We start from the raw sequence: 60,948 nt of genomic DNA on the forward strand, positions 1-60,948 counted from the left end.
ACCTTTTGGATGAAAATGGTGAGAATACCTCCCTGCTTGCATTACAAATAATCAAATGCATCATGTATTTGTTGTCTAAAAAAATTAAACAAGCTGGTCATCAGCACAGACGTTGCATGTTTTTATATTTGTCCATAAATAATTAGCCTGAGATAATTTTTTCTAAAATTTTTAACATGCATGTGTTACCGGTTACCACGCATAACAGGAGGGCAGCACACATATACCACCAAATCTAAATTTTACCATCAGCCATTACATCGATCAAAGTGATTGGTTTTGATACAAAAGTAGGCTAACACAAGCCTATTACCATCTACCAAATACCATCAAACTTAATACTCATAGTTTAATGTCTGAGTATACAAAAGAAGGTAGAATGCAAGGGCTATTACCATCTAAAAGCTATCCATTATAGCCATTCATTTTTTCTGAGTATGCAAAGAAAAGGTTGAACACAGGGCTAATACCAACAGCCAACACACAACCATCATCGCACAACTCAACCATTAAAAGTGGTGGCAATATATCTTGCAACCCAAGTGACCTTGTGGGCAAATTCAAGGGTAACAAACACGCTTGCAGTTGGAGGATTGTCAACTAGATGTGCAAAGTAATGAGCAAGATGTGTATCTTCAAACCTTGGAATGCTATGCACACTCTCATATAGATTATCAGGCAGATCTTTGTAAGATTTTGCAGCCTCTTTTCCAGCTTCAAGTATTGCTCCAGCAAGCTTCTCACCAACAGATTTAAATGCGCCTATCAGCCCTTCCTCTTCGATTGCAGCAACAATCTTAGCTTTCTTGGGTTTGGGTGCGGAAGATGATGCACCATTCTCCTCATTAAGAGGATGAACTCTACAAGTTGATCCAGTTTCCGCAGCACTGTCAATACCAATTTGTTCTTCTTCTTCATCAATGGGAATAGATTCAGTGGCTAGAGGATCACTTGATCCTTTTGCATATTTTCCTGTGGCCAAGCTATTGCCAAATATCACAAGCATCTTTCCATAATTGTGAATAGGTTTGTTCAGATATTCAGCATCAGCCTTGTGATCCTACAACATGGTTTAATAGTCAAACTAATTTCAGCAATCACTATAAATTTCAGCAACCACCGTAAATTTCAGCAAGTATATAAATTTCAGCAAGTATAAATTTCAACAAGCACTATAAATTTCAGCAATGGTGTAAGTGTGGTTGTGGCATACCTTAATGTGGTCTGCATAATGTTTATGATCAAGTGATATGATAAAATTCTCCTCATCCCAAAGAGCACCACTCAACTTCCTCAGATCAGCTATCTTAGAATATTTCCTTTTCCAAGTCCTCATGTGATTAGTAATCTGATCTGAAGTCAAATTAATCTTAAAGTGATCATTCAAAGCTTTAGCACAAGCCTTCAAGTGGACTTGCTTAAACCCCGAGGAAGTTTTGTTCCCACTAGCAACAATACCCTCGAGGTATTCAAGCATGTAGGTAGACATCGAAGATGTCCATGTGACATGTCCACCCTTATCACTTTGTCCACTTCCCTCCATTGCCTAGCATGTATAAAGAAATTGATTTCAGCAAGCATATAAATTTCAACAAGCATATGAATATCTGCAAGCACTATAAATTTCAGCAAGCATATACATTTTAGCAGCCACTATAAATTTTAGCAATCAATACAAATTTCAGCAAACACTATAAATTTCAGTAATCAAATACAAAGTCTTAGAGTACATAAGTCTTAAAAATAAATCTTAGAGTTCCATACAAATACATGGACTACAAATCTTATAATCAATTTCCATGGTGAGCTTGACGATCTTCCCACATTTGATCTGCAGTTTGCTGCCTAAACTGAACCATGTATGCATGCTCACTAGCTTGCCCACTTCTCGATGTTGCATAACTATAGTTGGCTATCCATTCTTCTTCTGATATGATAAAATCATCACCACCATCTTCTATAATCCAATTCTGAATAATACAACAAGCTACCACAATATCCACTTGAGTTGGATAGGGAAAAAATGGAGTAGCGTCATCTAAAATTTTCCACCTCCTCTTGAGTGACCCAAATGCACGCTCAACGGTCACCCGAAGAGATGAGTGCCTCAAATTGAATAGCTCCTTCTCATTCTGTACAGGATTAGTCCCCCACTCATTCAAGTGATACCTCACACCACGAAAAGGAGGTAAAAATCCAGGTTTTGCTCCATATCCCGCGTCAACTGGGTAGAATTTTCCTAACAGGTAAAGACAAGTTGGTGAAATGTGTTTTTGTCACTAATTTTTCTATGCACAAGTTGGGATTATTACATTACCTTGTGGGACACGAAGGCCATCTGTACGCTCTATAGCATCACGTAAAACAACAGCATCATGTGCTGTACCCTCCCAACCAGCCAACACATACGTGAACTTAAGGTCAAAATCTACCGCTGCCATTACATTTTGAGTAGCATGATCCTTTCTACCACGAAAGGAAGGCTCCATATCTTTGGAAACAGAGACTCGTACATGTGTGCCATCAATAGCTCCAACACAGTCCTATTTGGTGAACACAAAAGGTAAAAAATTTAAAAGGACAAAATTTTATGTCTACGAATAATGGTGTACAACTAGATGTGGGTCGTACCTTAAATAAGGATCCCACCTTGGGTTCCCTAATATTTTTGATGGAGTCGTTATTGAGGGTGGCCTTATTAATTCCTTTCTCATCTCACCAATAGCACGAAGGACTAGGTTGAAATAACGGCTAACAGTTTCACCGGACCTATAAAAATCAGTGGCAACTACCCTATTTCTAACATTGTGCCCAATTGTATGTAAGAACATAGCCACTTGCTCTTCAACAGACATATGTATAGTATCCACAAGCAAACCACCATCCCTAAAAAGTTTACAAAAACGGAAAAAAGGTGCTCTTCGAAGCCTAAGCATGTTCACACAGATGGTATCGTTTTTCCAAATCTTGTCATTTAGATAATCAAATCTTTTCCTATCCCTTTCATCTATTGGCCCATATGTAATCCCTTCTCTCCTTGGAACTCTTTTTCTTTTCTTATTTCTAGACTCGATAACCATAGCCATCATTGACAACAACATATATGATGCAGCCGCATAAATCAGAAACCGTGTTCTGCTGTCCATCTACAATGCCAAAGTTTGACCAAATCAGGTCTACCACATTCATACACACACATATTGAGTTATACAACATTTAGCACTTAGACCTGAACAAAATATCGCAAATTAACTATAGCACTCTATAACCATTCATGCCCATGCCTAGAAACTACCATAGCTCAGATCTGAACAAATCAATCCCCAAAATAGAAAAAGTATGATCAGATTTGTAGTATACCTTGATTTGAAGAGGAATGGAAATATATTGGGTGTTGGTTTGCTTGCAAATGCACCTGCCTGCAGCAACCAGGAGTGGCCGCCTGCGCTCGGGAGTCGTCGCCCCGACCGCCTGGAATCCGCGCCACACCTCCGGGGGTCGTCGCGCGCGCCGTCGGGACTCGTCGCCGTGCCGCGCAGCCGAGAGTCACTGCGCCACGCCGCGCAGCTGGGGGTCGTCGCGCGCGCAGCCGGGACTCGCTGCTGCGCCGCGTACTCGCCGCCGCGCCGCTCGGTGAGAAGAGGAAGGAGAGCAAGGGTTTTGGCCAAAGGTGAACCGGTGAGAACAGAGAAAAGAAATGGAGAAAAGGATGGGCAGGAGGTGACGGTACTACTCGGTACTACTTTTTTTTGTTCACGGGCGGAGAGACGTGGTCCTGGCCGCCCCATCCGACAGAATTGGCCGGATGCAACAAACCAGCATCTGGAGGGAATATTCCCTATGTGGTGGTCATATCCCAGTTCGGTATTTCATCCAAACACCTCCAAAATTTGGGCGGCCATATCCTATCCCACCTATCCTTCCATCCAAACACACCCTTACTCATTTACTCATTGAACAGATCAAACGGCTGATATCATCTGCATCAATCTAACGGCTCAGATCCTTCTACCGCCTAAGTCTCCTCAGCCTGACATCCGCACCCGACATCTGCGTCATCTACCCTAATCTGCTCCAGCCTCCTCCTCCGCCTCCGTCACCGGCGTACGCCGCCTACATCGCCGCCTCCTCTCCCGGCCGTTGCCTACGCCGCCGCCTCGGCCGCCGCCCGTCTTCCCCGCCTCCGTCGGCCGCCTCCTCTCCCGGACGCCGCCACCTCGGCCGCCGCCCATCTTCCCCGCCTCCGTCAGCCACCTCCTCTCCCCGACACCGCCTACGCCACCCTGCCTCGGACGCCTCCTCTCCCGGACGCCGCCTCGGTCCCCAGACTCCCCACCTCCGTCGCCTCCTCGGTCGCCCACACCGGACGCCGCCTCGGCCGCCTCCGTCGCCCACGCCGAACGCCGCCTAAGCCGACGCCTCGGCCCCCGATAGCCGTCCCCGCGTCGGCTGCCGCTTCCATCGCCCACGCTGGACTCCGCCTCGGCCGTCGCCAGCCGTCCCCGCCTCGGCCGCTGCCTCCGTCACCCACGCCGGAAGCCACCTACGCCGCCGGCCACAGGTCAGAATCTACGGTTGAGATCATCTGTGTCAGCCCGGCCTCACCCTAGCACCTCCACAGATTGCCCTCGCCTCCACCCCACCACCGCCCCTCCACCACGCCTTCAACCCTAGCATCTCCACCGCGCCGTCGTCACCTCACCGCACCCCGCGACTGACGCCGTCGAGCTCCTCCCCTGCGCTGCCCACGCCCTGCACGTCCACTGCGGCCGCCCCTCCACCACGCCGCCCGCGCACGTCCACCGTGTCGCCTCCGCCTCTCCGCGACCGATGCTGCCTCCACTTCGGAGACATCCTCTGACTCAGTTGCCTTCGCTCTTGGCGTCGCCGGGAGCCACCGCAGAGAGAAGACGCACCCCCGCCTCCGCTCGCTCCCCGGGGCGCCGCCGCAACCGTCGTCCAATGCTACGGTTCGCCCCCGCCTCCAACGACGTCGCCGGTGCTCCCAACATCCCCCTCTGTAAATCATTGAGGTGAGGCTCTGGAACTTTTGGAATTTTGAACGATTCAAGATGTTAGCACATCCTAGCAGCCACTGCAGAATTGCACTGATTGTTTCTTCAGACTTCATAGCATTCTCCAGGAGTTTTTGAGCCAGACATGGTACGTATGCAAGACCATTGCTCACTGCATATTTCAGAGTTCAGAATTCAGATTGTGGATTGTGTATGTCTTGCAATTTCAGCATGAATTCAGCGGTCAGCTTTTCACTGTTTCAGAATTCAGAATTGTCTTGTTCTACTGAATTGGTTGTGAATTCAGCGATCAGCTACTCATTGTTTCAGAATTCAGAATTGGATTTGATGGAATACATATGCATGCAAATAGCTGAATTCACACTTGGAGATTGCTATGAAGTCTCAAGAAACAATCAGCGTAATTCAAGCTTCCCAGCTCATCTTTCAACCTATGTAGCCACTCCAATATAATGTGATTATGAGTAGCAGTATTTAAAAGTTTAGGATGAAAAAAATGGTTAACTTGGTGTGTTCTTGAACCAGTATGATGTAAATTATATGAAATTATATCTTTCAGGAAGTGTGTTCCTGAAGTAGCAACAGGTAAACAAAAAGTTATACCCTAGCATATCATATCTGAATGTTTGGATCATCAAGGATCTCTCTAGATGAGTAATATCTGAATGTTCCTTCTGCTGAAACCGAATGAGCAATATCTGAATGTTCCTTTATTTATGTGTATTATTTTTATTGAAACTCAATGTGAATCAATTATTTTGAACATTTGATAGCATGCCAGTCTCATCTTAGAAAGCTTATAATCTATCTGTGTGGTGACTATAATCAAGTATGCGAGTCAGATTCAGTGCTTGTAGCTTGATGCATTATTGGTTGCTGCAACGAAAAGTTTAGATTTTTATAGCGCTGTCGGATTTTTAGGTTTAAAAGTTTATCACTGGGGATTTTTGTTCTCATTGTGCTCAAAAGTATCATGGTTATCCCATTACATCTAAGTTTCACAAGGACCATAAATACATCAGACAAATACACCATTACAGGACCAAATTGCAGGATAGGCGCGCTGCCATCGCCTGTGCAGATAATGATCATTGCGTCCTCCAGCGACCCGAGGAGTGAACTCCAGGTACCAACACTCTCTTGTGCAATATCATTCCAATAACACGCGCGATACTCTCAATCTCGCACCTCACTGATATGAAAAATTTTAGTGTAGAAATAAATATCTCCCTTACTTCCAATATATATTCCCCTGTCATTGTCAATAGATGAGATTATCTCTTCCTCATCCACTCAGATTCACACAAGGAGTATAAAAAGATCAAGACCTTTTCATTCAAGTGTACAACAAAGACACAAACACAGATCCCTTCACCTTAACGGACCACTTATGTTAATTTGGTGATAATTTTCCATCACTCTCAAAAATGATTTCTTCTCTTTTTGTTGAATTATGGAATCGGTCGTCTATGTTTGCTGCAAATCAAATCTTGGGTGGATTTCTAAAATGCCATTATGATTATATTTTCTATTGTTAATTTTGAAAGAAATATCTCCCAATCTTGCTATTTTATTCTTCTTTACATGGTTGCAAATTTTTTTTATCTCTGTCATAATTCATGTAGCATCTCTAGGTACTCATTTGACAAACCTCAAGGAATTAATTGCCCTTTAGCATTTACGGTACAGGAAGCTATCTGGCATGATTTGCATAGGACAGAAGGCTTATGTTAGATCCATAGTCACTTATGCTTCCTTTACAAAGCTACAAACAAAAATTTTACTATGAAGGATGACAATATTTTCAGAAGCACCAATAAAAAAAATAAAAATTGTAGCAATGGTTCTACGGTCTGGATACGATATTTCCATTATGTCATGGTTTTATTGTGATTTTTGATTGCTGAGAAGGCAAGGTGCGGTCATCTTGACTTGAACTATTTTCTTTCAGGAAAAAAGGAATTGCTAATGCTGTTCCCATCATCGGGCAAGTTTGCAAGTTTAGAATATCCTTGTTAGTATTTAGGTACTGCACTTCCAAAAGATATTGAGAACTATTCCTTTATTTATTGCTAGAGATATATGAGAAATGTACCAATGAGCTTGATAGAATTCCATAGAAAGGAAATTTGTTTATTATTTTTTGCATAATTTCTTTTATGTAGAGGAGAAAACAACAAATTTTTGGAAATATAAGCACTATCATTCAAAATGAACTCTTCTGGTCATGGTTTCTATTTTCTATTTAACTATGTAACTATATCCTTTATTTTCCACCTTAGCCAAAATAAAAAATGTACTGTTCTCATAAGGATAAAAAATTGCATAAAAATGCTTAGTGCATTTCCTGACTACTTATGCCATAAATTACTAAATTACTATGTAATTATGCTAAATGATGCATTTAAGATAGATTGAAACTGTTTGTTTGCTTGCTGTTCAGACTTCTTACTGTTGGGGGAGATGGAATTGAAATCAAAACAAATGCCCTATCTTCACAAAATGCTATAGAAATTATGGTTACAAGTTACTTCCGAATTCTAATATTACTTTAATGTTGATCCATGCTTGTTCTTTCTGATTGTTATGTTTTTTTTATCTTGTCTCCTGGTAGTGTTGCCATGTAGCAATCAACAATATTGGAGTAAATTGTCACTACTATTGAGAAATACTTGTTGTTGCATAGTTCTGATCTCCCCTTCCGCATTTCCTTGTTTCCTCTATTGATAAAAAATATGTTCTATGCTAAAATGGCAAAACATCTAGATGGAAAACTCACAGGTCATTCTAAAAATATTAAAGGATCATAAATAGCTTCCTGCATGGCTGATGTTTTGGTACCTTTATTACTTCTATCTCTCTATTTTTCTCTTAAAATGCATGATCCAGTGTTACTAATTTTCATGTTATTTTGGACCTACATTACTATAGTTGACCTATGTATAACGTATGGTGCTGACTACCTATAAACAGCTAGCCACTTTTCTTATATGTACCTGAGGTCCTCAGTAGATTGTTAGCATATTTTGTGCTCTCCCCTGCGTTCAACCTTCGTTACTTGATCTGGCGCGTGAAACAAGGCCGCACAGGTGGGAAGGCGAAGGAGAGACATCACCTCCAACAGTGAAATTCCTATCAACATTAAGCTCAAATTTCCTACACAAGCTATGTGTTGCTATGTTGCAATGAGTCGTAGCGGTTAGTGTAATGTATCATTCCTTTATATCCTTCCTTGCTGTCGAATTATTTATCCTCGGAATGTGTAGTGAAATTCTTTATGTTGTGTTGTGTATATTCTCACATATGATTTATCCATGATGTATTATTTGAGTTTCGAGATATTTCAATGTTTATCTTACTGATAGCGATATTTTCCTGTATATATTATTTGGTTTGTATTGTTAAATATTACCGTAGCGTTAGCATGGGTATATAACTAGTCTATGGCCGTGTTCGGTCGTTGGGTTTAGATATCTAAACTCTCTCGTTTTTCACGCGCACGCTTTCCGAACTGCTAAACGGTGTATTTTTTTACAAAAATTTTTTATAGGAAAGTTGTTTTAAAAAATCATATTAATCTATTTTATATTTTTTAATAATTAATTAATCATTACGTTTTTCGCGCCAGATAATTAACTCACTCCCAACCCGCAGCCGAGCCTATGTAGTACCTGATTTCCCGGAAGCCTGTGAATCTGTAGCCTGTTCGTTTTTTTGTCGCTGCAAGTTTAGCTCTGCAAAACGCAGTAGAAAAGGGGCAATAGACAATGACACTGTCAGATCAAACTTCAGATGTATGCAACAAAAGTTGGACTCCATAATTGACCATTTAACTAGCCAGTCACCAGTACTAATTAGCTAGTGTGAACGACCATTTGTCAATGCTATGACCATGTCAGCAATCATGTTACGGCTTCAGGCCAGTACAAAAGTAACAGAGCTAAACATGACAGTTTTAAGTGGCTGATCTAACTGATGCGACGACGAATCTGCTGATAATTAAATTACCAAGCGTGCCAGATTACGCCCTAAAGTACTGTACAAGTGTACATGGATCGATCAACTGATGTTTTATACATTTTCTGAATTAAGTGACAGAGAGCGTCAGCTTCATGCGTGACACCATGTGATCGTCGATCGATGTTAGATGCATAGCAGCTTGCGAGTTGGGGAAAATGAGGACCACATGAAAAAAGAGGTAAAGCTGTAGCATGTGTAGCTTGAGTGCTTAATCAGTTGCAAGAGAGTACGTAAAGGCAACAAAATGTCAGAGATCACATTACATTCCTAGCTTTACATAATCCATTCTACTGTAGAATTTGACGCATTCATTGTCAGTGAACCAATCATAGATCGATGGGCTCTACATAGCAATCTTGTCGGATCTCTTGTCATCTAGTGTGTGTGCGCGTGTAGGAATATATATATATATATATATATATATATATATATATATATATATATATATATATATATATATATATATTGTAGGTCCTACCACTAGGTGTAGCTACTCTCTGTACGTCCATGATGAAAAATATTTATACACACAGTACATTGACTTTTGTTTACTTAATTAATGTTTTGTTTTGTTTATTAGGGGGTGTTTAGATTGAGAAATTTTTTTTTATAAATGTCACGTCAAGTGTTTGACCGAATGTCGGAAGGGGTTTTTGGACACGAATGAAAAAACGAATTTCACGGCTAGCCTGGAAACCGCGAGACGAATTTTTTGAGTTTAATTAATTCATCATTAGCATATGTTGGTTACTGTAGCACTTATAGCTAATCATGGACTAATTAGGCTCAAAAGATTCGTCTCAACATTTCTTACGTAACTGTGCAATTAGTTTTTTGGTTCATGTATGTTTAATACTTTATTTAGGTGTTTAAAAATTTGATGTGATATTTTTGAAAAAAAAAGCCTCACTTCAGGCTGCTGTCCTATAGTTGGTGTTGTTTTTTCTTTTAATTTCATAGGCGTCTACGAGGTTTTAGGTCTTCCCGTAGATCGGTCATTTGATCGAGATCACATGCAGACATGCAGTGGACAGCGTGCTAGCTGTTCGGTATATACATCAAAATGGAGAGAAATCAAATGAAACTCTGCACAAACATTCTTCACAGCAATGAGCACAAACAATTCATAGTGTCTGCATTTGGTTCAATGGCGAGGGCCACATGAAGAATGTGAAAGTTTTAGGGACCTTTGATTGTTGGAAAATATAGGAGACTTTGATGGTTCCAATTATATAATAAAAGTTTATAAGTAATTCTTGGATTTTTTTTAAGGTACCCTCAAATGATTGTGATTCTTTGGATTAATTGATTGAATTCTACCATTTTCTTTGAAATTACTACGGTACAAAGGATTCGAAGTTTTCTTACTTTTATAACTCCAAATTTCTGTATTTTTCTCGCGCGTCAATCATACAATAATTTTGGAACTTTTATGTGTTCTATTTCCTAATGGAATTCAATGAGGTAGATATTATATTTTCTGTGTTTTTCATATTCCTTTCATTGGTTTTGTTAAATATCTTCCATGTAATTTTTGTTACTAAAATCACATGAATATTTGTTTGAAACCCGTTGAGGTAAAATTATAAAGAAGACGGTAAAAAAATTATACAATAGTCTCTCGTCCCACAGGACATAGAGCAAAGAGAAGCAGGAAGAGGACTGAGTGGAGTGGAGCTACAAGGTGCCAAGTTTGGCATGGACGCATGGTCATCTCACAATGTTAGTTACATATGGGATTTGGTGCTGCTCCAGATACTTGGCATCAGTGATATGCATGAGTTCTCTTTTGTTCCGTTTACTCGCCATGTCCATATTTCATCAATGATATCTACTATCTACTGTAAAATAATATGAATATAGTTTATAATAATAGTTATAATATAACTATTATTATACAAGCATGTTCTGAACAATTGGCATATGATGTATTTAGGTGTTTTCCTGCAGATGAGAGCTAAAATAATCTGACCAGCTAGTACTTAATTATTCGTTATGGCAGTCCTTAAAAAAATTTTTTGAGAGAATTTGAAATGGAAGAAGCGAAAAGGATCAGAATGTTTGACTAGATAGGGTCATGATGAGTCATGCAGTGGTAGACCGGTGATTGGTGATGAGTCGCAAGCAACTGCGCGTCCATGTGACGAGCCTCGTGGAATCTCCAAAAAACCATGTGATCCCTCCCCTGTTTCCACATGGTGAGCACGCAAATTTAAAATGCTCCGACGAGATATGTTAATACTACCTCAAGTTTCAAAAAGATTTCATTTTTATCTTATCTTTTTTTACCCTCAAAACTATATTTTTAAGAAATTACTACATTGCAGTTTAGTAAAGTAGAAGACAAACCTAGTGATATGTAAAAAGAAGAGTACAAATGTATTTTTAAAATAAAGAATCTATTTTTTTAATTTTTGTGCAAGTATATATATGAGAAAGGTTAAAATGATTTCTTTTTTGACTATGCTCTTGTTTAGTTTCCAATTTTTTTCTTAAAAACATCCCATCGAATCTTTGGACACCTAAATAAAGTATGAAATATAAATAAAAAACTAATTATACAGTTATGAAAGAAATCGTAAGATAAATCTTTTAAATCTAATTAGTCCATGATTAGACATAAGTGCTACGGTAACTCATATATACTAACGATGGATTAATTAGGTTTAAAAGATTCATCTCGTGGTTTATATGTAAGTCGTAAAATTTATTTTTTATTCATGTTAAAAAAAACCTTTACAACATTTAACATGACTAAAAATTTCTTTTTGCCAACTCAGCACCGTCAGCGTTGGGGTTGGTTCGTGGGCTCGTGGCGGCTGCCGAGCTAGTACTAGCCTAGCATATGGTAGCATGTTCATCTGACCGGTCAAATCGTACGTAAACGGTGTAGTTTTTGCTGGCAACTCGTGGTTGCACTTGCACACCAACTGGGCTCGGTTGTAGAACTATCATGCTAAGCCATGAGCCCATGAGTGTTAAGTATACAAGCCACAACCGCGATTACTATTACTGTTATAATCGATTGTTTATTCACTGGCTAATTAACGGCATTATCTTGTTTCCTGAACTAAACAAGGCTTGGTAGGGTTCCTCTGTTTAATTTACTAGTACATCTTTTAGTATAATGTTGGGGGTTCATGAAACAGCTCAATCAACAAAACAAGCTAAAAGAACTTAATCACGCAGTGATGTATTAGAGCACGCATCTCTCAATGCTGTGTTTGTTTCCGACCGTTGTCACCGCTGTGGGCCTGAGATGCTTACTCTTTGTGGGGGCAGGATTGATGAGCCAACACATAAGCTACACCATCAGATGTTCCAGCTAGCACAGTACACACGTCATGAATCAGCGGACGCCGGCCGTCGTCTCACTATTTGACAGAGTCACACCAGCAACAAAAAAAAAAAAATACATTGTTTATTTGAACTATAGTCGATTACGGATTATTAGGCCTTGGTTAGTTTTTAAATTTTTTTTTCCAAAAACATCACATTAAACTTTTGGACACCTAAATAAAGCATTAAATATAGATGAACCAAAAAACTAATTGCACAGTTATGAAAGAAATCTCGAGACGAATCTTTTGAGCCTAATTAGTCCATAATTAACCATAAGTGCTACAGTAACCAACATGTGCTAATGACGGATTAATTAGGCTCAAAAGATTCATTTCGCGGTTTCCAGGCTAGCCGTGAAATTCGTTTTTTCATTCATGTCCGAAACCCCTTTCGACATTCGATTAAACATTTGACGTGACACTCCAAAAATTTTCTCAATCTAAACACCCTCTCACATTGCTTTAAAAATTTAGTTCATTGCTTTCAACTACAGTCGGACCACAGATTATTCATAAACCGGCTGTGCGCCCATTTTTCGACCGTGCGCCCATTTTTACCGACACACAGTGAGTTACAATGTTTGTGTGCTGTGCGTAAGATCAAGTTGTATGACTTATATATGGCTAAATTGATCTAACGACTACCGTGTCACTCTTTTAGTTAATCAATGATTATATATTTTTAGTCATACGTAAGTCGAATAAATTAGTTTTACATATAGCAATACTCTTCCCCGGCCATGGTGATCGCTGCCGATCGATCTAGCCCCGGTTTCGCGTACGCGGCGACGACACCGCCCCACCGCCGACTGCCGCGCCCGCCGAGGTACCGACTACTTACTGCTTCGTCTACCTCGGTTCGACAAAAAAGAAAAAAAAAAGTTGCCGTCCTGCCGATGTCTCTGCCGTGCAAGATGCACGGTTGTCAACACGCAGTGGTACATGGCGACGCAGGTTCATGCATGCGTGCTTTCTTGGTTTTGTTTCTCCGATTATATCTCTCCTCCTTGTTTATGCTAGCATTGCTCCTCCCCAAGCTGCCGGCCTACACTTTCTTCTTTTTGTTGATGTTGGAGAGACCTAATTTTTTTTTTGTTGTTGATGTTGGAGAGAAATGTAGCCCACAGCTTCCCTTGATTCCTGGAGCTAGCTCATCCAGTTTGCTCCTTAAAGCTAGCCTCAATGCATGTTTTATGAAGTGTTATGCATATTAAATAGAATATCACATGAGCAAAATTATCGACTTGATAGAGTCATTAAATGAGAGAGTTTCATGAGATGAGAGAAGAGTTTCTGCTCCATAAAACTTATCTGGCTCGGTTACCTAGTTTACAGTCTTGATAACTATGCAATAAAACTATGAATTGAGACTAGCATAATCATCATCACTACATTATGCTCTTCGACGAAAAAAACAAAACAAATGAAGCTCCAGTATAGTATCTTAGCTACAATCTAGCCCTACAAAGAGAGGCTCATGGGTTATCCTTGTGTTTGAAGCCATAAAAAAAGTAAACTTTTTCATAAGCTGTAAAAAATAATCGGAGGCGACCTACTTTACACTGGCCCCCAAGCCAGCGAACGACTCGTCGATGCGCCGTATTCTACTCGCGTCGCGTGCGTCCGGACCACATGGGCGCAAGCGCAACGGCAAACCGCTCCCCACCAGTTTCCTCCTGCCTCCGCCTCCACTCCACTGCGCCACTCGGCTCAGCTCGCTTCTCCTTCCTGCTATAAATCTCACCACCCACATGTACTCCGAATCTCCGAGTCTCCCAGCTCGAAGCATCTACCCCCACCAACCGCTCACAGGCTAGCTCGATCGTCTCGCTGAGCTAGACTCGGCTGGGATGGCGGCGGAGGGGAATGCGACCTCGGCGGCGGCGGGGAGGACGTCTTCGGCGGCGGCGGGGAGGGGTTGCGGGCTGGCGCTGGGGAGGCTGGTGCGGAAGCTGCGGAGGCAGAGCAGGATGATGCTGTCCACGGCGACGGCGCGGCCGGCGGCGAGGTGCCAGTACGACCCGCTCAGCTACGCGCGCAACTTCGACCGCGGCGGCGACGACGACGTCTCCGCGCAGCTCTACCACCGCTACACCTTCGCGTCCCGCTTCGTGCTCGCCCGGCAGCCGCAGTAAATCAAAAGCCGACATGTCTAGCTGTAGCGTAGCTCGCCGCCATTAGAGGTAGATGCAATGCACTCATGTCATGTGTAGTGTGTGTCTCTCTTCTTCTCCTTTTTTTGTTCTTCGACGTCCTGCAGCTTCAGCCTGCAGTGCTAGTTTCTTCGATCTGTTCATATTGAGGAGAGTTGTAAGTGATTTCCCAGGCATCCATTGGACGAACTGGAGGAGAATGTCAGCCGAAGAAAGCTTCTCTCGGGCTGATTTTGGAATCCATCCCCATCCATTCCTGATATCTTTCGTCCATTCTTGGCATTTTCTTGGGTGCCATGTACTCTACGAATTACCAACTGTGAAATGTACCGAACTGAAATTCATGAGCCTGCCTTGCCGATCTTGGGCAAGGCGGCATGGCAGAGGAGAGGAGGAGCTGTGGTGAGAGGACGAGTACGTGTTGGATGGATCGCATCAGGCGACAGGCGAGCGGTTGGTTCTGCAGTTATTACTACTACCGATCACGGCGTCGGTGCCGCTGCATTCTGCAGTTCAGCGTGCGTCGTCGTCATCGCCGCTGCGCAGCGACACAGAGAGCGATCACTCGCACGGGGACAGCGTGTCCCACGGGCGACTGCACCTATCAGCAGCGGCGAGATGATGGCGAAGCGTGAGTGAAGAGCGGTGCTGAAATCTTCACTGCTGCTGCAATGATTCGAGCGGCGGATGTGCAGTGAATTTCAGACGTCTGACCAAAGCCTTTGTGAAGAAGGTCTCGTGAGGTCCCTTAACTTGTCAATAAATCCAACTTTCGTCGTCCCCCAACCAAAGAATCAGGTGCCACGAGTCCCTTCGCTGTTAAAACCAATGCAAAATAAGCCCCTAGACAAGTTGAACAGCGGGGTGCCTACGTGATTAATTTGACTCAGGCATCATCTAACGTGACATATGAAGTAAAACTTAACAATTAAAAGCATAAAACAAAATATGTGGAGAATGATGGCCGGGAGGGAGAGAGATGGCGCCAACTCACCGTGGAGATAGAGAGGAGTGTAGAACCTCCTAATAGGTGGATCTACTGTTTTTGTCTAATTGGTATATGGGTCCCACATTGTTTTTTAATTTTTATATTTTGCTCAGTGTCACATCACTGCCATGTAGGACGTGGACCAAGTCAAACCAGTCGCATAGATATCACGCCAGCCAAAACCGTTATCTAAACCAGCGATGGGTTTGGTCTGCACTAGTTTTTGACAGTTAAGTCACGTATCTATCTATCTATCTATCTATCTATCTATCTATCTATTATAATATAAAGACAGACCGAAAAGGAGACTCCACGTTTGCTCTGGGGCTAAAAATTCCCACGTTAATCGGAGAAAAAGGAAAAAAACATTAACCGTCAGATAATATAGATTTAGATTTTAATGGATGAGATTTAATGAGAATCCGTACAAATAGGTTAGGACTCTATGATGAGAATCCGTACAAATAGAATAGGTTAGGACTCTATAACGTGAATTATTTGTATCTTTTATTAGTCGACAACGTAGGCGAGATCATTGTCTCCGCTGCCTCGCTGCCGCTGGTTCAATAATATTAGAAATTATCACGTTAATCAAAGAAAAAGAAAAAATATGCACCATTAGATCCCAGTGGGTCCAGATTATAACGGTATAGATTAATCGAAGAAAAAGAATAAATATACACCGTTAGATCATGGTGGGTCCAGATTATAACAGTGTAGATTAATCGGAGATAAAGTGAAATATTTCAACCATCGGATCAGATTGTCTTTGAATTTTAATGGCTGATATTTAATAACGTATATCTTTGTATCAGATAAAATAAGTTCTTCGGTGATATTTAATAACGTGAGAATAATTAGCTTTTTACCACTCTTAGAAATGATGCTAACATATTTACCACTAGACCCACATGTCATAGACATATGAGGGTTCATCTGTCATAGACAGCGGGTAGCAAATATGTTAGGTGCCGTTTCTAATAGTGGCAAAAAGTTAAATGCCTAGATGGTAGCATGCATGTTTCCTTCGGTGTTGAGCGTATCCCAATCTGCAATCACCACTCATATCAATACTAAAATACTAAAGATAGGCTTGAAAGAAGTTACCATGTTCATCCCGGATGATAGAAATTACCATATTAATTAAAAAAATGAAAAATTTTAACTGTTAGATTATAGTAAAACTAGATTTTAATAGTATAGATCAACCGAAAGAACATTGAATCCAAGTAGAAATTGATTGGGTATTAAAAGTGGCTATTTCTAACGAAAACACGGGAGTCGGACACATTGTGTGCATGAATATAGAATTTTTTACATAAAAGTTGCATGTGGTATTGTTTTATCACCGTCGTGAAAGCAAACGGGTGACTAGATGATGACTTAAAAGCTTCAACAAACCAGATTGGTGCCTGAGCACCTCCCTGCCACAGTTTTTGGTTGGGAGGATTGTCATGTTTATATTCCTCTCTCAAATCTATATATTCATTGGCCTAAAATTATAACGGAGTAAATTGATATGTGGATAAAGAATACCTTAAATATAAAGTATAATTATATAAAATATAGAAAATGCTATTGTCAAATCAATAAAACTATGCTTCCTAATAAAATAAAAACCATGGATAAGCACGAGTAACTGTGATAGCATACGATCTTGAGGATATTTATTTCTTGAGCATTAAACGAGCTCAAGGAAGATAGAAGTAGCAGCATAGCTGAAGTGTGGCAGTAGGCAAGAGCTAGGGTAGCGATCGCTGAAGTCTTGAGTGAGTTCGTGGAGTAGCAGTGGCAAGCTCTCACGTGCAACCATGGCGGTAGGCTTGGGAAGGGGAAGAAAGTGTAGATATGTATTTTCCATCTTAATTTATGAAAAGGAAAATAAATACATGAAAATTAATTTAAATCTAGATGGAGCGTTATATGTGAGAGTGAAGGTAACTCTCAGTGTTATTAAAGTAAATCAGATCTTTCGTGTTATATATCTCAAATTATGATTGATAGATTCTATAGAACTAATATCTCTCACGAATAAATATTTACATATAAATATTTAATAGTAGTATATGAAAAACGCCAGCAACTAAGAGTGCAAAGAATTACATATTGCTAAGAGTTTAAAGAAAAAACATATACTTCATTCGTACCTTAATAGATGTTAATAGATGACATCGTTGATTTTTTTGTCACGCATTTAACCATTTGTTTTATTAGAAAAAATATGCAAATACTCCATTCGCATCTTAACAGATGACATCGTTAATTTTTTGTCACGCGTTTAAACATTTGTTTTATTAGAAAAATTGTGCAAATATGTAAAAAATTAAGTTATAGTTAAAATACATTTGGTAATAATTCCAATCATAACAAAATAAATGATAATTATAAATGTTTTTTGAATAAGATAATGATAAAAGTTGTGTCAAATAGTCAATGATGTTATCTGTTAGAATACGGATGAAGTATTATGAAAACCTATATTTAAATTAAATCTAGCCGCGCAAATGCACGGGCCACCCTTCTAGTAATATCTAACATTGCGGTTCGGAGATTTTAAAAAAATCAAATTTGCTGTCAAGTTACAGGAGCTCAAGTGAACTTATTCCAACTCTTTTGCACATTTGCACATCCATTGCCAATCATGCTGAAGAAAACGGAGACTGCCTTCAGTCCTACATTGGTTAGGATCTAACTGATGGGCCGTTATACATATCGGCCTTTAGCCTTTTGCCTAGTTCCCATCCGAATAGGCGAGCTTCTCACTGAGCTTGTTTCCTCGTCATCAGATTAGGGCATATACAATGGTAGAGCTTATTGTAGGTTTTATATTAAGCCACGTCAGTAGCAAGAGGCTATTTTAAAATGACACGTATAAAGATAGAGTCTGGTATGATTTCTTCATTAATGCAATAAAATGTTTTTATTACGCTAGTTTTCTTTTTATACACCTTCATGCATGAAGGTTTTCTTTAATAAATGCTAAGAATCTACTCTAAGTCATTGTCATGTATGACAACAGCTTTTCTCTCTCCTTTCTCCATGTCACCAAATTTACTTACATGATAATAAAAAGAGTTAGCTAATAAATATCTTTGTATGCGCCCTATGGAGCACGATCATATCAAACACGTTGTCCCTGACACAGGAATTAACTGGTCGGACGGTTAATAATGTCTTCCCTAGAAAAGTCTGCCAAGTCCACTTATAGTCAACTCCCTCAGGTTGTATAATAAATTTTTTTACCAAAGTTTATTATTCATCCTTGTTTTTAGATTACTAAAAATACATATATAATTTTTTATTTATAAATTATTTTTTTTGGAAATTGTTGTTTGGGTTATGATTACCCCGAGTGAGATAGAGTATCGTAGAACACCAAAAGTATTAATAAAGAATACATACACTTGGCAATATAAAAAATAAGTCGTTAATCATAATCCATCGGTCCAATAGGTATCACCATTAGGGGGATATCCATTACCCATGATCCGACGACGACGACGACGACGATCTGCCGACCAGGCTGATAAAAAGTTCCATAAAAAAAGGCAGACCGTACATCCAATTGTCCTATCAGGAATTGTTGGAATTTTGAGGCGGAAAGCAAGACCGAGCTATAGGCCATGCGTTATCAGGCCAAACTAATCCAAATATTTTCAAAACCTCGAGTGGTTTGACACTTTGACTCAGTTTCTGATTGACGTGTCTGTTTTCTCTACCGTCCGATGCAGCAAATCGTCAACAGAATACCATGTTCCTCGTTTGACTACACTACAATCCAATGCATTTCTATACTCATTGCCTCATTGGGTCATGCACGCTATATTTTTGTACTTACATTCACGGAACATTTGTTCCATCACGGTAATGGTACAAGCCAAACTATTTAGCCTAACACCTGGCTAAGTTTGGAGTCATGACACCCTATTTGACACGATAAATTCGATGATTTACATTTTCTTCGTCGCATTTTGATTACGAGTAATGTACCAATGCAAACCCAGCACTAAGAGGCACAATTTTCACAAGATAGAATTACACAGTCAACAACGCGTAATAGCATATAATGATTTTTATTAATTGTTATTCAACTTCCAGTCAGTACTTTAATTTGGCTTGTAAGAACAGAAATATACAGTTTCTACCCTAATTTTTTTTTGATAGCTCAATACAATACTAGTATTTCCTCCGTTTAAATAACTAACACTGGGATATTGTAAGCCAGTGTCTTAACAAGTGGGCCATACTACTGATAACGATCAGATTATAATGGGCCTGATGGGCTTCCCACTACTGATCCATACACGTGCTATCTAATCTATCTCCATTGCTGAGCAAAGCGGAGCATAAACGAGATGCTGCGTTTGGGAGAGTCGTGAGTCGTCGATAACTAGCATGCTAGCCACGCCAGCATAAAAACTGCAAAAGATGCTGCATGCATGCGACAGACGGATTAGGGCATCCCAAAACCTGTGGTTTAACTCGTGTTTTTTTAGACCAGTATCAATATATAGTTTTATGATATAGTTACCAAGACGGTAAACTAGGTGATCGAGCCATGTGAGTTTCATAGAATAAAACTCCTCTCTCATCTCATAATGACCCTGCTAAGCCAACAATTTTTTGCTGATATGATACCATATTTAATATACATGACACCTCCTGAAACATACAATTACACTGGCCTTAGCCCATAAAATTATTACTAGGCCACACACACCTCCCTAATCAGTGTGCTCTCTGTTTTGCTTAAGAAACAAATTTATATAACCATTTACATATCATACAAATTATGGTTTTCTAGTTCCCACTCGTCTAAAACTATGATCACTAGCTATGTCACTGTGTTTGGATATGTACATGGCACACTGGATAAACTGGATATACATGCATACGTTGGCGTTCGTCCATGGTATTGTTGTGTGCTTGCTTCTTGTTTTTTTTTTTTTGGGTGTGGGTAGGTTGGTCACAATAGCTGCAAAGAAAAAAGGCGGGAAAAAAAAAGGTCATCGCAATGGGCTGCCTGTGTGCGTACGTGCGTCCCCTGGATGGTGATGTGCTTGGTTACTAGGAGGAGCATTTGCGAATTCGTTCTTATCCTATGGAAATTAGTTAATCATCTTTCGCCCCCTATATCCCGTATTTTAACTTTTGTTTATACGTGTAAGCTAAAATTTGATTTTTAATCTTAAATTTAAAGTTAATTTTGATATTTTTCATCGTAGTTTATTTTTTAGCCTGAGTTTTTAGATCGCTACGAACACATATAAAATTTCATTTATAAATTATTTTTATTTATAAATATATTATTTGCCTTTTTTAAAAAAAGCCAAAAGATAACCCTCGATTCTTCGCGTGTCAATGTTACTGCAGTTAGGTATATATATGATCGGATACGATGACGTCGGAGTTTCAGTTCTACTTGCCATTTGCCAACAAAACAACACCTCACTGTAGAATAGCTGTAGCATCCTGATAATTAAAACGCTTATTTCAAAATGTAAGCACTCCTTTGTAACGACATGATTAAAACAAGGCGGAATAAAAATCATGATTTTAACAAGAATAAAATGTAATAGAAAATGGCAAACGAACAAGTAATAACCGTTCGACTGAAGTCACTGAACCATAGGATCGGAGAAGATATAGATGCTAATGCTGCATTTGTTTAGAATAGCTGGGAACTTCTCCCCTGCACATACAAAACGGAGCAATTTATTAGCGTATCATTAATTAAGTTTTAACTAAAAAGCTTGAAAAATGCTTTAATATAATTTTTAAATTATCTTTTCTGTAGTACTTTTTTTTGCAAAAAACATATCATTTATTGGTCGAGAAGCATATTGATGAAAAACAAGGGAGTAGAAGTTGGGAACCGGTAGAAACGAAGAAATCTCAAAGGAAACTTTCCATGAAGTGGAATCTCATGTTAAAATTTCTTCAAAACTTATGCAAGATGAGAATTATATATGAACTTAATGGGATTGAATATTATCCAATCATTTGTTTCAAAAATCCATATAAGGAAAAAATCATATAGAAATATTCCATCTATTCTAAAATATAAATATTTTTGGATTTAAATCATGTATGAAAATATAAATATTTCTAGAACTTTTCACAGTATTACATGGCTTAATAATCACTTCTCATTTAAATTTATTCTAATTTTATCCCTACGTACCCTCCACCATTATGCATTCCTCGTTGATTAAAAAACATAGTAGTCTTATCTTTCCAACCTTAGTACCTAATTAAATAGATTAGAAATAACTATATTTTGAGACTGAGTTAGTAGAATCATACAAAATTCTTATATTTTTCATTCAAATCTACTTGCTATGTTTTATATTATAAGTTTTTTTGGTGGTGTCTAAATTTATCTATTGATTAATATATATTGGTTGTATTTATATACAGATTTATTGACACTCATATTAATCTATCTAATGCTAGAAAGTCTTTCGTTATAAAATAAAGGTGGTAAGAATTTTCACGGACCTTTTATATTAGCCAACCCATTTTCTCTAAAATTTATCTTTTGTATAGGAGCCCAAAAGGCACTGTTATAAAAGCGTGCCAATCTAACCAGAAGTTCCTGTTAAATATGTGATCCGAATTATAACGGGAATTATATTCGGATTAGTTTCCTAGTAGGTTTTTCTCAGTTGTTTCCTACTAGAAGTCGGATTAGTTTCCTAATAGGATTCTTTCGCCTAATCCTACTAGGACTATTAGATTTTCCCCTTATATATACTCTTGTAGTTTGCACGGGAAGAGTAGAGTTCTCATTGTTTCCCTTGCATTGTAATCATATCCTCATAGTGATTATTGCCGGTTAGCGCTCGTGGTTTTTCCCGCAAGGGTTTTCCACGTTAAATTCGTGTCTCGTTTGTGCCTTTGTTTCTAACAACTGGTATCAGAGCCGCGAAGATTAATCTACGCTACGTTGCTACCGCTGACCGGGCTTTTTCCGGCGATCTACAGAATCGCCGTTCCGTCGAGATCAGGTCGGAGTCGACGGCGACTCCGACTCGACGTCGCGTCCGCACAGAAGAAAAAGAAAGGAGCAGACGCACGCACGCAGGAGAAAAATTGATCGTTCCAAGGACAAGCCATCAGATCGTGCCGTCCAATCTGCGCTACTGTAGCAGCTACAGTATAGCTACAGTAACAGTATTGTTTTTCTTTCCAGATTTAATTGCTACATTTACCCGATCTTGTGTACCCAAAAGTTGTCAGATCAACTATTGTGCATCGTTCCGAGCACTAGAGTTTCGCGTATCTGCTTGGGTTCAACATATTAATACCAACAGATTCAGGATTTATTCCCAATGACGAGTTTAAAGTATGATCTACCTCTTTTGGACCGAGACACAAGATTCTCATTGTGGCAAGTGAAGATGCGTGTAATTCTTGCACAGCAAGATCTGGATGATGCGCTTGATGGATTCAACAACAAAAGGACAAATGATTGGTCCGACGATGAGAAGAAGAGAGACCGTAAGGCTATGGCATATATCCATCTTCATCTATCCAATAATATTTTGCAGGAAGTGCTTAAGGAGAAGACAGCTGCCGCGCTGTGGTTGAAGCTGGAACAGATATGCATGACAAAGGATCTAACCAGCAAGATGCACTTGAAGCAAAAGTTATTTCTGCACAAGTTGCAAGATGATGAGTCTGTGATGGATCATCTCTCCACTTTCAAGGAAATTGTTGCTGACCTTGAGTCCATGGAGATAAAGTATGATGAAGAGGATTTAGGCCTTATTCTATTATGCTCATTGCCTAGCTCATATGCAAATTTCAGAGATACTATCTTGTATAGTCGTGATACTCTAACTTTGCAAGAAGTTTATGATGCTTTGCATGCCAAAGAAAAGATGAAGAAGATGGTACCTTCTGAAGGATCTAACTCACAGCCAGAAAGCTTGGTTGTTCGGGGCAGGCAACAAGAAAAGAACACAGACAACAAATCGAGAGACAAAAGTTCTAATGGCTACCGCGGGAGATCAAAATCCAGAGGCAGGTATAAGTCATGCAAATACTGCAAGAGAGGTGGACATGATATTTCCGATTGTTGGAAGCTACAGAACAAAGAAAAGCACAAGGGAAATTATAAACCGAAAGGTAAGCAAGAAGAGCAAGGTAAAGCCGCAGTTGCTACTGATAATAAACCAGATGCAGAATTACTGGTTGCTTATGCTGGTTGTGTACAAACCAGTGACGAGTGGCTTCTTGATACTGGATGCACCTATCATATGTGCCCTAATAGGGATTGGTTTACCACCTATGAACCTGTACAAGATGGTAATGTTTTGATGGGTGATAATACGCCCTGCAAAGTTGCGGGCGTTGGTACTATACAGATCAAGATGTTTGATGGCTGCATTAGAACATTATCAGATGTGCGGCATATTCCCAGTTTAAAGAGAAATCTCATCTCTTTATCTACTCTTGATCGCAAAGGGTACAGATATTCCGGTGGAGACGAAATTTTGAAGGTAACAAAAGGCTCTCTTGTTGTGATGAAAGCTGACATTAAAACTACCGATTTGTACCATCTACGAGGTACTACGATAGTAGGTAATGTTGCTGCAGTCACCGATTCATTATCGAATTCCGATCTTTGGCATATGCGTCTTGGGCATATGAGTGAAATTGGTTTGGCAGAATTGAGCAAGAGAGGATTACTAGATGGACAAAACATCGGAAAGTTGAAATTTTGTGAGCATTGTATCTTTGGCAAACACAAGAGGGTGAAATTTACCACATCCACACATACTACTGAAGGTATTCTTGATTATGTGCATTCTGACTTATGGGGTCCTGCTCGTAAGAGGTCATTTGGAGGTGCTCGTTATATGATGACTATCGTTGATGATTATTCGAGAAAAGTTTGGCCCTATTTTCTAAAGCACAAATTTGAAGTCTTTTTGGTATTTAAGGAGTGGAAGACTATGGTCGAAAGACAGACTGAAAGGAAGGTGAAAGTCCTTCGTACTGATAATGGGATGGAGTTCTGTTCTAGGCAATTTAAATCATATTGTAGGTCAGAAGGCATTGTGCGCCACTACACCGTTTCTCATACACCTCAACAGAACGGCGTAGTTGAGCGTATGAACAGGACAATTATTTCAAAGGCCCGTTGTATGCTGTCAAATGCAGGTTTACCTAGACGTTTTTGGGCGGAAGCTGCTTCCACTGCTTGTTATCTTATTAATCGCTCACCCAGTTATGCCATCGATAAGAAGACTCCAATTGAGATGTGGTCTGGTTCCCCAGCTAATTATTCAGACCTGAAAGTATTTGGTTGTACTGCTTATGCTCACGTTGACAACGGTAAATTGGAGTCTAGAGCTATTAAGTGCATATTTCTTGGTTATCCTTCTGGTGTGAAAGCCTACAAGTTATGGTGTCCTGAAACCCAAAATGTTGTGATTAGTAGAAATGTCATCTTCAATGAAACAATTATGTTGAATGATAAATATTCTACTAATGTTCTTGTTGAGAGTCAGCAGAAAGCAAGCGTACAGGTGGAGCGCTTGATCAGTTCAGGACATGTACCAGAAAAAGAGAATATTGCTAGTAACCAAGATGCACCGGTTATTGAAGAGTCAGACTCTTCTGTTGTTGAGCAGTCACCAAAATACTCTATTGCACAAGGCAGAGCTAGGCGAAATATTAAAGCCCCTCAAAGATTGATCGAAGAAGCGAACATAGTTGCTTATGCTATGAGTGTGGCGCAAGAAATCGAAGGTAATGCAGAACCTTCTTCATATTCTAAGGCTATTGTTTCTACCGATAGCAATAGATGGATAGCTGCCATGCATGATGAGATGGAGTCACTTGAAAAGAATCATACTTGGAAATTGGTGGAATTGCCAAAGGAGAAGAAACCTATCCGTTGCAAGTGGATTTTCAAAAGAAAGGAAGGTATATCTCCAACTGATGAGGCAAGATATAAAGCAAGGTTAGTTGCTAAAGGATATAGCCAGATTCCAGGTATTGATTTCAATGATGTGTTTTCCCCAGTTGTGAAGCATAGTTCAATTCGCACTTTACTTGGTATCGTTGCAATACATGATTATGAACTAGAGCAATTAGATGTGAAAACTGCATTTTTACATGGGGAGTTAGAAGAAGACATCTATATGGAGCAACCGGAAGGTTTTGTTGTTCCTGGTAAAGAAAACCTTGTCTGTAGGTTGGATAAGTCCCTTTACGGGTTGAAACAATCACCTCGGCAATGGTACAAGAGATTTGACTCTTTCATGCTTTCTCAGAATTTCAAAAGATCACAATTTGATAGTTGTGTTTATCTTAAAGAGGTTAATGGTTCAATTATATATCTGCTTCTTTATGTTGATGATATGTTGATTGCTGCAAAAGACAAATCAGAGATAACAAAATTGAAGGCACAACTGAGTAGTGAGTTTGAGATGAAGGATTTAGGTGCAGCAAAGAAAATCCTCGGTATGAAAATTACCAGAGAAAGACGGTCTGACAAGTTGTATCTTAGCCAGAAAGGTTATATTGAAAAGGTCCTTCGTCGCTTCAATATGCATGATGCAAAACCAGTAAGCACTCCTTTAGCTGCACATTTCAGATTATCTTCAGATTTTTGTCCACAATCAGAAGTTGATATTGAGTACATGTCTGGAGTTCCATATTCAAGAGCAGTTGGTTCACTTATGTATGCCATGGTATGTTCGCGTCCTGACTTATCACATGCATTGAGTGTTGTCAGTAGATACATGGCTAATCCTGGCAAAGAGCATTGGAAAACAGTTCAATGGATTTTCAGATATCTGCGTGGTACTTCTAATGCTCGTTTGCAGTTTGGAACGTCTAGAGATGGACTTGTTGGTTATGTGGATTCAGATTTTGCTGGAGATTTGGATAGGAGAAGATCGCTTACAGGTTATGTGTTCACTATTGGAGGCTGTGCTGTTAGTTGGAAGGCAAGTTTGCAAGCAACTGTTGCCTTATTTACTACTGAAGCAGAGTACATGGCTATTTCTGAAGCTTGTAAAGAAGCTATTTGGCTTAGAGGCTTGTATACTGAGCTTTGTGGAATTACGTCTTGCATAAATATATTTTGTGACAGTCAAAGTGCAATTTGCCTTACAAAGGATCAGATGTTTCATGAGAGAACTAAGCACATTGATGTCAGATATCACTTTATTCGAGGTGTTATTGCTGATGGTGATGTTAAGGTATGCAAGATAAGTACTCATGATAATCCAGCTGACATGATGACAAAGTCAGTTCCTGCCACTAAGTTTGAGCTTTGCTCAAGCTTGGTTGGTGTTACGGTATAGTCCAAGAAACTATTTGGCGCGCAATCAATTTGACCTGTGAGGTGTATATTGGTGATTGATGATTTTAATGCTACAAGAGGAAATTCGTCTCAAGGTGGAGATTGTTAAATATGTGATCCGAATTATAACGGGAATTATATTCGGATTAGTTTCCTAGTAGGTTTTTCTCAGTTGTTTCCTACTAGGAGTCGGATTAGTTTCCTAATAGGATTCTTTCGCCTAATCCTACTAGGACTATTAGATTTTCCCCTTATATATACTCTTGTAGTTTGTACGGGAAGAGTAGAGTTCTTATTGTTTCCCCTGCATTGTAATCATATCCTCATAGTGATTATTGCCGGTTAGCGCCCGTAGTTTTTCCCGCAAGAGTTTTCCACGTTAAATTCGTGTCTCGTTTGTGCCTTTGTTTCTAACAGTTCCTGATCTGATTCTTTGGCTATTACCACTAGTTAGTTAGGAGTAGTAGTTACACAAAGAATGGTTAAAGCATACGGAGTAGCTTCAAAAGAATAATGGTTAATGGCATGAGCCCCCCCTACTGCTGTGTACTACCAAGTGACAATTATTGGAGCTTTCGATACAAACAATAATAATCAACAAACCCCCCTTGTACGGTTCCATCTGCCGCCATTTTCCGAACTAACTCGACTACTACTACTACTACTAATCATCAGTTACACTAATAAACGCGAAGAGCATCTTCCAGCACTGCAGGAGCACATCCCCTGACACCGACAGGTGGGTCCCGCAGCAAGAGTGAAGCAACATGTTTCGAATTGTTTAATTTCATGAAGCCCTTTTGTTTTTTATTATTAAAATTAAACTCCACTATAATTTATTTATACGTGAATCTTTTGGTCATGACCGAATAATTTAGTTTCGTTAGCGGAACAGCACGGGCCAAAAGAAACCATTCGATTGGTAGCAACGAAAGATATAAAAATAAAGAAAAAAAAATCCATTTCAACTGTTTGTAGAGAAAACATTGTTTATAAGCAAAAGTTTAGATTTTAATATATAAATTTAGAATTAATTTTATAATTTTATTATCATAGTTTATTTTTATATTTACCTCTATATCTATTGCTAATAGGTTATTTTGCTTAGAGCAAGTTCAATAGTATATATAGGCAACTACTAGCTCCAATTCATCTATAGTCAATCTAACAACTAGTTTATACAATAGTTATCTACAAAATATTAATACATGATCTCATATATCATACACATATTACGTCCTCGAGTCCGTGTTGCAGCTGGCTACAAATTAATAGCTCACTACTCTTCTCTTTTCTCTATTATTTCTTTATAATATGTTTATAGCGTACTTATAACCTGCTCTTATACTTATTTTAGAGTTAAAAAAGTGATGCTAGGCCGTTTGACCTGTGTCGGATCTTGGACCCGCGAACCCGGTTGGCTGACCCGCCAGGTGTTCCCCCCAATCGGAAGCGGGCTCTCCCTCCCAAGAGAATTTAAGAACTGAGAGAGAGGAAGTGCCGAGGCGAGACTTCCCCCACCACCTCCCTCCAGCTCTCCCCTCCTCCTCTCTTTCTCCGTTTCCAATCTGCCGGCGGCGCGCGCGCGGTTGGCTGGCTGGCCGGCCGGCGACAAGGCGCGTGCGCGGCGGTGTGGACGGTTTCCTCCTCTGCTTCCCCCGACCCCGCCCGCTGCGTGCACGGCGGCCGGCGAGCAGGGGGGTGGGTTGAGGGGCGGCGGCGGCGCGGCGACCTACTCCGCTTGCCTCCATCTGGGGTATGTATGAATGAATCGATGCGCGGTTCGTGTTTCCGAAATTTTTAAATATGTTCTGTGTGGGGGTTCAGCTCCCCACGTTAGGTGGCCGAAGTGATTGCTTTCCGCATTTGTTAGAGAAAAAAGTATGGGTGGTTTGATCTGATGGTGGCTTGACTACTAAAAATAGTGTTCTTCTGACAGCTGTGTCGCCCAGGTCAATTTGGGTGTCAACTCGTTGGGATCATTGTCGTCAACACTTTTTTCGATCGGTGTTAATTGTTAAAATCTGTTTGCCCTTTGTTTACCTCATTTTTTTTTGAATCGTGCATTCGTGAGTTTTTGTTATGGAAAGGAGTTGGGGGAAAATCCTGTTATACTCCATCAGTTCGTTTTTGATTTCAGAAAGTCAAACTTAAAATGTTTTGACTTATAATTAGTTAACATACAAGTATTTTTACTATATAAAACTTGTACCGTTGGATTCATACTTCAAAGTAATTTCACACAATATTGGTCTCTCTACATATATTAATAATATGTTTTATGAGAAATTAGTGGTAAAAGTCTGGTCTTAAAGTCTTAAAGAAATTAAAATGCACATTGTAAGAAAAACAGAGAGTGTATTATGTGTATAAAACAGTAAGAGCTACAATCGTATTGCAGCTTCATCTAAGGGCAAGAAGAAGACATTTACAATTTTGTATTTTCATATAAAGTTACATATACACATCACCTGAAATATTGGCATACCTGAATCATTGTCATTCACTGTCGGCAGGAAGTTATGAACATTGTTGTAGATCTTATGACTTTGAACTGCAGAAATATGCCAACAACAGAGTTGGTAGTTTGGAACATATATTCTGAACAATACTAAATTCTGAGCTTACATGCATGATCTCATGGTTTATCCTCATCTATACCGTGAAGAACAATTCCTTCTTGTCTAGAACCCTTTTGATACACACTATCTTTACATGGACAAACTTTTGTTGTACTAATCTCTATCTTATGATTGGTTATGCCTTTACTTGTTATAGAATGTTCGCAAAACAATCTGGCATTTTATCAAACTAATTAGATTATTCTAAAATATTGGAATTGTGTGGCCAATTTAGTCGATAAACGACTGGCTCATGGTCAAAAAACCATAATAAACTAAATAGATTTTCCATCAAAGTTCTCTTGACAGTTTATGTCTCCTAGTAAATAGCAATATGAGATTGCAATGGGAAATACTCGTAGTCAACAACACACATTTATCCTTTTAGGTGATTTTTGCCCTTGTGTATTTTGAAGGTTAAGAGAGTCAAATGGCTTGTTTACCATTCATAAATAATTTTCTGCACCCATAATTCACTTCTATAAGAACATAATATAAATCAAGTTTGATTGAGAACCCAAAAATGACATTGTTAGCAAAATACACTTGAGCAATCAAACAAAAAATTCTAACCGCAAGCCCAACTATCCCCTAACCGATAGGCACCCATCCTAACGTTTCAATTTGTGCTGGATTCAAAGACAAGCAGATAGCAAAGGCTAAAAGCTGAAGAGGATAAGGGCCTTGACACATTCTCTGGCCCAGTTTAATGATATTTTTTGGGCCTTTACTGACATAATTGTTAGCATATCAAGCAGGCCAAGTCCTTGTGGGGCTTTGTCAGGCTGGGCCACTTGTCTTGTAGTCTAGCAAAACAATCTGTTGGTCACAGATAGGCCTTCAGTTGTCACACAAAATGCTCAGTTTCACAAGTCTCCTATGAACCAAAATGTTTGCGTCACGAAAAAGTCAAACCTTCATTATCTGGAAATCTCTAGAAAGTAGCAAAAAGGGAAAGTGGACCCTTGTCTTTATTTAGTGCCATATCAATATCATATCCTACAGCTGTGACCTTCCCATCTTCGAGGTATATATATATATATATATATATATATATATATATATATACCCTTTTGTTACTTGAGGCTTGTACAAATTGAAAAACAGAAATCAGGTGCACAGGGAATCTACATTGCATCGGCGCATCTGTAAGACGGCAAGTATTAGATTGTCTGCTAACTTTTCACTTAAATCTAGTTGTGCAATAGTGACTTTAGATAAGGCCAATGATTTGGTCTAGCGAAATCTGTTTCAAATCTACTCTGTATTTATGTGTATACACGTGCAAGAGAGATGGGGGTGGGGGCCGGTGCAGTGTACAATCAGGAACATCCTTCAGACAGGGCGGGGCTAGAACAAAATATAGATGAGTGTCACTTACTTACTTTTTAGTGTTTTGAACTGAGTTTAGACTGTTACATGTACCTAAGCTTGGATTGAGAGGGGTGTATATATGGTGAAAATACATGAACTTTAATTAAAATGTTTTCTGGACGGGGTGCGGGAACCCCCCTAGTTACTTTAGCTCCGCCCCTGCCTTCTGATATGTATTTGGCCATTAATTTTCTGTTTCTTACATGCATTTTACTTTGATTGCCTTTCTAAAGATCACGAATACCAAGGTTTTAAAAATGGGTAACCATTACCCAACCTGTTACCGACCTCCTACTGATCATATATTTATATGCCCTAACAGGAGATCGTGTAGCGTATCTAGAAATTTGGAGCTATAGTATTATATACTGTAAAAAGTTGCCTTATTTATGACCTAATAGACCTGTTTGTACTTTGTAGAACACTATTAATATATACCCCATATATGTATTAGATGTTATTAGCAATGTGGACTGAAAGAGCCCCATGTTGTCTAAACGTCTAGTTGATGTGTTACTAGTTTGGAATCCTTAGTCTTGACAGATTTATACTACAACCTAAAAGTGTGATGCCTTAAGGATATATGGATGGATTGTGGTTTATCTTGTTGATACCTATGCTCAAAAGAGGCCGTGTATACTATTTAAAAAGAGCAATAGGTGATTCTGATGGTGCATACATCGCACACATATCCCATGAATGGCTTCAGAACTTTATATAGACATTAGACATTTGCTGTAGGATTTTTCGGTAAGATATTGCATTATTTCATTAGTTGTATATGTGTATTAGTTGCCAGTTCATCTTGTATGATTATATGTATACATTTGTTTATATTAGAGAAAAATTACTCTTTTAAAACTCAGAACTCATGTATATTTATTTAGGTCTGGCACAGCTCATGGTGTGTGCTGCTAGTTTATCATAAAACTAAATTTTTTCATGATTATACTTGATTCAGATATTTCATATTTGTATCCATTTCCATCAACTTCTTATTTGTCTTGTTGTATGCTCATACTGATCACACTTTTAGATGGCAATATCATACAAGTATGGTACTGCCATTATTCAAATGTTTTTGTGCGTTTCCCACCCGTTGTCACTGTCTTGGGACAATATTTAACTATGGGAAAATTAACTATGCTTTGCAGGGAACCTGTGGGGTCTGCTTGCAATAAGAAACCTCCGTTGCCACTAGTGGCAGCTAATACTACTCACAATACTAATCATGTGTGTGTTATCATATAGTGAAGCTTTGAGACAATCATGAAAATTCTTGCTGACTTTATTATTTGTTTTTCTTTTGTTGGTTGAGAAACATCATCACCCTTTGTAGGCTTGCTTATTTGCACTGAAGATGAAATGGAAAGGTACAAAAGTACTAGTGACTTAGAATTTGGCTATGCAAGGTTAGCAAGAAAACCTGTAGTAGTGCTGATTTCCACTAAAAATGAAACGGGAAGGTGCCGAAGTACCAAATTATGGGAGTTTGCCTAGTGAAGCTTGCAATAGATAACATTCCTAAGAGAGAATAGAAAAATCAAGGAATTCTTTGCCCACTGCCAAAAACCAAACCAAACAACCGGTAACCTTGCTAAGCAAGCTTGGGCAAGATGGGCACGGGAACCGAACATGCCCTTGGTTTTTGTTACCTTCTGACCAGACATCCTGTTTGATAATTTTCTACTGTACAACTTATTGCAAGATCTTCCTGCTTACACTTTTCTGATGTAACATCGTGCATGCTTTGCTTACTCAGTTACTTGTATCTCGACATTTTTAGTATGTCTACTAACGTGTAATGTCTTCAATTATGAATTCCCTGCTCTGCTGCTGGTACTCAAAACTGATGATATGATCTATGAGATGGCTATTTTTCACAAGAAGTTTGAGGGAGCAAATCTACCTGGATTTAGACATTGAACTTAAAGTAAACTATAGCAGATAGATTCATCTAAAGGAAACCGCACAATTTAGTTATAAAGTGGGAGGCTAGGACTGTCTGTAAGATTACCTACTTGAGAATGCAACTTACAATATTTATTATTCTTATCTTGCAGTGCTGGAAAGATCATAAATTTTGGGACAAGAAAGAGACAAAATGGAGCCATCATCACAACCTCAACCTGCAATCGGTGTTGTTGCTGGTGGATCACAAGTGTACCCTGCATACCCCCCTGCAGTGACAGCACCTGCAGCTCCTGCTGTCATTCCTGCCAGTTCACAGCCTGCACCACCGTTCCCTGCCAACCCAGATCAACTGAGTGCTCAGCACCAGCTCGTCTACCAGCAAGCACAGCAATTTCACCAGCAGCTCCAGCAGCAGCAACAGCGGCAACTCCAGCAGTTCTGGGCTGAACGTCTGTCCGATATTGAGCAAACTACTGACTTCAAGAACCACAGCTTGCCACTTGCTAGGATAAAGAAGATCATGAAGGCTGATGAGGACGTTCGCATGATCTCCGCAGAGGCTCCTGTGATCTTTGCGAAAGCATGTGAGATATTCATACTGGAGTTGACGCTGAGATCATGGATGCACACAGAGGAGAACAAGCGCCGGACCTTGCAGAAGAATGACATCGCAGCTGCCATCACCAGGACTGACATGTATGACTTCTTGGTGGATATAGTTCCCAGGGATGATTTGAAGGAGGAGGGAGTTGGGCTCCCTAGGGCTGGGTTGCCACCCTTGGGTGTCCCTGCTGACTCATATCCATATGGCTACTATGTGCCACAGCCGCAGGTCCCAGGCGTGGGAATGGCGTATGGTGGCCAGCCGGGTCATCCGACGTATCTGTGGCAGGATCCTCAGGAACAACAGGAAGAGCCTCCTGCAGAGCAGCAAAGTGATTAAGTGTCACTCTGAACTGAATTAAGAATATATGATCAATGTCAGTTGCCCAGAAGCTTACCACCTGATTCAGAATTCTTCGTTTTAGCCAGGTCGTCGTCAAAATTTCTTCAGGTTTTCATTAGCTCATGTCATCGGTTTTGTGTTGAAACAGGCGATTCTGAATTCATGAATAGGATTAGGATTTTCTTATGGTAGTCCCACTTCTGCTGCGGTGTCGGTGATAAGGATTTATGATATAAGACTAATGGGCTTCAGTTGCTATACCGTTTTCCTGTCAAATCAAAAGTTGGCCTCTAGGAGGCCTTGGATAGAATCAAGTGTCATCGAAACTGTTGAACTGTCTGTGCGTGTATGCTCTGGTGTACTGCATGCTTGCATGGAATATCTCCTTGCTCTTCATATACTAGGGCTGCGTTCGCAAGTATGGGTAAGTTAACTTACCCGTTTATTTTCTACGTGCACGCTTCCCGAACTACTAAACGGTGTATTTTTTGCAAAAAATTTTTATAGGAAGGTTGTTTTAAAAAAGCAAATTAATCTATTTTATATTTTTTAATAATTAATAATTAATTAATCATGTACTAATCTATTACTACGTTTTCCGCATCAGGTAAGTTAACTTACCCACTCATTACCCCGAACGCGGCATAGTAAGGCCGTGTTCGTTGGGATAGCTAAGATAACTTAACTTCTTTGTTTTTCACGCGCACGCTTCTTGATCTGTTAAACATTGTATTTTTTGTAAAAAAATTCTATAGACAAGTTGTTTTAAAATCATATTAATCTATTCCCTATTTTTTTAATAATTAATAATTAATTAACTATGTACTAATTTATTACTCCGTTTTCCGCGCTGGGTAAGTTAACTTACCCCTCACCTCCTGAACGCGGCCTAAGTACCTCTGTTTCCTATGATTGGACGCGGCTGACTTTCAAAATTAAATTTAACTATTTGTCTTATTAAAAACATATATAATTATATGTTATTTTTTATTTGTCGTAAAGGTAATTTAAAAATGGCATATATCTTTTTTTCATATTTATATAAAATTTTTAGTAAGATAAATGTTTAAGTGAAAGTAAAAAAGCCAATGCCTTTACAAATAAAAAACCTGGAGGCAGTAGTAACCAGTAACCAGCACAAAGTGATAATGGAAAGTATAGGGTTAGGTTTGGTTTGTAGCCTAATTGGTCTTACCAAGTAATTTCAATAGTGTCTAGTGTCTATATTTAGATTTAGATTGAAGCCAAGTCTAGAAATAGTAGACCCACTTCAATAGTAACTTAGGCTATTTTGGCTTCAATCCAAACACAACTTTGTCTTACCAAAATTGGCCATGCTAAAATTTGCCAAATTTAACAAAAATTGGTAAGGTCACTTTTGAACTAGAGATGCATGTGTATTAATTATTTTAGCTGAATTATGCTACCATTTGAGTGGTTCATTGCTAGTGCATTGTGACAGTTCGCCCCAAACAAAATTAGGCAATCACTGTGTTTTAGCATGTAGATCAGTACTTATTTCTTAATTTAATGGTACAGTTGGGTCAAAGAAAAGAAAAGAAAAGCGAGGGCCGATCGAAATATCCGATCAGTTTGGTCTATGAGTGTCCAGTGTAGTCAAGGCGTTTTATGCATATTCACGCGTAAAAATACCTAATATGAAAAGAATCAAACAAACAACAGGGATAAATTTATATACCTCATAAACATTTTACTTTTCCCAATGTTCCAAAATATAGAAAACTAGTATTACGATTAGATATCATCTCGTAGTATAAATTGAGATAGACGTAGACATAGTCATGGTGCTAGGTTATATCTAACCGTAGTATTGTATTGCTACATTTTAAAACAGAAGGAATAGTTTAAAATATAGGTGATGTTTGTGATAAGGGACTTATTTTTAGTCCCTTATCTCATTGAATGTTTGGACGCTTATTATAAATAGTAAACGTAGTCTATTAATAAAACTCATCCATAATCTTGGACTAATTCGCGAGACGAATCTATTGAGACTAATTAATCCATGATTAGCATATATGATGCTACAGTAAACATGCTCTAATTATAGATTAATTAGGCTCAATAGATTCGTCTCGCGGATTACCACTCATTTATGAAATTATTTTTTTATTAGTCTATATTTAATACTTCAAATTAGTGTTTAAACATCCGATGTGACATGGTGCTAAAAAGTTTAGCCTCATCTAAACAACCCCAGTTGTGTGTGTATAGTTGCAAGGGAATATAGGATTCGAGTTTACACTAACTTATACGTAATTAATTATAAACTAATGACTTTTTTATTTTACACGTGCTAATTAACCAAACTGCCCCCGTCGGTAACGAACGGACAACGGAGTACACTCTTTTGCTTCATGAGACTGGGGAGACGTGTTTGCTTTCCACATGGCTTGGCTGAGAGCCGGTCGCGGTCAATTCAACGGCAACGGCAGCAGGGAGCCTGAAACTTCGTGGCATTTTCACCGCGCGTGCAATGCACTGTTGCAGTGAAACCCCAGGGGCCAGTCTACATATATATATAGCCTACCATGTTTTGCTCCTTCACCTTGAAGGAAGCTAGCCACTGTTGTTCCTTTGTCTCACAAGCCAAAAGAAACCTTAGGCTTTGGGTTGGAGAGTGCTTCTACAATTGCTCTTGTTCATATCATATCAGGGTAAGGGCGGCAAGAATCTCAGATTTCCATGTCAGAATTGGGTATATATGGTCGGAAGCCGTGTGGTTATCACGCGATCTTGATCTGGTTTGATTTTTTGGGTGGACAGGCGGCGCAATGGGGCGCGGGAAGGTCGAGCTGAAGAGGATCGAGAACGCGACGAGCCGGCAGGTGAGCTTCAGCAAGCGCCGGGGCGGGCTGCTGAAGAAGGCGCGCGAGCTCGCCGTGCTGTGCGACGCGCAGGTCGGCGTCATCATCTTCTCCGGCAGGGGCAAGCTGTTCGACTTCTGCAGCCTGCCGCTCAGGTGCGCCGGCCCTCCTAAGCCCTCCCCATCTATCTCCGTTTTGTTGTATCAAATGCCAAACAAAATCTTCTTAAAGCATTCTCACTAGATATTAAAAATAGAATACGCGAGGAAAAAAAAAGATGTTCCAGTAAATACTTCATTTTATTCTCCAAAAATAGAGTATTTTCTATATTGCAAATAGAAACAACATATTTGGAATTTGCCTCTTCCCTCTCCACAGCTCAACATCTAATCTTAAAATGGTTGAGCGAGAACAACATAAACGGAGGTGATTGAAAAATATTATAAAAAATATATATGTATGTTTTGTTAGAGCAATAACTGCCAGGAGTCTAATCAGTGCACGCAAACCAAGAAAGGCTATTAGCATATTATTAATTAAGTATTAGTTATTAAAAACTTGAAAAATAGATTAATACGATTTTTTTACAATAACTTTCATATAAACTTTTTAACAAAAGATATATCGTTTATCAGTTTGAGTAGTACGCGCGCAAAAAGAGAGGAAAGTTGAACTCGATAGTGCCTCGTGAACGAGGCCAGAGTATGCGAACCAGCAGCAAAACTGACAGCAAAAACGGAAGCACAAACTTGCCTAAAACATAAGACCGAGCTAGAGGAACAGACAAGGAGTGCCCCAGGCACCAGGCTAATGACAAACACAGCTAAAACAGCAACAGCAGACTTAACCAACTCAAACCCTCTGACTGAGATTTCGAACACAATTCAGAATCTAATCCTTCATATCGTTCAGCTTCTTTTCCTCTTCCTCTCCCTAGCAAGCGAGCTCCACTGTGTCATATAAGATATGCCCCTGTAAATCAAACGAGGAGAATTAACAATTTTCTACCGAAAAATCATCTCGTTTCTGTTAAGCCAAATAGTCCAAACGAGGCTCCCACCACCATTAAAAAAGCCTTGCAATGTACGTTGGAGAAACCATCCAGACCTAGGTGTAATAACATCTCTAACATCTCTAAGTTCCTTGGGGTAATGGGCCACCTAAAAAAGCCGAAATTAGTTGTGTCTTAGAACTTTACTAGAAAGAATGGTGCGACAAATATTAAGATTAGATAAATCCAATCTGTTTATAACCTTATGTATGGTCATTGTTATATTCTAAGTAATCACCGAGTATCTTTGTATCATACCCACTACAGTCACAGTTAATAGTATATTGAACGTATTAACAGAGAAAACCCAATTTTAGACACAAAAATTTTACTTTGGTAAACATTCTATCGTAAGTTATAAATGAATCTTCCCATTTCCCATACTATATTTTTGCCTTCAGATTCGTAAGTTATAAATGGATTACTAAATGGAACACCAAACCTAATATGCATATGTTCTTGAATGCAAATTATACAACCTTTTTTTTGGGTATCCAGCTAATCAATAATTTTAAGAACACCAGTCTTCGTTTAAGGAGTTCTGATTTGTTGCACTCAGAAAATGTATGAGAGTTTAGATGTTCAAGTACCTTCAGGATTTTTACTGCATAACCTTCACGGGCATAAAGCACCAACAACACAGCAATATATACCCATGTCCGAACATTACCAAAAGGGATCACACTGTGTTAGCAACAGGTTACCCAACAAGTCAAAGATTGTCAAATTTTCACATGGAAACAGGTGAAGCTGCAAGTTATTATGCACAATTCATAAGTTGTACTGAACTCCTCACTTTGAAGGTGTTTTCTGTTCAGAATAGATATCACCTGCACCCGGCCATGCTCCCTAACTCTTTTTCTCCGAGGTAGCAACAGCAACAGACACAGCCAGCAGCTACCAACTATGGTGGCTTCGTGAATCGAAATGAAGCTCTGGTTCAACCAAGTGGCGAGGGGAAGACGAGGAATAGTTGTTGAATTGGCCATTTCCTCCCGCGGCAGGTGGCGGCGCTCGCCAGCCGCCTTGTCATTTAATTATCACTTCATGGTTCTTGTCTGATAGGAAACCATGCAAATGCTCTGGTTTATAGGCCACAAAGGATGCTAATGGATTCCCCAAATCAAGTGAGTCCTCTCTTCAAATCACAAAGGTGTTCATATTCTTCCACATCTTTTTCCAAGTTGAACCAGCTGGAGCCTTTTGACAGCACCTAGGAATACTTATCTTGCAGAGGCAGTAGAGCATAATCAGTGAGCCGTAATGAACTCTGAAATTTGATGATGAATGCTTCAGCTTTTCTTCACAGCACCATATATAAGACATCAGGGTCTGTTTATAATTTACACATGACATGGGAGGTGCACTATGATATTTTTTACATAACCTGTATATATAAGAGAAAGTGCCTATTCAGAAATAAATCAGAATCATCTTGCGTATGTAATAGAAAAAAAAAATGCACTAACATGCAAGCCGCATTGGTGCATTAAATCTAATTAAATCTAAAGCCTGAAGAAACCATGATAACCATGTAGGTAATATCTCTGAAAGTAACTACGAAATATTTGGATAAGACAGATTTCTGGTAGCAGTTGCATGAGGCATCCAAGAAAGTTCAAATCTGTTAAAGTTTTTAGAGATTCAGCAAAATCTTCAAGCTGGTTGCTGTCACAAAGTTGACCCTGGCAAGGAGCAAGAGCCAAAGAGCATACAAGTAGCGGAAAAAGCAAATCCTTGCATGGAATAATCTGACAAAACGAAAGCATCCGTGATGATTGATTTGTTTTCTATCAGATCAGTGAGGAATGGCACCAGAGCCCTGCTGCTTCCGGGGAGGCGTCGGCAGTGGAGGCGCTGACGATGCTGCCGGCGGCGACGGAGGCGAAGGCGGAAGCGTTCGGGCACAGCTGCTTCTTGCCGGAGGAGGAGGAAGGGCCGGCGCTGCAGCTGTGGCCGCAGCCGCCGGAGCTGCACCACGTCGACGTCAAGGGCTTCGACCAGCCTGAACTGCGGCTCTGGTAATCCAAGGCCGTATGCCTCTGGATAGATAAATTATGTAGTACTAATTTGATTAACACTAATTGCTCAAGATAATTAATCTTGATCAGCCAAGTTAATATTCGTGGCACATTATTTTGTTTCTGCAGACTAAGGATTAAGTTGCCAATAGAACAGCACGCCTGTCGGCTGTCGTACCTGGAGTCATGGACGTACTAGCACTAATCTACAACATAGACAGCATTAGCATAGCATCAGTGAACCGTAAGCTGTGTTTTCTTTTGGAGATTTTTATGAAAGACGAAAGTTATATAACTTTTTATAGTTATTTAATGTTATAAACGATAAAATTAAATAGTACCAAATTAAAAAATCTATTTTAGAAAAATAAGATGATGCATAAAGTAGTTCGGCAAACGTACGCGTAAAATCGTTCAAAAAAATCTTAGTTAACAAACGTAAAGTATGCTGTAACAACTCTAGAGCCATCCAATTTTTACAGAGTGATGCTATACGTACGACCTGACGCTCGCTCGCTCGCTCCGTCGGCTCGCCGTTCATCCTCTGTCCACACGCACGCAGCAATATACGCTGTGGTCGTACGTGCATCGTACGCGAAGCCATTTCCATTTTACGTACATTTGGTTTGGGAGAAGTGAAATCGTCCTCTGCGACGGCGCCTGCGTTCTGCTTGCGCATGCTGCCATTGGCGTCAGGGTTGCGGTCGCCGGCGCTCCTCCATTACCTCGCCCGTCGCCATTTTTTGGTCACCAGCAACAGCAGCGGTACCGCCGCTACCATCCTTTTCTCCATTTCGTCCTAAACCAGCAAAAGAAATGAGGTTGAAGCTGCTGTTGATGCCCCCATTGATAGCAAACAAAATCATTTGTCAGTTCAGTAAATGTAGTATATACATATACATACATATATATACATACATATATATATATATATACATACATATATATATATATATATGTATGTATATATATATATATATATATATATATGTGTGTGTTTAGTTATTTACCTTCTGAAGATCGGTTTAGACTCCTTGACTGTTTAGATCTTCAGAGATTTTTTTTAGTCCCTTGTCACATTGGATGTTTGGACGTTAATTAGGGGTATTAAATATAGACTAATAAAAAAACTAATCGTATAAATAAAGTCTATTTTATTAGACAAATTTTTTAAGCCTAATTAATTCACGATTAGCAAATATTTATTGTAGCATCACATTCGCTAATCATAGACTAATTAGACTAAATAGATTTGTCTCGCAAAATAGTCCAGAGTATAGGATGAGTTTTATTAATAGTCTATATTTAATACTTCTAATTAGTATCCAAACATTCGATGTGATAGATACTTAAAAAAAAAAAAAAGACCCTGAGGATCCAAACACCCCAGTCTTCCCTGACAACTCTGGGCCTCTGGGGAGAGCGCCACAGCAGGGTGTGTCAGCTGTGGTGTTCTGCTGGGGATTGCAACATTTGGAGGCCTTCTGGGAGATTACCGTGTCGCTGCCCTCTCCCGCACCCTCTTGGAGTTGACTTTGGTTTCGCAGTCGCCGGTTCTAGTTCTAGTTTTCTCATTTTCTAGTTTCATCAGTTTTTTCTTCCGTTGTCCCTGTATTGTGCCGATCTAGCCTTGTTGCGTCATGTATCAAAACTTTATTTCTTCTAATATATTAACGTGTAAAGCTTTTACGCGTTCGAGAAAAAAATTTCATACTGGTTCCATATTAATTATTGCATACTGTATACTTGATTATTTTTTATGCGTTGAGGGGCCATCCAAAAACATGATAAGTGCATATAGATGCAACTCGTGATATTTTGTAAACTTCATTAATTGCTGCATACAATACTTGATTATTTCATCCCTCCATCACATTATCCCTCCATTCAAACAAAACAGGGTTCTAACTTATTTCTTTAGAGCATCCCAACAGCTATTCTATCCTATCTTTTATCCTTAAAAATAGAGGATGGAGAATAAAAATAGTGCTCCAACAGAACATCTATTCCATCCTCTATTTTTAGATGTCCTCTGTATTAGGAGAGAGAACCTCTATATTTAGATGTTCTCTCTCCATCATCTAAAACTTAAATGTTCCCACTTTGGCAATTGTAAAACATAAAACAAATGCATGGTGGTTACATGTATCAATAAAATATAATAGACTAGAATATAGACGCTCTAATATGGATGATCTGCTAGAGCACACAAATATATAGAGCATGAAATTGTTTTAGATAATCATCCAAACTAAGATATAGAGGATCAAATTTAAATGAGCTGTTGGGGATGCTCTTAACCCCCAAAAATAGAACCAACCCATCCTATATCCTGGGTTAGCTCTAACCCATCCTACTTAGGCCCCGTTCGACACCCCTACTTAATTTATCCATATTTCCTCGTTTTCCATACGCGCACTTCCCGAACTGTTAAACGGTATATTCTTTTGGAAAATTTTCTATGGGAAAGTTGTTTCAAAATATCATATTAATCTATTTATAATTTTTTATAATTATAATTAATTAATTATGTACTAATCTATTACTACGTTTTCCGCACCGATAACTTAACATACAATGAACACAACCCTTAGTCCACAAACCAAACACATCCCAATAGATCATCTGCATTATACCATATATATCACATACAACTATATTTTATTAATACATGCTAACTATTTATTTTCTCTCCCGCATTGAGATATTTTTACATCCTATTTGGAGTGAGGAGAGAAACTAGGATGTGTTCGAGCGCTTGCTGAACCAGATTGTTGTACTGTTCAGCCTCTATTTTATTTCTAAAGTATGAGATGGATGAACAGTTAGGCACGCTCTTACTCCTACAGCACAAGCGAGAGAATCTGACATGATTGCTGAGCTATTAACTTCGTATAATCTTTTAACCATTCGTCAAATGACCTTTCATATTTGGTGTTTGTGTCTGCGTGGGAACCATATGTCAGTCTTTACATCAAATATATCCACCAGCACCGATCTCCTCCGTCAACTTCCCAAACGGTCATCTACCACGTCATAAAAAATGTCTCTCTAGAAAGGCTATTTTATTAAGAAAAACCTTCCAGAGGGCATTGGGCATTGAATACTTTATATAAACATATATTTTGTAACTACTTTAAAAGGTAAATTAAAAAGTATGGACGTCGCGTTTTGGTGATAGCGTCACCAACTGAAATTTTTTTATTAAATAAACCTTTTTAGTCAGTAATTTAATTACTAAATCACCGGACAATTTTTTTTCAAAACTAAACCTTTTGGTCACGTCAGTGCTGGTGGCGTGTCAGTGCTGGTGGCGTGACAAGACAATACTGCCACGCAGCCTAATCGGCGTAGCAAGCCTTTTGACCATGTCAATGTTGTTTGTTGACGTGACCCAAAAAATCATACAATGAAAATATTTTTTCCAGAGATTTACAAAATAAAAAAAATTCTGACCAACTCACGGTGGTAGCGAAAGCCCATCAGTAGGGCCGGAGGGTGCACCGTGCACATGGACACATAGACTGACACCGTCGATTTTTCATTTTTTTTAATCTCCTTGTGTGCAGCGAATTTTGTGTTAAATATTACACAAATGTGCGTACATGCAATCGTTGTGTCCATCTAAAAACCTTGTCTAAATTAAGGAGTATTTTCTAAAAAAAGCAATAGGCATCTTGGTGCTGCTGGTGATGCTCCCGTATCACCCGAAACAAATTAGCTCAATTCTCAGGGGGCATGGACAAGTTAGGACATGCATGATAGTTCTTTTTATAGATGGGACAATCATTCTTTCAGTTTACAATTTGACATACCCATAAGTGGGATAACATGGAGCGAATTAAAACTTTCCACCATTTCTTAACTAATAATACACCCATCCATTATAACAAGAAGACTATATGACTCAAAATTGGCGAAGCGTGGATGGATGAACTATGTGGATTTTTATTTACTCCTTTTGTTTTCCTCGGAAGGTTGGGATGTGCACGGAAGGAGTGGGAGGGGTCGGTACCAACCCTGACACTTTTAAGTAGTAGAGATTAATTTCCTCTTGTGCAACCTTGAAAAGCAGCTACCAACATTATTTGGATAAATTCTTTTATCCTTCATGCTAAGTTCAACAACTAGAGCTATCTCTAGATGTTTTTGACCGTCAGCGACTCATGTCTTGCATAGGTATCGGCGCCGAAGTCATCTTCTGGGAGTTGACTACCCATCCTTGAAGAACAAAAAAGGGTAGACAGATGGATCCATAAATATTAACCACATGAATTTATATAAATGGAAGTGAAAACAATACAACCAAGCGGTAGACTTTTCTCAAATTTTATAATAAAACTTTTAAGATATGTTTTTGGAAAAATAAATATTTCTTAATGTTCACACTGTGACAGTGAGTTAATTAAATAGTTATATTGATGTATTTCCCAGGGTCTGCCATTAGCCCTAAATGTCTGTATAATTTTCTTTTAAAAAATCCACATAGTGACAAATAGATTTTACCTTTTTTTCCCGTCTGTACATAAATTTTAACTTGATTTTTGATGAATAGATATATGATATCATGTATGTACTTGGACTTTAAAAATGGGATGGCAGGTGGAAATAAAATTGAAAGAATTTTGAATTAGAAGTGATTCACAGAACAAGTGGTTATATGTTGCATGCATGGTGATGAGACGGACGAGCTCTACCTAAACTGTCACATGGTTTTTAGGTGAAAAACTTTTAAAGATAACTATAAATGTAATGTAATTGTTGATTTTCAAGATATTTGACCATTCATCTTATTTAAAAATTTTATGAAGATATGTAAAAACGTAAATTATAATTAAAATACATTTAGTATTATATCCTCTCATAACAATACAAATGATAATTATTGAGTTTTTTTAATAAGACGGATGATTAAACATTTACCAAAAAGTCAACATCATCGTATACTACTTTGTTTTTTTTACTTATCGCTGTTGGCTTTTAGATTTATATTTGACTATTCGTTTTATTAAAATTATATAATTATTAATTATTTTGTTATGATACAATTTATTACTAAAGGAACTGAGCATTCCTAACCGTTCATCTATCCCATGCTCTACCCTAAAAATAAAGGATGAAAGGTAAAGATTAAGCTCCAGAAGAACATCCATTTAATCCTCTATTTTTAGATGTCATCCATATTTGAAGAGAGAAATTCTATATTTGGATGTTCTCCTCTCCGTTCTCCAAAGAAATATAAAGTATATCATATATGGATGAACTGCTGAAGTACAAAGAGATATAGAGTATGAAACTGTTTTAGATGATCATCCAAATAAAGATATGAATGACTAAATTTAGATGATCTGTTGAGGATGTTCTAAGCATAAGCATGACTATAATTTTCATATTTACACGAAAAAATTAAATAAGATAAACGATAAAAAAATAGATCTAAAATTTAATGGTGTCCAAATTCATTAGGATCTAAATGAATATAGAGATGAACAAAAAAATCTTATAATATAGAATAATAGGTAATGTAATTTATCTGTAAAGTCTAGTCATAACAAAGGACGCTCTATGAAGTATCTGTAAAGTCTAGTCATTACAAATAGTACCTCTACATCACAATTTACCTTACTATGACAATGGAAGTCTTCGAAACCCATAGATCAAGCGGTTTGCCCCTTGCATACATCTATGATGTGTTGTATTACAACAGAGGTTGATCCGTCTATAAGATGTATGAATCCGTTACAGAAGGGTGTTTTATTCATTATAGCCTCCATATTATCTACAAGTAAATTTACTGACTCCTAGATAAGCTGTCTTTGGTGTCTTTAATAACCATATGTAATATTACCTCCATAACAAAAAAAAAACTAACTTTACCTAGATTCATCCTTAAAAATTAAGTTTATTTGGGATAGAGGCAGTAAGTTTTTCCTATGGCACTAAATATAATCTCAGGTTCTAAGTTTGTCCAAATTAAAGTATTCAAATAGAATGAACAGAAGGGGAGGAGTTACCATTAGCAGGGTTGATGCCACGGTTCTTGAGCTCGCGGTACATTTGGCTAAGGGAACATCTCTCACAGAAGAACTGCAGACAACAATCGGTGCAGGGATCAGGTGCCATGCCGAACGTGGCGCGGAGTTTCTGGCGGTAGGACCAAGAGTACATGGTGTACAGGCCTGGGCACACTGTGGTGGGTCGCATCCAGCAGTAGATGATGCTTGCTATGCCGCAAGCTGCACACATGCAAACACATTTACATCAGATGTATAAAGTATGCACCCATGACCTCACCACAGACGTTCATTAGATATATATTGATTCAATATAAGAGTATCACGCGATTAAGGGCAGTTACAGATGCTGCCTCTGTCGAGGGTCTCGGCGATATGGCCGAAGGCAACACATGGACAGAATAACGCCAGGCAACCTGCAAATACAGTTGCATATAGCTTTAGTGCATACTACATAGACATTATCAATTCCTTCAGTTCAAATTCAGCTAGCTCACAGCTGTTGCAATCGTCGCAGCAGTCACAGAGGCCGGTGGTCCATGTCTGGCCAACCGGTGCCGCTGGAGAATCACCGGCCATCTTACTTAATTCTCAAGCTATAGCACTAAGTCTTAACTAGCTTGCCTGCACACAACTTACTCGTTCTAGCTAGCTATATGCATGTATGTAGCATTAGCAATGCAATATATGGAGCCATGCATAAGCACACATATTTATAGATGCCCATTAGCCAATGCAAGTGTCTTCATGAGGCTAGGTAATGTTGACGACAATGTAGATGCCGCACAATAATCAAAAGTCACACATATATCTGGATCCTAGTGCTGAATAGAGTCATGCACCTGTAACATCATTGTGAACCAGACCTTCACTTAACCAATTTGATCGATACAACAGCATTACGTCTATACCCCATGTCCTAACTAAAAAACTTTGCTTCGTTGGGCCTGTTGTTTTTGCTATTGTGAGATAACGGTTGATATTTTTTCCCTGAGGGTTATATAGATCTATTGCTAAAGGGACTTCAGTTACAGTGCTCGAGTAGCACCTCTAGGTCCTAGGTTCGACTCCCCACGGGAGCATATCCGGTCGAGTTTTTATATATAGCTATGTTAGACGACTTATACATAGACAAAGACTGAATTGTACCACAAAGTTGATGGCTGGACAATATCAACATAGTTACGCAAATAATGCATATGTAAAAAATATTTGATAAATCATGTCAAACATGTGATGAATAGCCCGGCAAGTAAGGTGCCGAGTATTCTGAGAACTCCTTAAAAGTATATATATGATCAATCAAGTGCAATCAGTTGGTCGTTTAAACGGACACTTGATCTCTAAAAAGTAAAAACAAATAAATCTTCACGGTATATTTGAGCATGCATAACGGGGCTAACTTGTATATATCATTGTATGTTGGGAATATATTGCATCTATTTTGGACACATGGAACCTAGCTAGTTCTGCATTCTCTGCTAACAAGAAATAAATAAAATATGGTTACCCTGTGAGAAGTAAAAATTCCCGAACTTCTAAACTAGGATGTAAATGGCCAAATTCGAAGAATTACCAAAACCACACCCATTTTCATCTAGGTTGCTGAGTGCAGCTCAATATGGAATATAATGGATACAAGGAATATGATCGCTAAACAAACATGCACCACAGATGTAACATGCAGTGATACTCACCTCCTATCCATAAACAATTGCTCATCCCCCTACTCCAGCCCATGATAATGAGGCTGTTCTTGACAGTCTTCAAAGACAGTTGTTAATGAAAAACCATTTTCATAATTATTTCCTTAAACTGTCTTTGATATGGCTCAAGGTAAAACCTTCTAGGATAAGGGCATAAGATCAACGATGAGGATGCTATGCCTCATGCATGTACACACGTATGTCTCACTCGAAGACAGTATAGTATAGTAGAAAATCAGGCCTATACGTGTCAGCAGATGTACTACTGTCGCTATAGTGGACTCTGGCCAGCAACATTATATTGCTGTACGAAAAGAAAATTAGATTCTTGGAAGACAGCAACATTTCATTATCTGTTTTCACATTAATCATGTGGTCGTTATATGGACCACACTCAGCTTTAGTTAGCATTTACATATGTTATTCGAGGGCATAGAACATCACTTGTACTACTGCAACTTTTTTTTTTGTCTGCAGGTAGCCACTCACAAGAATAACATAGATTCCTTTCCAATGTCAACTAACCGCACAACATGAAGATATTATTTGCACATGTGCTCAATTGAACCAATTGTATTTAGTGTTGAAGCCAGTAAAAGAGACTTCTTGAGGCCAGTAAATAGAATTTTCTTATTAGGCCCATCTATCTCAAATTAGTACCCATCTATATATGCACCTCATGTTGTTAAAAGTAATTTCTTGCTTTCACTTTTGTAATTATACACCATGAAAAATATATTACATGTAATACTGAAGTTTTTATTTTTCACAAGTGATACAACGTGGTCCACCTAGCCTACCAGGGCAACGCATAGGCACTAAGTGGCATCCTCCCACCGGTAACCTAGCTACTCCTAGACAGTGACGGTAATATGGTACACCACCCAGCTCACACCAAACACACTTGTGAACAACAACCAATATAAGTGATAAAGCAAGCAAATGATCGGTATCAGGGTTCACTGACCCAGTCCACATCCCAACAAAAATCTCACTATTTCACAACATTCTAAACAAATTTGCAAGTTCCAAACAATACAGTGAGTAGAACAGCAGCCAGCTACCAACAAATTATGCAACACAATATATGGTGCAAAAGAAACGGCCAAAGGGTAGATGCTACCTACAGTAGCACCAAATTTACAAGTATGAAACCATACTATAAATCAATATATATGTTTCCTTCCACAAAACAGTGAAAGCAGTATGCCCCACAAAGACACATAATACAAAACAAATGGTCAGCACTTCACTGTCAATAGACAAAATATAATAGGGAGACCAAAAATCTAGGAGAAAGCAAACCAGATCTAAAACACCACGATTGAGGAAAAAAATCAAAGAAACACATGACAGCTATATTCAATACTTAAATATTGCTTTACTTTAAGCATTTATTTTCTATAACCTAACCCAGACAAAAGAAGCCCTAAATCAATGGCGTGAGACAACAGATCTGGTTAGATTTCACTGGTAAGGAACATATACTGCAAGGACTTTACCCAACACCAAAAACAGGGTAACAATATCTGTTGTAACTTAGGGTTTTCGCAGAAAAAAAAATGAACGGATTCGAGATCACCTTATCTGGGCGTTTGTGGAAGGCGCGAAGAGCACCGTACAAATGACGCGAGATCTCGCCAATCATCTTCATGGATGCTCGAGGCAGCGGGTAGCCTATCCCCAGCTCAAGCACGAACAATATGTGCAGGCGGTGAGGGTTTCTGCGGGGCAGGAGGAGGAGGAGGAAGCGGCGGCGAGGGTGCCATCCGCCATGGCATTCGATGGCGAGGAAGGATCCAGAAGGGAGGTGACGGTGCCACCGCTGCGAGAGGAGGAGGAGGAAGCCTGAACCCTAGGATGCTAGCAAGGAAATCGCCGCGGAATCCGCGCCGCCGGCCGCCGCCCCGCCGCCGACGCCGAGAGGCGGCGTCGATTTGGGATTCTTTTTTTACCACCTCGAAATGGGGATTTGGTGTGCTTCGTGGGATGCTCTTGCAGCCTTGGCCCACTGGGCTTGGAAATGCTAGCGGGCCGCTACTCCATCTGGGCCGTGAATTTTAGATCGGACGGTCGGGGAGTCGGATACCCCACCACTACACTATCCCAGCGCACGAGCTGGGAGCCGCACGGCCGCAGCCGCCTCCACCGCCGCTCCCGAGCTTCTCTCATGGCGGCCATGGCCACGGCAGCCAAGCTCACGGCGGCCGCCTCCGCTCACCTCCTCCGGTGAGCTCTCTCTACCTTCCATTTCTCTCTATAAATCAGTAATCAAGCAAAAAATAATAATAATACACGTCTAAGCCAACCTACCCCTTGTGCAATTCCTCTTGTGACAGGCGTTCTCCCTTGCTGCGAGCTCACGGTATCCGAGTCCCCCGCCGCGTCGCTCCCCAGAGGTGTGGCTGGTTTCATGAGGGGTCTGACTGTGCCCATGTTTCTTTTGCCAAAATTTGTAACCTAGGCTGTGTTGTACTTGTACATGGATGCTTACTAGATATTGAGCCTTGATTGGTTTAGAGCAATTAATTCCCAGATGATTAGTAACAGATTCCACATTCTACATTATGAACATTGGCCTGTATATGTGCATAGCTCTAGATTTATTCAGATATGGAGGGTCAATCAACAGAGTGTTATGCTCTAAAAACAGACATATATGAATGTAATCATAGGTTCCTTGTCTGGCATAGCCACATGAGGATGTGGTAGAGAATTAACATGAGTAGTCATGAAAAAATGTTTCCGGCAATTAAGAAGTGTTTAAAGTTAGGTTATTACATCACAAAGATGTGTGAATTAGAGATACAACATACTGGCATGACTGGACCCAAATGTTAATGGCACATATTTTCCAACATTTTGATCTTTGCAATGGTACCAAGCACTCTTCTGTATGCAATTCGTTCTACACAGGTACATGCCAATGAATAGAGAGGTAATCAATAAATTGCAATTTTACCAAAGCCCAGCTAGTTATAGTGGTAGGGAAAATAATAGAATTCAAAATTTAAAAAGTGCCTAAACAATATGATGGCATTTGGATGTGTGGTGGGTTTTACTAATATTTAATTCTGGTACATTTCTGTTTCCCTCAAGATTTGTGCGCCACATTGCTTCATCAACAAATGAAGAAGCTGCTGCTAAAGCAGCGGCAGCAACTGCTGATATTGGAGGACCAACCATGTAAGCTTTCTCATTTTACAAGTATTTCATAAGCCCTTCTGTAGCAGTTGCACTGAATATTCCTCTTTGTTTACTTTTGGAAGTTTTGACAAGATAATTGCAAAGGAAATTCCTTCGAATGTTGTCTATGAGGATGAGAAAGTGCTGGCATTTAGAGATATTAATCCACAAGCCCCTGTGCACGTTCTAGTCATTCCAAAAGTAAGAGATGGGCTAACTGGACTAGACAAGGTATGGAGTGTTGCTCAGTTGTGTTTGCGAAAGAAATTTCCAACCTGTAAAACCTTGTAGCATGACAGTATCCATGTACTTTGCATGTTGATGCCCTTTTTAACGGTGTTTGTCATGTACTCATGTGTTTCTTGAGAAAGATTTCCACCAGCCATTAGTTCCATTCTATGACCTCATGTTGGAAGAACATATTTTTAGGCTGAACCAAGGCATGTCGAAATTCTGGGGTATCTCCTATATGCTGCGAAAATAGTGGCTGAGAAGGAAGGAATAGCTGAAGGGTACCGTGTTGTCATAAACAATGGACCTAAAGGATGTAAGCACTCCTATGCCACGGTCTCTTCTCTACTTACCACCCTTCTTGTTGGGGTTGCACATGTTTTCAATGTTTTATGCCCATGCTCATGCATCGGCTGTTTTTCATCACCACCATATTTTTCAGTGTTCATGCTAATGCTCTCTCATTCATCTGTCCACAGGTCAATCGGTCTATCACCTGCATTTGCATGTACTAGGTGGAAGGCAGATGACATGGCCTGCTGGTTAAATAATCCAGTTTGGTTATCTTCGCCAGTTTGTCTGTCTGCTTCGCTACTATCTGCCTGCATTGGTGAATGGTGATGCCCCTGTGTGAATCTATACATTTTCTTTTAGTGAGATTTGTTTTGTCATCCTGTAATCACTCACTGTGAACTGCAATGCTATATTTTTTATGATGTAGTGTTGGATGCAGTGCACCGAATTCTATTGTAAGGGCTCGTTCGGTTTAGTAGGATTTCCAAATCATAGAATAGAAAAATAAAGTATTAGGATGTCATATGCACTGCAATCCTTACAAAATTTTCCAAGAGCTCTCACCTTATTCTAAGAATCCTATGGAACACAAATTAATTAAGTCATAAGGATACAATCCTTCGGAATTGGGTAGGTTATATGCCTACAAAACAAATGATCGCATATGTTTCAATTCTTAAATAATCCTTTGGACCGAATGATCTAGCCTCTCGCATATTGGGCCGTGGCAACACGAATTAGGAAAAGGAAATATCTCCTTGCCGAATGATGTATATTTGAAGCCTTCGCAAATACGATTTTAGTTTTTTTTAACCGGAATAATATGTTAGTTGTTTGATAAACCAAAGGAAAATGGATAGATCACACTCAGTGCAGCTATCAATTCAACATGTTGCTTTTAGCTGCAAGATAAAGCAAAAGGAAAATAGACCGATCACACTCGGTGCAGCTATCAATTCAACATGTTGCTTTTAGCTGCAATCTATGTACAATCAAGTCACTCTCAAAGCAAACAAACAACATAATTCCCGCCTGTATTCAGAAAATAAGAAATTCAAGAACTGGATTCAAGCGGAGTAGGTTAAAAGCGAATGACGAGAACATTACAAAATTTATGTCAAATGTTTCAGCTTATTACATGTCTCGGGGCCCCTCTCGCCACTTCGCCAGCATATCCTAGGAGAGGCAAGATGGCTCGTGAGTCATGATCGAGAGCTACTGCATTGTTTCTTGGTATCCAGCATTAGAGGATTTATCAGTGTTTGCCTTCTTCCTCACAAAACTTCTTGTACTTCTCATCATCCATCAGCGAGTTTAGTTCACTTGGATCACTGATCTTAACCTTGATGATCCATCCCTTTTCATATGGACTTCCATTGACCTGTGTAAATTGCAGAAACAGATTGTCAACTGAATAATACCACTAGTCATTAGTCTAGCAGGGGTAGCGGTTGCAACTCACAAATCCTGGTTTTTCACTTAGTTCATCATTTACTTGAAGAATCTCTCCAGATACTGGTGCATTGATATCACTGGTTGCTTTCACACTTTCAACCGCACCAAAGTTCTTTCCTTGTGATACAGTAGCACCAACTTCTGGAAGCTCAACATACACAACATCACCCAAATGGTCCTGGAATCGGAACAGAACATATAGTTAACAATATTACCAAAAACCATCACAGAATTCTACTTTGGGAAAATGCTATATATACATGTCAATAACATGATGAAGTAATCAATATACCGAGAGACACAGTAATATAGCGTAGGCCTATGTCTAGTATCTGATAAAGTGATGGTGCATCAGGCAAATAAGTATATTGAACCTGATTACCATTTACCTGAGCATGGTCTGTGATCCCTATGGTAGCTGAATCACCCTCAACCTTCACCCACTCATGAGTATCCGCATACTTTAGATCTTTAAGGACTGCCAAGAAGGAAAATACATTACTTATTAGAGTGACATGCTGAAAATGAAGTAACGGATATTGTTTACATTTAGATATGCTAGAGGGGTGCAGGCACGCCAAACACGGGAAAATTTTAAACAGATATTTTGAAGAGACAGAAAACCAAGTTCAGAAATCAAATATGGCACAGGGTTCACATGACCAACTTCTCTTGGAACCACCTGTTTTTATCTCCGAGAACTGTTATGGAAACAACCATTGCATATGGAATAGAAATGCAACCCCATATCTTCTGTTGTGTTGTCTTTGTTTCTCTAACATGTAATTTGCAACCTACCAATTTTTAGGAAGCTCTACACTGTTATTCCAAAAATCACCAGCATATTTCAACATCCAAAATTCTCAACCAACATAAGGGGAGTGGGCATTTTAGTTATCCAATCAGTGCAGAGTCTATGAACCCCCACAGTCCACACACAGAGAAGAAACTGGCAACTAATAAGTCTAGAATGGTGCATCAACAACAAAATATTTGAATGATAACCCTAACATTATACCTAATCCTCCTCCCTAACATGCAGAACCAACATCCATCAGAATAAGTTATAAATTATCGGGTCAGTGCAGCAAACCCACCACAAAAGTTCAGATTTAACAGCATGCTTCCTCCCGAAACCCGATACTTAGGGCGCAAACAGCAACAGCACGCCGTCCCAACGCGCGGAGCATTTGATCCCCAATTCCCCATACCACAACAAAGTAGTACACAACTACACATGATAGATGACAGGCAGAATACTAAAGAGGAGGAGGATAAAAATGGTGAGGGAAGGAGAGGGAGGCGGACGCCACACCGGTGGAGAAAGCCCTGGGGAACGAGGAGATCCGGAGGTAGGAGGCGGCGCGGCAAGCCCAGAGCGCCCTGGAGGCGGAGGCGGCGGCCATGATCGAGCTGTTTGTTCCACCGCTGAGCTCACTTCGAGTGGACCCCCTCTCCGCGGATCTCTTGAAGAAAAAAGACTGTGAGCTTGGCTCCTAATGGGCCTTTTTGCTGGGCTTGATGCACCGCACGCCGATGTCCACAGATCACCCCGTCGCCAAAATTTAGCTGTAAATACGAACGCTCGTACTAGTTGGAGACTCAGGGTACTGTAATCAGAGAACATTTGGTGTGTACTCAGAATCGTATGAAGTATCAAGCGGATAGGGGTTGACAAATCATATATTTGTAAACGAAAAATAATTTATAAATAAAACTTTTATACACGTGTTATTCGTGATATAAGAGCCAAGACTGAAAAATAAAATATGATGAAAAACCCTTCTAAAATCAACTTTAAATTTAAGATTGAAAATTTAAAAATTAACTTATAAGTATAACATAAGTGAAAAGATAAGTACTCCCTCCGTTTCATAATGTAAGATGTTTGACTTTTTTGGTTACAATATTTGACTATTTGTTTATTAAAAAAATATGGAAATATCATTTAATTTGCTTGTAACTTACTTTATTATCAAAACGAACTTTTTATTTTTATATTTGTATTAAATTTTTAAATAAGACAAATGATCAAACATTACAACTTAAAAAAATAAATATTTTATATTATGAAATGGAGGTAATACGTAGCATAATAGATCGGAGCGTCATTTGCAATGGGTGATCGGGTACATTTGAAATTGCTGCCGTGTACAATAGTAGGTGATCACCAGGGCTAATAGCAAACTATCATTTCGTTTCTAAGGCACATTTCAAGTACCGGGAAAGGTGGGGACCGTAGCATATCGGCTGAGCTTACTTACCACTAGTCTTGTTCACCTAGCAATTCATGTTTCACAACTCAGAGAAGGTCTTGGCTCCGGTGAAACGAGTCTTTCTCCATCGCCTTCTTTGGTTCCAGATTCTATCGCGCCGGTGGTACCTTGTCAAGTCTTGGATTGGGCTCTCACACGCAAGGGATTAAAGATGGTGCCTCAAGTCCAAGTACGCTGGTCCAGGTTGAATTGGCATGAATTGCGGCATCGTTTTCCGAAAGATGAAGCTTGGGGACAAGATTTGTAAGAAGTATAATATAGACTATAAATCAGCTAAATGCTCATGTGAGAGAGATGAGGAAAGAGAGAAGAGGTGAATCATAATCTTATAGCCAGTTTGGGCACAAGAACCAAGTAACAATGTGAGAGAGACATGTTGGTCCTGCATTAATGATAAGAGCAAATATAATAGCAGGCTACATGCTGACTAAATGCTTATGTGGAGGAGAAAGAAGATTAGTAGGCTGTAATCATATAACTAGCTTGGACACAAGAACCAAAAGTTATATGAGAGATACATATGGGTCCTGCATTAATGATAAAGAACTAACCAGTATGCTAACAAAAGACTAAAAAAACTTTATACCCAGTTTATTGACTATATTATTAGTCTTGCTCCAAGAGAAATGTCGCTACAGCAACTCCAGAAGGGCACGAAAGGATTGAACGGAGAAATGAGTTCTGGAAGGCGAAACGGCCCAACCCACGCTACAAACAGAGAGGAATTAAAATTTAGTTTATAAGCGAAAAGATAGTTTGATTTTTTTTTTAGATTTTTTCTTGACTTTCATGCGCACGTTTCTCAAACAGCTAAACAATATTTTTTAAAAAAAATTATAAAACACTATAATCTCATTAATTCTATAGTTATATTGTACCATAAAATTAGATAATTTTTTAGCTGAAGTCATGATATTCAAAATAACCCTGCCGACGGCAGATGGGAGAGAGAGGAGAACGAAAAATCATGTGAACAATCTAGAATTCAATTCGAATCATCTCTCTTCCTATATTATATTATGAGGCGTGTTTAGTTTTTAAAAACTTTTCTAAAAACATAACATTAAATCTTTAACATTTAAATAAAACATTAAATATAGATAAATATTAAAACTAATTACACAGTTATAGAGAAAATCATGAGACGAATCTTTTGAGCTTAATTAGAATATGATTAGCCATAAGTGTTACACATGTGCTAATAACTGATTAATTAGACTCAAAAAATTCGTCTCGCGATTTTCAGACAGAATCTAAAATTTATTTTATAATTAAACTATATTTAATAGTTTAAATATGTGACCGTATACGTTTACATGACTACTCTTCCAAAAGATTTTGGAATCTAAAACTAGGGGAATTTAACCTTTCGCCATCTTTAGATTTGGTAATTAGCCAAATTTCTTTTTTACTTATTATGTTGCCAAACCTAAGTTGTTGGTCTGTTCACTCTCTTCCTTCTCTCAAATTCACAATCAATCAATAGTGAAATCTGAGAGCGGACTCCTGAGTCTGAAGTCTGAACAGATGGATCCTGAATCATGATCGATCTTGTCACCTCTGTTTTGCAGCAATGGATGTTGCGGCCGCCGCGGGCGTCGTTGGTGGGTTCTTGCAGGTCGTCTTCGACAAGTACTACGGGTCCAAGCTCGAGCAGTGGGCTGCTCGCTCGGGCCTGCGCGGCGACTTCCTCAGCCTCAAGAACCAGCTCCACATGGTCCGGGCCATGCTTGAGGCCGCCGCCGGCGGCAGCAGCAACGGCAACGGCCCCAACAACGAGTCTCTGCGCAGCCTCATCGTGGAGCTCAAATCCGCTGCCTACGCCGCCGACAACGTGCTCGACGAGATGGAGTACTACCGCCTCAAGGAGCTAGTCGAGGACACCGGTGGCGGCGCCGGCGGCACACCGTCGTCGGCTCGCCAGGTGGTTGGCCGCCTGGTTGTGCCTGGTCCTCTCCTGTCCAATCCATTCAAGCGAGCCAGGACGGGCGCTGACGATGCCTTGCAAGGGCAGGACGCTGGTACCCCCAATTTCGATCAAGATGCAGTATCCTCCAGGATCAAATCGATATCCTGCTGTCTCGAGCAGATTGCAGGCATGGTTCGGAGCATCATCGAGCTCGACAAGTTGGTGTCAATGGCGAACTTTCGGCATGTACAACCAGAGGTGGCAAGTCTGCGCCAGACCAGTTCCATCCCCACTGAGTCTAAGTTGTTTGGGAGAGACGAGACTACCAACAGCATCGTCAACCTTCTGCTTAGAGCAGATCTAGACTCTAGATACAGTAACTTCAATGTTCTTCCCATTGTTGGCATTGGTGGAGTTGGTAAGACTGCTCTTGCCCAGTGGATCTACAATCATCAAAGAGTCATTGATTCATTTCAAGTGAGAGCCTGGGCATGTGTCTCTGATACCCTTGATGTGCGAAGAGTGATAATGGATATAATAGATTCGGTGGACGGTGCCAAAGAAACTCCGCAGTTCCATAGATTGCCTAGTCTTGATGCAACTCTGAGGACCCTGATGAGGAAAATTGAAGGGAAGAGGTTCTTGATTGTTCTTGATGATGTGTGGGTCAGCAGACACTGGGAGAAGCTTTCTTGTCCCTTGTCCTCGGGGATGTCTGGAAGCATGGTTTTACTTACAACCCGACATAGTAAAATTGCTAAAGCCATGGGCACATTTGACAGTGTGACATTGGAAGGTTTAGACGATAATGATTTTTGGGTGTTCTTTCTACAGTGCACAAACATCACAGAGGACCACACTTTGGTTCAAATTGGCAGAAAAATAGCTCACAAGTTGTATGGCAACCCCCTGGCTGCCAAGACTATGGGGCGATTCCTTTGTGAAAACCACGACGAGGAGCATTGGTGCAAGTTTCTGAAGAGAAACATTTGGGAACTAAAACAAGGCCCTGATGACATTATGCCGGTTTTGCTGTTGAGTTATCAGCATCTCCCTCTCAGCTTGCAGCGATGTTTCATCTATTGTGCCATATTTCCAAGAGGCTATAAGTTCACTGAGCAGGAGCTTACATTTGCCTGGATGGCACAAGGCCTCATTCCAACACTTGGAGAGGATCAAACATTGGAAGATGTAGCAAAGGAGTATATTAACGAGTTACTCAGTTGCTCATTCTTTCATATAATTGAGAGTGGCCACTACATGATGCCTGGATTGTTACATGATCTTGCTCAGCTTGTTGCCGAAGGGGAATGCCAGGCAACTAATGGTAAATTTCCCATCTCAACTGAGGCTTGTCACTTGTATATCTCTCATTCTGATCATGCTCGTGATATGGGCCTATGTCATCCACTCAATTGTTATGGTCTTCCAATGAAATGCCACATCCAAAAGAACTTATGGGCTGGCTTGCTGCATCTAAAAAATTTGCGGACTATAATGTTCTCTGCCTCTTCATCAATTTGGTCTCCAGGTTCTGAGGTAGTCTTTGTCCAAAGCAATTGGCCTAGTACCATCAGACTGTTATCTCTGCCCTGTACTTTTCGAAAAGAGCAACTTGCAGCAGTTGGTAGCTTTATACATTTGCGTTACCTAGACCTCAGATGGTCACGCTTTGAAGAATTACCTGAAGCGGTATGCAAGCTTTACCTTCTACAAGTTCTGAACATAAAGCACTGCCCGTGCCTTCTTCATTTACCTTCAAGTATGTCCAACTTATTAAACTTTGAGCTTCTCATTGCTGATGAAGGAAAAAAATTACTCACAGGAGTTCCATATATTGGTAACCTGACTTCATTGAATGTGTTGGACGATTTCTGTGTTAGGAAAATTAGGGGCTTTGATATTGCACAATTGAAACGGTTGAGGAGCCTAAGAGGTTCATTAAAAGTTCAGAATCTTGAAAATGTTGACGGCAATGAAGAAGCTTCAAAGGCTAGATTGAGTGACAAAAGGCACCTAACTGAGCTGTGGTTATCATGGAGTGTCGGTTCTTTCATACAAGAGCCTTCAGAACAATACCATGTCCTGGAAGGTCTTGCACCACATTCAAACGTAAGTAGTCTCCATATCACAGGCTATAGGGGCAGTACTGCCCCATCGTGGCTGGCAGCTAATTTGACCCTTACCTCACTAGAGTCCCTTTATCTAGATGACTGTTCTGCATTGGAAATACTTCCTCCACTCGGACTCCTTCCTCACCTCAGGAACCTGCATATCCTCAACATGAATGCTTTAAGAAGAATTGGTTCCGAGTTCTATGGCGGTAATCAGGTGGTGGGTTTTCCATGTTTGGAAGGGCTATCTATCAAAACAATGGCAGAGTTGGAGGACTGGAATATAGAAGACCCCAATGTTTTCCCTAGCCTGACCAGCTTGACTGTAGAAGATTGTCCAAAACTGAGCAGAATACCTAGTTTTCTATGGAGTAGAGAGAGCAGATGTTGGTTCCCGAAGCTTAGTAAAATCAACATAAAATACTGTCCTGAATTGGTGCTGTCGGAAGCCCTCATTATTCCACGCTTGCCTTGGCTTCTTGATATAGATGTTCAAATTTGGCAGCAAACTGTGATAAATTTATCCGGTGGCCGTCTTGAGGTTTCTGAATTTGATTATAACAGTAGCTCAGCCCCAATAAATGTTGTTCTACAATTGCATTGGCTAAAACACGTGTCTAATTTTCATATTTGGGCACGGGACAGTCTTTCTGTACGCCCCGGGAAGCAACAGACAGATCCATCAGCATGTAATTCTGAACACATAGCAAATTCTGTACAAACATCAGCAGAGAAAGTTAAAGTCACAGGGTGTGGTGTTACTGATGAATTATTGTCAGCAATTTTGGAAAATGAAATCTATCCTTCAAGTTTGTCTATATCAGACTGTCCACAAATAACATCTCTTGATCTTAGACCCCTAAGATCACTAAAATCCCTGGCAATACAAAATTGCGTATCACTAAAAGAGCTCTTTGGGCTACAATCTTTCACTGCTCTTAAGGATCTGGAAATGGCCAATGCATCAAGTTTTGCTGAAGCATGGAGTGAACTGTTAAGATCCGGATATGCAGGGCAAGGGCAAGTTACTACCTCACTGGATTCTCTTACAGTTGACAGCACCTTATTCCTCAATTCCCCCTTGTGTGTAGTGCTCACTTCTCTGAAGAAGCTAACAATTCGTTCGGATTTCAGGGTCACTTCCCTCTCAAGACAACAGGAGAAAGCGCTTCTACTCTTAACCTCTCTGCAGGATCTTGGATTTATACAGTGCTGTAACCTACATTCTCTTCCCAGTAAGCTGCACAAAATATTCACTCTCAAGCAGCTCGAGATAGATTCATGCCCATGTGTTGAGTCATTGCCAAGTAATGGGCTGCCAGAAAAGCTTGAAAAATTGATCATCAGAGGCTGCAGCGAAAGATTGTATACAAGTGTATCAATGATGGATTCAGATAACATCAAACTGCACTTAGTAGATAGATGATGATCATCTAAAAAAAGATTGTATACAAGTGTATCAATGATGGATTCAGATAACATCAAACTGCACTTAGTAGATAGTAGATAGATGATATCCAGTAGATTAGGATCAAACTAGTTGGTAACCGTGATTCCGTGAGTATAATAATAAATAGCTCGTGCAAGTGCATAGTAATCAAGTAGTCTATGTAGTCAATTTTTTAGGTCAGGCTATGCAATACTATTATTCGTCATCATTTTTATTCATGCTCATCTGTTTTTATTTCTAAAATCTGCTACGGAAGCAACCGGTTCATATGGAACAAAAATGCATCCCATATGGGTGTTTCCATCTGACTCGACAATTCATCTTAACGATCTAATTTCTATGCCTTTATACATTCTTGAACCTCGAAACCAGATTCCTCCATAGCAGTTCTTTTATGTTCTGACTTATACACAAAAATCTCCTCCAAACGATGTGCGAACGTCTCTGACGCTGAAGCGCGCACAACAAGCAAAGCGGTCCACCAAACTCATCATAAAAGTTTAGGATAGCATTTTCTAAGTATGGGCATGGGTGGAGCGGTAGGTAATTTATGATTAGCTGCTCTAGTTCAATAAGCTAATATCACTATAAAATAAAACTAGCCCGTGCAAATTGCGCGGCTTGATATATATATTTTACATAATTACATATATATTTTTACGTCCTATTACTATAAAATTAAAAACAACTATCA

General features: G+C 39.6%; 9 protein-coding genes across 18 annotated transcripts; 6 read left to right on the plus strand and 3 right to left on the minus strand.

Annotated features, from left to right (window-relative positions):
- Positions 1 to 234: 234 nt before the first annotated feature.
- On the minus strand, positions 235 to 3,146 carry LOC107304789. Its single transcript, XM_040525196.1, has 5 exons — positions 2,616 to 3,146; positions 2,318 to 2,543; positions 1,846 to 2,239; positions 1,214 to 1,532; positions 235 to 1,060 (listed from the first exon to the last, which is right to left on the minus strand). The coding sequence occupies exons 1-5, from the start codon at positions 3,144 to 3,146 to the stop codon at positions 503 to 505; spliced, it is 2,028 nt and encodes a 675-aa protein (XP_040381130.1). The 3' UTR covers positions 235 to 502.
- A 1,009-nt stretch (positions 3,147 to 4,155) lies between these two features.
- LOC107304399 lies at positions 4,156 to 8,395 on the plus strand. Of its 3 annotated transcripts, none has more exons than XM_040525406.1 (6): positions 4,156 to 4,561; positions 4,622 to 5,033; positions 5,125 to 5,163; positions 5,246 to 5,436; positions 6,077 to 6,162; positions 6,988 to 8,395. In XM_040525406.1, the coding sequence occupies exons 2-6, from the start codon at positions 4,831 to 4,833 to the stop codon at positions 7,003 to 7,005; spliced, it is 537 nt and encodes a 178-aa protein (XP_040381340.1). In that variant the 5' UTR covers positions 4,156 to 4,561; positions 4,622 to 4,830; the 3' UTR covers positions 7,006 to 8,395. The 3 variants fall into 3 exon arrangements, 2 of the variants coding, with proteins under 2 accessions (XP_040381340.1, XP_015693842.2); XM_015838356.2 differs by having other exon boundaries at positions 4,904 to 5,033; XR_005812066.1 differs by lacking the exons at positions 4,156 to 4,561; positions 4,622 to 5,033; positions 5,125 to 5,163 and having other exon boundaries at positions 5,170 to 5,436; positions 6,090 to 6,162.
- A 5,772-nt stretch (positions 8,396 to 14,167) lies between these two features.
- LOC102704431 lies at positions 14,168 to 14,876 on the plus strand. The gene has a single exon (XM_015838523.1). The coding sequence runs from the start codon at positions 14,248 to 14,250 to the stop codon at positions 14,530 to 14,532; it is 285 nt and encodes a 94-aa protein (XP_015694009.1). The 5' UTR covers positions 14,168 to 14,247; the 3' UTR covers positions 14,533 to 14,876.
- Positions 14,877 to 28,466: 13,590 nt separating this feature from the next.
- On the plus strand, positions 28,467 to 34,075 carry LOC102705082 (nuclear transcription factor Y subunit C-4). The gene is made up of 2 exons (XM_006656288.3): positions 28,467 to 28,620; positions 32,923 to 34,075. The coding sequence occupies exon 2, from the start codon at positions 32,964 to 32,966 to the stop codon at positions 33,714 to 33,716; it is 753 nt and encodes a 250-aa protein (XP_006656351.1). The 5' UTR covers positions 28,467 to 28,620; positions 32,923 to 32,963; the 3' UTR covers positions 33,717 to 34,075.
- A 2,232-nt stretch (positions 34,076 to 36,307) lies between these two features.
- Positions 36,308 to 39,760, plus strand: LOC102704714 (MADS-box transcription factor 30-like). The gene is made up of 3 exons (XM_040525378.1): positions 36,308 to 36,397; positions 36,507 to 36,702; positions 39,401 to 39,760. Exons 2-3 carry the CDS (start codon positions 36,515 to 36,517, stop codon positions 39,621 to 39,623), a joined length of 411 nt encoding a protein of 136 aa, XP_040381312.1. The 5' UTR covers positions 36,308 to 36,397; positions 36,507 to 36,514; the 3' UTR covers positions 39,624 to 39,760.
- Positions 39,761 to 43,236: 3,476 nt separating this feature from the next.
- Positions 43,237 to 49,419, minus strand: LOC107304497 (cell number regulator 4-like). Of its 7 annotated transcripts, XM_015838762.2 has the most exons (5): positions 48,922 to 49,419; positions 45,962 to 46,049; positions 45,634 to 45,855; positions 45,241 to 45,398; positions 43,237 to 43,840 (listed from the first exon to the last, which is right to left on the minus strand). In XM_015838762.2, the coding sequence occupies exons 1-4, from the start codon at positions 48,991 to 48,993 to the stop codon at positions 45,277 to 45,279; spliced, it is 504 nt and encodes a 167-aa protein (XP_015694248.1). In that variant the 5' UTR covers positions 48,994 to 49,419; the 3' UTR covers positions 43,237 to 43,840; positions 45,241 to 45,276. The 7 variants fall into 7 exon arrangements, 5 of the variants coding, with proteins under 5 accessions (XP_015694248.1, XP_015694250.1, XP_015694251.1 ...); XM_015838764.2 differs by lacking the exon at positions 45,241 to 45,398 and having other exon boundaries at positions 43,246 to 43,840; positions 48,922 to 49,410; XR_001550581.2 differs by lacking the exon at positions 45,241 to 45,398 and having other exon boundaries at positions 43,251 to 43,840; positions 45,978 to 46,049; positions 48,922 to 49,404.
- Positions 49,420 to 49,434: 15 nt separating this feature from the next.
- On the plus strand, positions 49,435 to 51,665 carry LOC102704989 (14 kDa zinc-binding protein-like). Its single transcript, XM_006657171.3, has 6 exons — positions 49,435 to 49,568; positions 49,679 to 49,738; positions 50,439 to 50,525; positions 50,609 to 50,756; positions 50,955 to 51,072; positions 51,236 to 51,665. The coding sequence occupies exons 1-6, from the start codon at positions 49,510 to 49,512 to the stop codon at positions 51,301 to 51,303; spliced, it is 540 nt and encodes a 179-aa protein (XP_006657234.2). The 5' UTR covers positions 49,435 to 49,509; the 3' UTR covers positions 51,304 to 51,665.
- Positions 51,666 to 51,996: 331 nt separating this feature from the next.
- On the minus strand, positions 51,997 to 53,962 carry LOC102705353 (glycine cleavage system H protein 2, mitochondrial-like). Of its 2 annotated transcripts, none has more exons than XM_006656289.3 (4): positions 53,821 to 53,962; positions 52,895 to 52,983; positions 52,513 to 52,683; positions 51,997 to 52,431 (listed from the first exon to the last, which is right to left on the minus strand). In XM_006656289.3, exons 1-4 carry the CDS (start codon positions 53,909 to 53,911, stop codon positions 52,306 to 52,308), a joined length of 477 nt encoding a protein of 158 aa, XP_006656352.1. In that variant the 5' UTR covers positions 53,912 to 53,962; the 3' UTR covers positions 51,997 to 52,305. The 2 variants fall into 2 exon arrangements, with proteins under 2 accessions (XP_006656352.1, XP_015693800.1); XM_015838314.1 differs by lacking the exon at positions 53,821 to 53,962 and adding an exon at positions 53,603 to 53,642.
- A 2,392-nt stretch (positions 53,963 to 56,354) lies between these two features.
- LOC102705638 (disease resistance protein RGA2-like) lies at positions 56,355 to 60,230 on the plus strand. Its single transcript, XM_040525197.1, has 3 exons — positions 56,355 to 58,017; positions 58,222 to 58,802; positions 59,310 to 60,230. The coding sequence occupies exons 1-3, from the start codon at positions 56,355 to 56,357 to the stop codon at positions 60,228 to 60,230; spliced, it is 3,165 nt and encodes a 1,054-aa protein (XP_040381131.1).
- The last annotated feature ends 718 nt before the right edge of the window (positions 60,231 to 60,948 follow it).

This window comes from Oryza brachyantha, chromosome 6 (genome assembly GCF_000231095.2).
Source record: "Oryza brachyantha chromosome 6, ObraRS2, whole genome shotgun sequence".
Classification (NCBI taxonomy): Eukaryota; Viridiplantae; Streptophyta; class Magnoliopsida; order Poales; family Poaceae; genus Oryza; species Oryza brachyantha.

Coding starts and splice junctions, on each gene's coding strand:
- LOC102705353 (XM_006656289.3), bottom strand. CDS start 53,911: ATGGCCGCCGCCTCCGCCTCCAGGGCGCTCTGGGCTTGCCGCGCCGCC. Junction 52,684..52,894: donor GGATCACAGACCATGCTCAG/GTAAATGGTAAT, acceptor TTCCGATTCCAG/GACCATTTGGGTGATGTTGT. Junction 52,432..52,512: donor TAAGTGAAAAACCAGGATTT/GTGAGTTGCAAC, acceptor CAATTTACACAG/GTCAATGGAAGTCCATATGA.
- LOC107304497 (XM_015838762.2), bottom strand. CDS start 48,993: ATGAAGATGATTGGCGAGATCTCGCGTCATTTGTACGGTGCTCTTCGC. Junction 46,050..48,921: donor TCCACAAACGCCCAGATAAG/GTGATCTCGAAT, acceptor CTGTATTTGCAG/GTTGCCTGGCGTTATTCTGT. Junction 45,399..45,633: donor TGGCATCAACCCTGCTAATG/GTAACTCCTCCC, acceptor ATTTACTTGTAG/ATAATATGGAGGCTATAATG.
- LOC102705082 (XM_006656288.3), top strand. CDS start 32,964: ATGGAGCCATCATCACAACCTCAACCTGCAATCGGTGTTGTTGCTGGT.
- LOC102704431 (XM_015838523.1), top strand. CDS start 14,248: ATGGCGGCGGAGGGGAATGCGACCTCGGCGGCGGCGGGGAGGACGTCT.
- LOC107304399 (XM_040525406.1), top strand. CDS start 4,831: ATGCTGCCTCCACTTCGGAGACATCCTCTGACTCAGTTGCCTTCGCTC. Junction 5,034..5,124: donor CCCCTCTGTAAATCATTGAG/GTGAGGCTCTGG, acceptor TTGTTTCTTCAG/ACTTCATAGCATTCTCCAGG. Junction 5,164..5,245: donor GAGTTTTTGAGCCAGACATG/GTACGTATGCAA, acceptor TTGCAATTTCAG/CATGAATTCAGCGGTCAGCT.
- LOC102705638 (XM_040525197.1), top strand. CDS start 56,355: ATGGATGTTGCGGCCGCCGCGGGCGTCGTTGGTGGGTTCTTGCAGGTC. Junction 58,018..58,221: donor GGAATGCCAGGCAACTAATG/GTAAATTTCCCA, acceptor TTTGGTCTCCAG/GTTCTGAGGTAGTCTTTGTC. Junction 58,803..59,309: donor GTCTTGCACCACATTCAAAC/GTAAGTAGTCTC, acceptor CAAATTTGGCAG/CAAACTGTGATAAATTTATC.
- LOC102704989 (XM_006657171.3), top strand. CDS start 49,510: ATGGCGGCCATGGCCACGGCAGCCAAGCTCACGGCGGCCGCCTCCGCT. Junction 49,569..49,678: donor GCCTCCGCTCACCTCCTCCG/GTGAGCTCTCTC, acceptor CTCTTGTGACAG/GCGTTCTCCCTTGCTGCGAG. Junction 51,073..51,235: donor AAACAATGGACCTAAAGGAT/GTAAGCACTCCT, acceptor ATCTGTCCACAG/GTCAATCGGTCTATCACCTG.
- LOC107304789 (XM_040525196.1), bottom strand. CDS start 3,146: ATGGACAGCAGAACACGGTTTCTGATTTATGCGGCTGCATCATATATG. Junction 1,533..1,845: donor GCATACATGGTTCAGTTTAG/GCAGCAAACTGC, acceptor AATGGAGGGAAG/TGGACAAAGTGATAAGGGTG. Junction 1,061..1,213: donor ATTATGCAGACCACATTAAG/GTATGCCACAAC, acceptor ACCATGTTGTAG/GATCACAAGGCTGATGCTGA.
- LOC102704714 (XM_040525378.1), top strand. CDS start 36,515: ATGGGGCGCGGGAAGGTCGAGCTGAAGAGGATCGAGAACGCGACGAGC. Junction 36,703..39,400: donor TTCTGCAGCCTGCCGCTCAG/GTGCGCCGGCCC, acceptor CTATCAGATCAG/TGAGGAATGGCACCAGAGCC.